The 72,089-nt window shown below is 35.3% G+C and overlaps 5 protein-coding genes across 8 annotated transcripts; 1 reads left to right on the top strand and 4 right to left on the bottom strand.

Annotated features, from left to right (window-relative positions):
* Positions 1–340: 340 nt before the first annotated feature.
* Positions 341–9,867, bottom strand: LOC134254336 (uncharacterized). 2 transcript variants are annotated; one of them, XM_062736859.1, is made up of 4 exons: positions 9,824–9,867; positions 9,520–9,575; positions 2,144–5,491; positions 341–2,107 (listed from the first exon to the last, which is right to left on the bottom strand). In XM_062736859.1, exons 2-4 carry the CDS (start codon positions 9,569–9,571, stop codon positions 864–866), a joined length of 4,644 nt encoding a protein of 1,547 aa, XP_062592843.1. In that variant the 5' UTR covers positions 9,572–9,575; positions 9,824–9,867; the 3' UTR covers positions 341–863. The 2 variants fall into 2 exon arrangements, with proteins under 2 accessions (XP_062592843.1, XP_062592842.1); XM_062736858.1 differs by having other exon boundaries at positions 341–5,491.
* A 4,044-nt stretch (positions 9,868–13,911) lies between these two features.
* On the bottom strand, positions 13,912–24,803 carry LOC134254339 (uncharacterized). Of its 3 annotated transcripts, none has more exons than XM_062736860.1 (8): positions 24,560–24,803; positions 23,644–24,111; positions 19,119–19,216; positions 16,594–17,790; positions 16,111–16,156; positions 15,730–15,927; positions 15,159–15,397; positions 13,912–14,901 (listed from the first exon to the last, which is right to left on the bottom strand). In XM_062736860.1, the coding sequence occupies exons 1-8, from the start codon at positions 24,753–24,755 to the stop codon at positions 14,836–14,838; spliced, it is 2,508 nt and encodes an 835-aa protein (XP_062592844.1). In that variant the 5' UTR covers positions 24,756–24,803; the 3' UTR covers positions 13,912–14,835. The 3 variants fall into 3 exon arrangements, with proteins under 3 accessions (XP_062592844.1, XP_062592846.1, XP_062592845.1); XM_062736862.1 differs by having other exon boundaries at positions 15,207–15,397; XM_062736861.1 differs by having other exon boundaries at positions 16,594–17,784.
* A 264-nt stretch (positions 24,804–25,067) lies between these two features.
* On the bottom strand, positions 25,068–26,282 carry LOC134254342 (stimulator of interferon genes protein-like). The gene is made up of 2 exons (XM_062736866.1): positions 25,744–26,282; positions 25,068–25,108 (listed from the first exon to the last, which is right to left on the bottom strand). The coding sequence occupies exons 1-2, from the start codon at positions 26,246–26,248 to the stop codon at positions 25,068–25,070; spliced, it is 546 nt and encodes a 181-aa protein (XP_062592850.1). The 5' UTR covers positions 26,249–26,282.
* A 15,727-nt stretch (positions 26,283–42,009) lies between these two features.
* Positions 42,010–44,523, top strand: LOC134254341 (uncharacterized). Its single transcript, XM_062736865.1, has one exon. It carries the CDS (start codon positions 42,010–42,012, stop codon positions 44,521–44,523), a length of 2,514 nt encoding a protein of 837 aa, XP_062592849.1.
* A 17,587-nt stretch (positions 44,524–62,110) lies between these two features.
* LOC134254340 (acanthoscurrin-2-like) lies at positions 62,111–62,582 on the bottom strand. Its single transcript, XM_062736863.1, has one exon. The coding sequence runs from the start codon at positions 62,567–62,569 to the stop codon at positions 62,111–62,113; it is 459 nt and encodes a 152-aa protein (XP_062592847.1). The 5' UTR covers positions 62,570–62,582.
* Positions 62,583–72,089: the final 9,507 nt, after the last annotated feature.

Below are 72,089 nucleotides of genomic sequence, written 5' to 3'. Positions count from 1 at the left end.
AACAAGCTAATGGTAACTTTTTTTTCATTTTGCAAATGTTCTCGAGAGTGACTGATAGTTTAATGTCAGCGTTTGTATGCCATCAAATTATTTTATTGAATCAGCCAAGTAGATACTGAATTCATAGACAAAATAAAGAAAAAAACTGCGCTGGTCTCGACGGTCACACTATATGTCAGTCATATCCTCATCCTCTTTTGTGGAAAATCAGAAAAGGAAGATTACAAAGGAAATATTCAAAATAAAAGATACTGACTCGTAAGTTTAATCTAAAAAAAGCTTCCACTCCACCTTGATAAATAAGTCTGATGAATGTTTTAATGTAAACAGAAAAACACAATATGAGACAGGGTGGCTATAATTGTACAAAATATCACAGAGGAATATTGCACTGTTCCCATAGCGACAAAAACAAACAAATGTCAGGAGCCAATCAAAATGTTGTTCTTTACAAGATTTAATTTTCTAGCTAAAACACACAGAGACAGAGAGAAGAAACCCACATTTCACTGAAGGTTCTAAGAGGATACTTGTATAAACGACCTTGACAGTCTTGTTTGCCTGAAAATTCCGTTGTATAATGAAACAAAGTGAAAATAGCAGTGCTAGTGCCTGGAAGCTAAATCAACTTCAAGTTAGAATAAATAAGTACATGAACCTTCTTTAAAAGGGATTTGTCAACAGTGTAGCATACACAGAGTGAAATACATACATCACACTCTTGTTTTCCAAGAAAGAACAAAAAAAATGTCCATACAACTCAGCCGAAACTCAGAAAATGCATTCTCGAAACATGTCTTGTTCAGTGTAAAAGACTTCCTTCACGGCACTTTGAACTCCAAAGTTAATGACGTCATAATGCCTTAGCCCTTCTTTTGGGATCTCGCGCTAAATACAGGCGTTCCTCTCAGGGACGGATTCCGAATTTCCTTCACGGGAACTCTGTACTGAGGCTTGTAGCCGGTGAACAGATTAAATCCCTCACGGTTCACTATCCTGCTGTCTATATCCGCTGATGGCGCTACAGGCGCGGATCCAATCAACGTTGAGCTGATTCCGAGTCTTGGCGCAGACGGAGAAGGTTTTGGATCGGAAACAGGAAGTGATTCATTAGCACCTCTGGCAAGAACCATTCCGGCTGGAATATATTTTTGCTGATTTTTGGGCTTTTTGCTCTTTGTTGGCTTTGGGTTTTTCAGGAGTGAGTTTGATATAACTTTATCTGTCGTGTTAGAGATAAGCGATTCCTTTACAGTGCTCTGTTCAGGAGGTGGCGTTGTTGTGGTTTCTATTTCCGGAATATGTCCCGGTACTCCTGAACTAAGCTTCATGGGATTATGGGGAGCTTTTAATGAATTGTCCGAGAATCCTGCGATGTCGATATACACCTGACCGAGGGAGTTCACGGGTGGACGATAAGTCGGGATCGGCCTTTCAGTGACTCTCAGTCTGAATTCCGAGCTGAATTCGTATGGTTTAGGCGGTTCCATGATAGCTCGGCTGTGACCTATGTCGTGATAGATCTTACTGATGCTCAGCATGGAATGACTCGAACTTTGACCCATTGGACTTTGACCTAATAAACTTTGACCTAACCATTGGCGTCTTATTGGCTGAGACTCAAAAGCACTTGCTTTTGGATGACCGTAATCACTAATACCTAGATTAGCTGCGTTGTATTGCAGTGGTTCAGATCCGGTGTACATGTTACTTCCGGGGTCTTTCCCGCCACCTGTGAGACTGAAGGAGCCTCCTGATTTTGGCATCGGGCGGATCATTCCTGCCTCAAACTGATTCGAGGGGTTTAATTCCTGAGGAGCAGACGGACCAACCATCGGATCATGAATATTCTTCCTATAGCCGTGTTTGTAATCGATGGAATTCACAGGATTCAGGTTCATGTTTGGTCCTTCTAGCGCGGCTTCCTTGACGGGATCTGTGTGACTTGGGTCTCTCTTTTTCGGACCTTGTAGATTAATCTCCCCTTTCTGGTTAACTCCAGGGTCCCTGACGGGGGCCTCTGTTGCTGTCAGTCGTAGGTTACCACTCCTGTTGATACTGGGTGTTAGTCCGGGACTTGGGCTCCTGTTTATACCTGGCGTATGACCTGTACTCGCGCTCCTGTATATACCTGGCGTATGACCTGTACTCGGGCTCTGGTTTATGTCTGGTGTGTGAGCAGGACTGGGTTGCTGAGGACCGGCATAGGTAGACTCTGGCCGGCCAGTGCTCTTTATCTCCCTTGTGGTCGTATATTTGACTTTTGGTCCCTCTTTTTTGACCTTCAATGGGGGAACACGTTGAAAATTTTGCATTTTAGATTTCTCAACTGTCTTCATATTAGAAGCTTGCAGTCTTTGTGATGCGAATTTTTTAGCTTCCAAGGGTGTTATTTTGAGAGCTCCATTATGATTATGACTTTCTCGGATTTTAAATGTGTTTGGATTCGTTTTTCTAACAACATTGCCGCCTCCAGCATTTGGTCCATCCACAGAAGGTCTAATCTGATTAACCCTTGGTATCACACCTGCTGTGGTTCTTTGCTGTTCGTTGTTCACTTCCGGTCCAAGGTGATTCGGCAGCGTTCTCTGGGGACGTTTAACTTCAGGATACTGTTTAATTTTTCTCTGAGGTTCGTTTTGCTCTCTTGTATTTTGTTGCTCAGTATTGTAATTTTCGTGTCTTTCCATTCTGGCATTTGGTGATTGCACATTAGTTCTTGATTGTTTAAATGTCCTTTGACCTCCTTGAACTTTTGGACCCATGTTCCAAGGTTCAGAACCGATGCGTCCTTGTCCTTTATTTACTGAGTTTACGTGAGATGTTCTCGGTTTGGTTTCCGGCTTCCTAACATCGAACGATCGAGACTTATGAACTTCCGGACCATAGTTTTGTATACCTCCGGATTGATTGCTTATTCCAGAATTTCGTCTTCTTATTTTCTCCATGTTAAACGGAATAATCTTGTAACTTCCGAAGACGCTTGGCTTCAACTTCACGGCGCTTCCCGGAAGGACGTTTGCTTTATCCGATTGAAGTCCATCCAGAGTATGGCCTCTGCCCAAACCCGATTTAATATATTGAGGTTCACTTGTATACGCTTCACTGTACTGAGGCGGCCCATTGACCAGCTCGTTATATATAGTATTCTCGTGACCTACATCGTAATGGCCGCCACTGTGATCGTACGGAAGAATCTGTACAGCGCTGTGTGACTCTCCAACGCTGTAGGGGCGGATTTCAATTAGATTTAATGAGTGGGGATCAATGCTATTTATAGCATTACCCTGAACTTGGTGTTCCTGTTTCAATGGTATTTGGATCGCTTCGGGGGCAGTACGAATTGGCTGTGATCTTACGAACACAGGCACCATACACATTCTCCCACATCCGTTAGAACAGCACTTCCTTCCGGTCGGGCACTCACTGTCTAAATAACAATCGTCTTGACAGACACCGCCTCCTCGGGGCTTGGGGCAAAAACCATCGCGAGCGTCGTATAAAGGAGTTGTCTGATACATAGGAACACTGTAAGATACTTGATTATTACTATTGGGTCCGACTCCTTGGTGGCTTTGAAGGTTTTGTCTACTGGGAGCATTATCATATCGGATATTAGATCCGCCAACCTGCTGTTGTTGATGTGGACTTTGAACTTTGTAGGTATTTTGTGACTGTGACGGGCTGTCATATGGAATTCCTGGTTGACTTCCGTAGTGGTTCATTCCAGCTATCTCAGGGTCATACTGATTGTTATGCTCAACACGCGGAGGTCCCTGTTGAAAATGAGATGCTCCGTTTTGGTTGGATCCGCTTGCTGGTTCGTAATTGGATGCGAGATTCTGTTGACTATTTTGAATAAATTCTGGAGCCTGATTATGCGGCTGATTATATGTAGCAGCATTAGATCCGCTCCTCGTGTCCCCTGGTTGATGATTTGATCCTACAACATGTGTATTAAAGCCGGGATAACCACTAGGAGAATCATGAGGCGCGTTGTATGATCCGCCCACAGGAAGAGAATGTTGGTTGTTGGAAGGATTTGATCCGCCGACAGCGCTAGAGGGCTGGTTATATTGAGGACCTGGTTGAGTATTGGATCCACCAACAGGACTAAAATAATGACTATTAGGGGGACCTGACTGGACATTTGATCCGCCTACATGGTGAGAATACTGATTATATGGAGGATTTGGCTGGAAATTTGTTTCTCCTAATTGGTTAACATGCTGGTTATTTTGAGGACCTTGTTGACTATTTGTTCCGCCAACAGGACTAGCGAACTCTTGATTTGATGGACCTGCCTGAACATTAGATCCGCCAAGAGGGTCGCTATACTGATTACCTGATTGAACAGAAGATGCACCAACAGGATAAGAATTAGAATACTGATTAGGTCCCCCAGGTCCTTGTGGTGGGTTATTGTAAGAGTCAAACTGAGGACTCGGTACGCCTTGTTGATTAATGTGTGTGTTTGCAGGGTCATATCCGCCCATTGGATTGTATCTTGGAGAGTTATTATGTTGATATCCTTGTTGAGCCTCATTTGGATTGTCGTATTGAGATTGTCCGGAATACATGTCCATATTATGATTTTGGCTTCCCATAACTCTAGGTGATACAGTGCTTGATCCATCCATTGGAACAAAGTTCTGGAATCCTTGTTGGTTGTGAAATCCGCCATTATAATTGCTATTGTATGGCATTCCATTAGAACCGGGTGGATAATTGTCAAAATTTCTTGCGGAATTTCCAAATTCAGGAGACGGTTGATTTCTAGGTCCGCCTCTGAAATTGTTATGCAGAATTTCCCTGTTCATGGGATTTGGAGGTAGATTGTGTGACGCAGGGTATTGATTCTGATTGTTTGAATTAGATCCACCCGTCGATACTTGGCGGAAGCTAAATGGAATGGGTCCATTCCTAGAGTCTGCTCTGTTGTGATTATTAAAACTAGGTTCCCCAACCGGATTAATATTTTGATGTCCATTAGTCGATTGATTCTGTTGATTATTGGGTCCACTGTTAGGTGGCGCTTCAGTACTTTGAGGATTATTGGAGTAAACATGTGAACTGTTCATTAGAGACGAGGCGACTACAGGAGCTATTTCAGATTTATTTGAGATTTGCTCAGTTGGCGCCGAGCTCACAGGATTGATTGCTGGGATTTCCGGCTCTGTGCATTTTTTACCGCAACCATTACGGCAACATTTAGTCATTCCTGCGCAGTCATTATCATCGCCACAAGCATCCGGGCATTTCTTTGACGTCATCAAAACAACAGATGGACAAAGACCCGGTTTTGCTGCGTTTCTTTTTGCCGAGTACTTTACACTGTTTTGTTCCGGAAAAGCTGAATTCGGAATAATTTGGCCGGAAGGCGCGGAAGGATTTACGGCGCCGTACCTCGAGGGAGACACGTGCATGTGTGACTGCGTTCCGGCTCCATGGAAACCCTGGCTGTAAACCGGAAGTACGAACCAGGAAGCCACTAAAACAAGAGAAAAGTGTGATATAGGCTTTTGTTTGTGTGGTTATTTTTAAATTTGCACACATGATACAAAACATGCAAAGCTATATGACATGGCTTTTATAAGAGTAAGCTGTAAATTCCCAGATCTTAATGCCATAATTTCTGTAGGTATAGTCAACAAAGAATATCAGGATAATATTTTGTTATATTACTTTCGTGATGTGTATTTATGAAATATGTAAAGGCAAGATTACCGCAAAAATTGTCTTATAACCGAAAAATTATAACCGAAAATTAAGGACATTTAAAAATCTTAGATTTCACTCTCTTTCGCGTCCTTTAATGTTGCTTTTTTTTAATGAAAGAAAAATAATATTTAGAAAAATAATGTATAAAACTGTCTTTAAACCTGTATAAATGTTTCAGCTTGAGAAATAAATTTTATATATCGCAATGTTTTAATTATGTAAATTTTGAGTTAAGTGATGGGGCTGTCACAGATTCCCTCTTACGGAATAACCGTACAGCCATTACAGTAAGCGTTCCTTAATGAACAAATTCTAATTCCGTGGTTTTATTCTCCCTTGTAACTTACTGGTTATGTTGTATATTTCTAAATCCGACACTATATAAATTCCATGTAAAAAAAATTTGACACATTCTTTGTTGTAAAGATAATTATGTTTTTTTTGTTTCGTTTTTGTTTATTTATTTGTTTGTTTTTCTTTTTATTCTCTTTGACATAACCTTAATTTTTAACATTTAGATATTTGATGAAGAAAGCTATCATTTATAGACAATACAGAAGTTCATTAAATAGTACATTTTCACCTGTTTTTGTTATGTTAGCCAGCTGTTATTGCCGACTTATGAATATTTATGTTTAAAATTTTCAAACTGCAAGATATGGAGTCTTTATCTAATTGCAATATACATCTCATTTGTTTTTCAAATAAACTTATTTATGCTGCTTAAATGCATATAAAATCTGCAAGGATCCGAAAGTGTTCTATATTTTTTTTCATTATTTAAGAAGGTCAAGCCTAGTGACATAGATTTAAATATAACAAAGTACTGGAAAAAAATCTTTTTGTGATTTTGTAACAATGATTTTAGAGGTCAATCAATATAAGGAACTTTTATTTTTTTTATCCTGAGTGAAAATATTTAAATCCAAACATTCGTCTTATTCATTGAATCCCTATACAGAAGATGGTACAAGTCTCTGATTCCAGTCCTCAGTCACAATATATGCCAAGCCACGCTGTAAAATCTGTCATAGATGGATATATTTCCGAGTTTTAATGGCTTAACAACTTGTAGCAACGTGCTTTTACTAATTGGATTTTAATTTTTGAAACGAAAACTTAATGTTACATCTACTGGGTTCCTTAATGTCCTGACACGACCCAACCTACGTCATCATAAATATCAGCTAAGTACGTGAGTCTTAAGTATAGGGGCATCAGCTTAATTAGTTGTTTTTGCAAACTTTTTACTTCGATTCTGAATAATAGACTCATTGAATGGTCTAAGACTAATGATATTATTACTGATGCTCAATTCGGATTTCAACCAAGGGTGGGTACAGCAGAAGCAATTTTTAGTTTGTCGACAATTATTAGTACATCTCTACGTAAGAAAAAAAGATTATATTGCTGCTTTATAGATTTTAAAAAAGCATTCGACACTGTAGAACGTTTTAAGCTTTGGAAAAAACTTAGTATGTACGGAATTAAAGGGAAATTACTAAATATTATACGTGCTATGTATGAGAATATAAAATCCTGTGTCAAATCAACAAGGATGATTTCAGAGGTCTTTGAAAATTCCCTAGGGTTGTTACAAGGAGAAGTTTTGTCACCTATCATTTTTTCATTGTATGTAAATGATTTTGAAATTGAGTTCATAAAAAACGGTAATGTTCCCCTTGAATTACAAGAATTGAATCTTTTTACCTTGATGTATGCAGATGACATGGTTTGTTTTGCTGAATATGTACAAGAACTACAACAAATGTTGAATACTTTGTATGATTATGCTTCAAAATGGGACCTGACCATTAATGTTGATAAAACTAAAATTGTTGTTTTTAGAAATAGGGGGAAAGTGCATGATAATGAGAAGTGGCATATACATAATGAACAAATAGAAGTTGTAGACAAATTTATGTACCTTGGTGTTTTATTAAACTACAATGGAAATTTTAATGTTACTCAAAAACAATTGGCTTGTCAAGGTAGAAAAGCAATGTTCTGTCTAAAATCTAAGGTTAGTCAATTGAGTTTAGATACTGAAACTATGTTCTCACTTTTTGATACGTATGTTAGTAGCATACTGAACTATGGCTGTGAAGTTTGGGGAAGCCATAATGCATGTGATATTGAGAAGATACATTTAGAATTTATTAAGAGTGTTTTATATGTTAGAAAAAATACAAATACTTCTATGATATATTTTGAAACAGGTAGACTGCCTATGAAGATTATACGACTTTTCCGAATTTTAAAATTTTGGTTCAAAATATTACAAAGTAAGAACTGTATTTTGAGATCATGCTATGAGAAATTGTTAGAGGAAATTGAACAACCAAAGAACAAGATTAAAAATTGGGCTTCTAATATTAAAGATAAATTATTCGAAATTGGTATAGGATATATGTGGACTGACCAAGAAAGAATTAGTTATAACAGCCATTTCTCAATTATAAAGCAAAGAATTATTGACAACTATGTACAAAATCTCCTTGCTGATATCAATAGTTCATCTAGATGTATGTTATTTAGATACATTATTGATCACTTCACACTGCAATATTATTTGTTGAAACCTATTCCATCCATTTATAAAAAGCAAATTAGTAAGATAAGACTGTCATCACATAATTTAGCTATTGAAAGTGGGCGCCATAGAAATATCTTGCGCGAAAATCGAATATGTGAAGTTTGTAGTTCTGAAATTGAAGATGAATTCCATTTTGTTTTAAAGTGTCCACGATACAAGGGTTTACGAGTAAAATATATTAAAAAATACTACTGGGAAAAACCATCTATGTTTAAATTCATACAGTTGTTATCTGCACATAATGTTAAGGACCTTTGTAATTTGGGAAAATTTTTGTACCATGCCTTTACTATAGTAACTTACGTGATGAATGTCATATTGCCTTATAAACAAATTAAAAATGGTTTGTACATTCTCCATCAAGATATTGATTGTATAATAACTATGTTGACTGTTAAAAAAAATACCCTCGCTATGCTTTACTGTTTACATGGTATAAATTTATATTGTATACAATAAGATGTATGTCTTACGTAATAAAGTGAATTGAATTGTAAGTAGCAAAGGGAAACAAACAACTTAGATTTCAAATTAATGTATCCAAAAATTTCAAAATGACGCTTTAATTCAGAATAAGCGAGAAAAAATTGCTTATTACTTTACTGTAATCATTAAAATATTTTTTTTTCAGAAATAAAGGAAGAAATTGAAATCATAGTTTGATTTGCTAATTTGTCAAGACATTTTGATTTATGAGAGTTTTGATCACATGGAATACTTAAAGCGTTGATATTATTAAAATATATGATGTTTGTTTTACATTCCATGCATTGTACTTATTTTAAAATACATCATTTGAGGTTGAAATCAATTTAATTTTTTATTTGCTACAATGCATGATTTATAAATACATTTTAAGAAACAAGACCATGAGAATTAGTTCATAAGTGATGGAAAAATAGGAGAAGATAAATGTAAGTAATTAAGTGTTAAAGAATGGAGAATAAAAGTTCATTTCTTTAAAAAAGTAAGAAAGATTGATAAAAAAAATTAAAAGCATCATATGTCAAAGCGTTATCGAAAGACTGAGTAAAAAATGTAAAAGCAACAACAAAGCTTAATAGATTAGATATCAGCAAAGTATTATGAAATGTTTATGATTGAGGAAAATGTCTCTGTAACATTCCTAGTATTGAAAGTTAAATAGCATTTGAGAGAGAGAGAGAGAGAGAGAGAGAGAGAGAGAGAGAGAGAAGACTCACCAGTTAGGACACAAAATCTCCAAAATATATTCTGATTGTCTGATACATCCATCTTTCTATGAAGGAAAAAAAAAATAAAGTTCTTAAAATAATATATGCTTTTTATTTATTATTGCACTCATATATTTAAGTTAAAACATGAAGCACTCTAGAAAAAATTAATAAAAATAATCTTTGAAGCCTTTAAGCAAGCAAACAGACAAGTTTAATTTATTTTAGCACAGATTAAGTTATTTGATTTAAATACAAACAGAGACTATGAATTATGAGCTAGATATATTGGTAGATATATGAATTTATTTACCTTCACTCCGGCCCGGTGAGAGGTGAATGCATAATCCTCTCTGACAGGGAGTTTTCTATTTATATATTTTTCACGCTTCGTTGCCTTTTAATATTTTCTTTCTTTTTTTCCGTACTCTAACTAGCACAGGTAAAGTCTAGAGCAAAAATAATCCACACAGTGTATTTTTTATTTATTTATCTATTACCATTATTTTTAAATTAATTTGATTTATATAATGATAACGAAAACAGTAATCGGATTTCTTTAGAATGCAACATGTTTACAACATGTACCTTAATCAAACGGCTAAAGTGATCTATTTTGATCTCAACTTATCAAATATCGATCGTTGTAAACTTCAAATTTTCAACTTTTTTTCCAGAACCAACTTCAACAGGTGAAGAACATTAAATTTTCTTCTTCTTCTTTTTTTTTTAATAAGTCACTTCCTCCTTCAAAGGGAGAAAGTTATGAAATTTTATGGCATCTTTCAAAAATTTTCTTTGTGACCGCTTGTCTACAAAAGATGACACATGCTTGAAAATTTCATGTTATAATGTTGATTTATATTTCTTCATGTCATGGCCCATGAAAGTAGGTCTGGGTCACAGTTGGCAATAATTTTTTGTAAAGGAAACAAATACTTTATGATCTACTCAGGAGCAGTAAATCAATAATAGGTAATATTTATTATGTATTTTTGAAAACAATACAGAATACGAACAGAGCAAACACGAAACTCCAGAGGTGGAGTCACGTGCCATGGAGGAGTAAAGCATTCACTGTCGACCGGTCATACCCGCCGTGTGTTCCTTGTCAATAAATAACGGGAATAATGGAAAAATCCGTCGTCAATTTAGTGCATAAATAATGGACTTACAATTAGTATGACACAAGTTAGCAGTTGACTCATTGATGGACTGCATTTGCTGTTCAGTGTATGGGTCATGAAACTTATGAAATGAAATAAACGAGACAGCTGACATTCTTGATTCATCAACTTGTTTGTCAAAAATTTACCTCGTTTTAGAAATTGTTCATACGTAGAGTATGCTCTTGCGTATTGAATCAACTGAGATACATAAACTCCACATGCAGGTGATGAAGGTATACTGCTGCATAAGTAAGGAAAGTTGACGACAGAAAAGTTAAAGTCATCACGTTTATCATAGAGCTTGGTTGTTAGATTACCTATCATTAACGTCTTTTCAAGTAAAATATCCAAATAGGAAACAGATGTGTCGGACTCTGTGGTATCTTTTATCTCAAACCCACTGGGATATATCGTATCAACATAGGTATGGAAACTACAATTGTTAATTAGCAATCGATATATCTGAAGGTCGAGTTGAGGGTTACAGCAAGTGTTTTCTTCTTTTCAGGCATGAAATTTTGCATAAATTCTGCTTCATACGAATACAAAAACATATCTGCTAATAACAGAGCACAATTGGTACACATTGGACTTTCAATAGATTGTTGGAAAACCTGGGCTCCAAAAACAACATAGATATTGTCAATCTGAAACTCGAGCATCTTTTCGACTTCAGAGTACTTGTTTGTACAATCAGAATGTTTTCAACATAATTACATGTATTTTGCAAATGACCAATGACAACGTTTCCTTGTAATAAGGATATGGAAATAACGAACAGTATTCAATCTCAACGTCCATTAAACAAATATACAAAACAAGAGCAGAGCAAACACGGACCTCCGAAACATCAGAGGTGGGATCAGGTGCCATGGAGGAGTGAGCATCCCCTGCTGACCGGTCACACCCGCCGTGTGCTCATTGTCATAATCAGGAAATAACGGAAAAAATCCGTAGTCAATTCAGTGTATAGATAATGGACTAAAAATTGGTATGAAAAACGTCAGTCAGCATTTCATTCAATGATAAATTGTATTTGCTGACAAGGTCATTGTATCGACCATAGAATTTACGAAATGATGACTTTAAACGAGACTGTTGATATTCTTGTTTCATCAACTTGCTTGTCAATAATTTACCTCGTTTAAGAAATTGTTCATACGTAGAGCATGCTCTTGCGTATCGAATCAACTGAGATATAAATACTCCGTATGCAGGTGATGAAGGTATATTGCTGCATAAGTAAGGGAAGTTGACGATAGAAAAGTTAAAGTCATCACGTTTATCATATAGCTTGGTTGTTAGATTACCATTTGTGTCTTTTTCAAGTAAAATATCCAAGTATGAAGCAGATGTTTTGGACTCTGTGGTATCTTTTATCTCAAGCTCACCAGGATATATCGTGTCGACGTAGGAATGGAAATTATCATTATTAATTGACAATACGTCGTCGATATATCTAAATGTCGAGTTGAAGGCCACAGCAAGTGTTTTTTCTTTTCACGCAAAAGATTTTGCATAAATTCTGCTTCATATGAATATAAAAATAAGTCTGCTAATAACGGAGCGCAATTTGTACTCATGGGAATTCCAATAGATTGTTGGAGTACCTGGTCTCCAAAAACCACATAGATATTGTCATTCAGAAACTCAAGCATCTTCTTGATGTCAACTTCAGAGTACCTATGTGTACAATCAGAATTTGTTTTAACAAAATAATTTTTCAAATGACCAATGACGAGGTAAGTAAACTTACGAGTTCCATTTTTGTTGAAGAAGCAGCTGTCAATGATATCAAAAAGCCTGGATTTTAATTTGTCGTGCGGAATTGTTGTGTATAAAGTTGAAAAGTCGTAAGTTTTTATGCTGTTGATTTTTGTAAAGTCTTGTGATTTCAAATTGTCCAAAAGTTCTTTAGAATTTTTAAGTATCCACATCTGATTTACACCACTTCTTGAATATATAGTTGTACAGTACTCTTGAAGTTTTTCCTTCACTACTGTCAATATATTAGTGAAAAGTAACGAAAGAGGCTTGGTTGAACATTTACTGGAACCTACAATGTATCTTTGTTTGTAGGGATTCTTATGAAGTTTCGGAATCCAATATATATAAGGTAGTTCAAATTCATTTTGGCTCTGTGGAATATTAAAAGTATTCAAAACTGACAGGTGATTTTGAAGAATTTCTTCCTTAGAAAGAGTAGTATATGTATAAGTAGGATTACCACTCGTAGAATTAAATCCAAGTTCTTCTAAAATGCAATTAATATAATGAGCCTTACAAACGAAGACAATGTTGTTACCTGCTTTGTCGGCAGGAACCAGTACGTACTGATCGTGTAATCTATCTAATTCTTTTTTCACTTCTGGTTTATTGAACACAGAAGGATAGAGGGTTTTCATTTTGCCCCTCAATCTTTTAATACGTGACTTTAACATGGATCTGATACATTTAATCCATTCTGACAAGGTGTCAATGTCTTCTTTTTCATATCTAGCCCATCGTCTGGCGTAATTTTCAACAGAATCCATAATATTTATGAAATTCTGACGCCAGTTGAAGGATCGGGGTTCCCTATATTTAGGACCTTTTAAAATAAGTGTTCTAAGGTCCTCATTACGAACTACATTTACGTCACCTGTAATAACGTGTCCAGCAGGACTATAGTTATAGGGCGAAGAAGAACATGAACACGAAAGGGGATTATTTTTCAGATAGTCGATATCCAGGCCATGTAAAGTATTTTTGTAATTGAAAAGTTTGGAAGCAATGGTCGATGTATATTTGTAGGAAATACAAGGCGTAGTCTTTAACTTGAAATATGGTGGAATATAAGACTGGACCCTTTTGTGATTAAGAATATTACTAATATTTACCGCGTCAATTCCTTTATTGGCATATTGAAGTTTAAGGAAAAGACGGATTGTTTTAGCTGCATTTTCTTCCGTGAAACGTGCGGGTTTAAAAAGCCTATGATGTGCAATATCCATAATCACAGAACCGAGCCTATATTCAGGTGTCGAGGAATCTAAATTTGGATGTTCCTTGGTCTTTTCAAGAAGACTATTTAAAAGTTTCAAAGGGACAGAGTAAAGTTTGGTTCGAATATGATTTAGACCTAACTGTTGATTTACATAAGGTAGTAATGAATCTAAAGAGACGTCGTGTATTGCAGGTTTATTGTAAGTATTCTCTTTTTAATTTCAGAATCCAATATATAAATGGTAGTTCAAAATCATTTTAGATCTTTGAGATATTAAATATATCGAAAAGTGACATATCATTTCGAAGGAATCTATGAGTATAATTTGAATAAACATAAAATTAAATCCAACTTCTTGTAAAATACAATGTAAATTATTACTAGAGGTATTGTGTGTAATGCGCACACTAAATGATACCCCCGCCTCCCATATGGTTAATGGAAAAGTCCATGTTTTGCTATGGCCGGGAAAACCAAAATATGTGTCGGACCAAAAAGTAAATAGGGAGGTGCACAATGACTATGTGTAATAAAGATTCTGTGAAAGTTTCATCTAATTTCACTCAGTGGTATAAGAGGAGTTGCGGATAAGAGACGGGTAACCCAGAGCGTAACAGACGGACGCACAGACGGACATACCGATTACTATACTCTCCCACTTTTCAAGCGGGGGATATAAATATAATAAGCCTTATACAAACAAAGGCAATATATTTCATTGTAATACTGACAAGGTCATTGTATCGACCATAGAACTTACGAAATGATGACTTAAAACGAGACTGCACATATTCTTGTTTCAATTATTTTGATAGTTTTCTTCCATGCACGCATCATATGAATTTGTTCATACAATTTATCAATATGTTTTGAATTAAAACTCAAATAAAAGATGCGGAGTTATGTTTACTTAAATACACACATACATTTATATACAAATATATTAATATCATAAATATTATAAGAAAACAACAATACATCTCTTTACACATAATTGTTGTAAAGTATTTTATGGACAGTAAATACATATATATTCTTGAATTTGTCGTAAATAGACGAAGAAGGTTTCCTGTTCATTTCAAATAATTATAATTATCAAAGAAACTACAACTTTGACATCAAATTGTTGAAACATCAGTCACACATTTATTTCGTCACTGCAAGATTTCCTTAAATCTGTGATTTGAGTTGTTCTATAGCTGCTCTATACTTCCCCATACTCAGTCTTTCTACAGCCTAAAAGTAGAAAAAATAAATGAAAACTTTTCTTAGACCATTGACGAACACTGAAATTGATAAATATAATATTTTTCCGATATATTATTTTCTCAGGTAAATGTTCTAAAAACTGTACGTTATTTAAAACATCAGTTTATACACTGTTGCACTAATTTGTTAAAATGCATTGTATAATGTACTTAATTAATATACATCCTTTCATAGGATTTATTGCATTGGGGATAAACAGTTTGAAGTCAAAAAAATGTCTTCACCTGAGTTAGGTCTAACCAGTATATTTCAAATACATCTTTTTCAAGGACCTTGGTTTCAGACACTGCATGTTTCATCTTATTTCTGTAGTCCCGGATGCGTTCAATGTCATTTATGTCATTTATATCTTCAGTCCTTGGTGTCTTTCCCCACCAAGGCGAGTCATCCCCTTGATAGTTTCTCAGCAGCTTGTACATTATCGTAACGTCGAATGACGAAGAGGTTGCAAGGCTGCCGTCACCTTTAATTCAAAGTCTTCTTTTAAAATATTTTTCACACGAAGACACTTTTCACTCATTGAAATTCATTACAGTTTTTGCAATATTACTGAAGTATGAAATCAAATGTGAGTGATATTTTACTAAATGCAAGAACAAACTACACTTTTCATATATGCAGTTTTGGAATTTGATTTTTGTGCCTTATGGTTAAGGTTTCATTTGCAATATTTTCTATTTACCTAATATCCCTACTTTGTGGTTGATTTCATAAATTTTATCAAAACTGTTTACATATTTCATTGAAGCAACATTTTCATTTGTTTTCAGTTCAGTAAGACCTTAGATAGCAAACCTGGAAAAAGAATCCTCAGCTGATCCTCCCCAAATCTGTAAGGACCCTTCTTCATATCGTCCTTGTGTGTTGTCAACACTTGTTTTAGATCTTGTGGAGGTAATTTGTTGTCGAAGTAATTTTGCAACACATCTCGGGAAATTTCTGTCAGTTTTTCAAAGTTCTCCCAGTATCGCCTTTTTGAATCCTGGGCAGATACTTCAATGTGAAAGATTATGAATTTTGTGACATTGTTTAATCTATGTAATTAAATTGGAATAATGAAAATGCTAATTGAAGTAAGAATCTCCTCAGACATAAAACTAATATGAAAAAATACTCTCAATCAATTTTATTCTTATCAGAAAGATGTGAAATTCATTTTTTGAAGCGAAGACTTACCTATACTTTCGACAACGCGATTCTCATCCATATCTTTTTCTTTTGCCTGAAATAAATGATGAACTTTAGAGTTTGGCGAAATTGATATTGATATGAATTCATACTGACCCAAAGAAATGGGTCAAGATAGCAAGTCTACGGGTATTGAAGGCATATAAGAAATACATATACTATACGAATATGCTTTACGCTGGTATGTTAAGGAAGCACCAAGATCAGAAATTTGAAAATTTACATTTCTCAAAGCCCGTAATTCTTATTCATAAAAAATATGATCTACTGAAAAGACACCAGAGCGTAAGGACTCGCTTCAGCATGCCGAAATATTATGACGTCTTTATATAAAAATATGCCCAAATAAAAACGTGAAAAAAAACTGACACTACATAACACTATAAGTTATTATATCGAAAATTGGCAAAGATCAAAAGATCTGCATGAAACCTCAACATATCCTTAATCAAACTTAATTATTATATGTACCTTTTTCCAAAATCCTAATGTCCATGGAACATCTATGTCATGTCTCTTCCCTATCGGACAGTTGCATTGAATCACGGAGTCCTTTATTTCATGTACGTTATTTTCTGGAATGAATGTCGTATCACCTTTACTGCAGAAAATATTAAGGCATTTATAGCCCTTTAGAAAAGTTTTCTTCTCATCAAATGTTTTCGTCAATTCTGTAAAGGCAATTTCAATGGCTCTTCCAATTTCACAGGAAACTTCTGGATGCAGATTATTGCTTCGCAAGACTTGCACTTGGATGTCATTGTCAGAAATGCCAACAACAACAGTATGATTTTGGGTTTCAAATATTGCAGCTGTGTGATACAAACATTGGCTTCCCTTTTTATCTGATGGTACATCCCACTTAAGAAAACTCATGCAATATGCAATAAGCCTGTAATACACAAACATCGCAAAAGACGTGAATCGAAAACACAAAACAGATGATTTTTCTAGTTTCTTTTCAAAGACGTCGTGTGTGAAACACTTTTTATTCATACAGGGCACATACCAAGAGATATCGTCTTCTGTTCTGTCAATTCTGACTAACATTCGTAGTCTTTCCATATATGACATAAGTTCTGTCTTATATTGGACATATGTTGGTTCTTCTTTCCATAGAGCATCGACAAGTGAATTAGGCAGGTTTCCTGTGACATTGAAATTGTTCCATTCTTTGATGTATCTTCGTTTGCAGTCCCTGTTGATGTGTTCCTTGTCGGCAATAAGTTTACTGAACGCATTAGAAAACCATTGTATCCCTAGAATTGCATGTGATCTCAGTTCATCTTCCTTAAAAAAGAGTAACAATCCATGCCCATGAAAAAAAGATAGGAAATCGAAAATTTCTTCCTGATTCTTCAATTGATATTCTTCTGGAAGTTTCTTATTCTCTTTGTTAATGTCACCGATTGACAAGATTGGCTTTTCTGTGTTTTTCAAGAGATGTTCAAGAAGAGCCCATGCCGAGGGAACTTCTATCTTTGTGTCCATAAGTTTCGATACAACCTCAACGATTGCATTTTTAAGACTCTGCAGTGACAAATTTCCTTGTTCATTCATCTTTTTGAGTCCTAATGTAAATTCCTTATCACCAATGCATTTTTGGAGCCAAGTTTTGTCGTTCTCTGAGACTAACGCCCAAAGACTCTCCCAAAAACAATCCTGTTTCTACAATAAAATTTACATGGAGTTAAGATAATAATATTGATAAACATCATATCTTTGTTAGTTACATCTTTTAACTTCTGCATGTTATATTTAGATAACTATATTCTAGAACGATTCGAGGAAAATCTTAATTGCATTTTTTAAAATCAATAATATGTTCAATGCATTATGGAACAATTCTTTTTGATATATCAAAGACCAGATTATGTACTAGACAAGAATGGAAAGCAGTTAAATCAATAGAACACCTAGTTCCGGGAAATGTCACTACGTATATTTACGTCCTAAGTTTAACGCAGCGTGCCGTATTCACTCAAGAAGCAAATGGTCTACCACTAGGATACCGTGTATATCGACAGAGGTAGAAAGTTATCTTGACTTAAGAATATAGTAGCTTACTTTGACCTGTATTTTTTTTCAAAATTGCCTAATTTTGCCCCTTAAGTTTTCATATTACCGGGTATTTTAATAAATGAGGTTTACATTTCTCTGAATGTGTAAACAAGTTACTTCCGAAACTTATAAAGGACTTTATTCGGTAATAACCAATATTTGCCCCACCCCCCCAAATCAAACTTTGATGGAGATATATTTAATTATGTTCTTAAACAGGGGATTATATGCTGACTTCGAAGCACTGAATATTTTTATAAGTAATGACGTCATATGTTCGTAATTACGTCACAAACATTAGGTTAATTTAAGTTTTTATGAATTTTACTGAAAAATGTATATATTTCGTCAATGTTTTGAGTAAAAATCACCGAGTGCATGTGTGGTCAGGATCAATATTTTGATATAATGTGTAGAATGATAATATCAATGAAATATGTTTGACACTATAATATTTTCTGTTAATTTATATTTCTCATACAAGTTATTGAATTCAGCACATTTCAGGAAGTTTTCAAAATTTGACTTTTGTGGGGGCAAATATATGCAATATACCGCAAATAGTTCTTTATCATATATGACTTAAGTTATGCAAGAGATTAGCAGTTTGGTCACCTTGCAGCACTTAAGTCTAATGGCACCCTTAGGAAAAATTGGAGTTTCGCTAAGTCAATGAAGAATGAAGAGTGGAATTGATAAAAAAAGATAAAAATTGTTTTAGAATTAATAAATTTAAGTTTTAAAATTCTAAGGCAATAGAGTGTTTATCGTATTAACATATCATTCGGACAAAAGTTATTCAAACTTGCATTTCTTTGTCCAACAAAACAAAATTAAACACAGTATTAAAGATACAGGTCTTGTTATTTCAAATATAATATAATTAAGATAATTTAGTGCAAACAGCCACATACCATTTGAATGTAGTACAATACCTTTTCTTTTTTGCCTTCTGCATGCGTAGCCACAGCAAAAACCTGAGCAGAAGTTCCGCCAAAGGATTTTATGGAGTCGAGCCAGAAATGTAAATAATCTAGCAATGAAATAAAATCATTTATATTGTCAACTGTATGTTAACAGATGGTGTTAAATTGTTTCATCATCAGACAAGCTAATTTAATACAAGAGGCCCATGGGCCACATCGCTCACCTGAGAAGCTTTGGCCATTCTGTACTTTACTAGATTTACCCCTTGTAATACATATTGTGACACCACCCTACCCCACTGATCATAATTTAGACAATTTGAAATCTACACTACCCCAGGATGCTTCCATATACGTTTCTGCTTTTCTGGCCCAGTTGCTATTCAAAAGAAGATTTTCAAAGATTTTTCCTATATTTATCTATGTAAAACTTTAATTCCCCATTGTGTCCCCGCCCAATCCCCAGGGGTCATGATTTGAACAATTGAGAATCTACACTACCCCAGGATGCTTCCATATAAGTTTCAGCTTTTCTGGCACAGTGGTTCTTGAGAAGAAGATTTTCAAAGATGTTTCCTATATATTTCTATGTAAAACTTTGATTCCCCATTGCGGCCCCGCCCAACCCCCGGGGGTCATGATTTGAACAATTAAGAATCTACACTATGCCAGGATGCTTCAATATATTTTCAGCTTTTCTGGCACAGTGGGTCTCGAGAAGAAGATTTTCAAAGATTTTTCCTATATGTAAAACTTTGATTCCCCATTGTGGCCCCGCCCAATCCCCGGGGGTCATGATTTGAACAATTTAGAATCTACACTATCCCAGGATGCTTCCACATAAGTTTCAGCTTTTTCTGGCACAATGGTTCTTGAGAAGAAGATTTTCAAAGATTTTTCCTATATATTTCTATGTAAAACTTTGATTCCCCATTATGGCCCCGCCTACTCCCCGGGAGTCATGATTTGAACAATTTAGAATCTACACTACCCCAGGATGCTTCCATATAAGTTTCAGCTTTTCAGGCACAGTGGTTCTTGAGAAGAAGATTTTCAAAGATGTTTCCTATATATTTCTATGTAAAACTTTGATTCCCCATTGTGGCCCCGCCCAATCCCCGGGTGTCATGATTTGAACAATTTAGAATCTACACTACCCCAGGATGCTTCAATTTAGGTTTCAGCTTTACAGGCACAGTGGTTCTTGAGAAGAAGATTTTCAAAGATGTTTCCTATATATTTCTTTGTAAAACTTTGATTCCCCATTGTGGCCCCGCCAAATCCCCGGGGGTCATGATTTGAACAATTTAGAATCTACACTATCCCAGGATGCTTCCACATAAGTTTCAGCTTTTCTGGTCCAGTGGTTCTTGAGGAGAAGATTTTCAAAAATTTTTCCTATATATTTCTATGTAAAACTTTGATTCCCCATTGTGGCCCCGCCCAATCCCCGGGGGTCATGATTTGTACAATTTAGAATTCACACTACCCCAGGATGCTTCAACATAAGTTTCAGCTTTTCTGGCCCAGTGATTCTTGAGAAGAAGATTTTTTAATGACCCCACCCTATTTTTGTCTTTTCTTGATTATCTCCCCTTGCGAGAGGATATGTCCCTTCAATTTAAATACCCCTTCACCCAAGGATGCTTTGTACCAAGTTTCGTCAAAATTGGCCCAGTGGTTCTTGAGAAGAAGTCGAAAATGTGAAAAGTTTACGGACGGACAGACGGACGGACGGACGGACGGACGACGGACACAATGTGATCAGAAAAGCTCACTGAGCTAAAAACGATTCAAAAGCAGAGCAAATACGGACCTCTAAACATCAGAGGTGGGGTCAGGTGTCATTGAGTAGTGAGCACACTTGCCGTATTTCATTAGTATCACAACTACTTTTCATGTGTGAGAATTAACAGAAAAAAATGTCGACACTTCAGTGTCCTTTTATTCCTGACAACTTTTATGAAAACTGTATGACAAAAATTTGCTTAATCATGGTGCCCAAACGGAAAAGATTTTTAACAAACTACTATTAAACCATCAACAAACTACCAACAAATTATATTTTTGTGGTTTGTTAGAGTAGATTGATAGTATAGCATTTAATGAAACACAAACAAACCACTGTTTCTTAAATTAGCTGCAGTGGTTTGTTAGTCTTTCATTTCTGCTGATTGTGATTTCTTTATAGTTTGTTAGACTTGGTATCTTGCAACAGTGTTTTATTAGTAAAGCATTTGCATCTAACCACATGGGAAATTACTTTACAGACATGTTTAGGGTTGAATTATCTAAAATTGTTGAAGTTTCCAAGAACAGCTTAATCATTACATCCGGTGTTAGCTATTTGCGCCAATTTTCAAACCACCATGCAAGCAGGTCAGAAACAAAGGAAATGGTGAAGGCCCACTGAAGGGACATTCAAATTGTTAGTATCATTCTATAAGATTCCTGACTGGAAAAGGCAGCAATTAACATTATTAAAAGATGGATCTGGATACAGAAGAGGTATTTAATGCATGTCATGAAGTTCCTTTATTAATTACCTAAAATAAGGCTGGACTACAGTAATTATAGAACCTTCTGTGGATGTGGATGTGTATGGTTTTTACTGGCTTTGGGTTTTTATTCATTTTCAGATTGACCTATAATTCCTATATTAGTTTAGATCAGTTATGCATTGGATTATTGGAAGTATACTTGAAAATAAGACAAAAAAGATGTCCTTCAAAGTTGCAATAAGGCTAGAAAAAGGAAATGTTGCAATATTTTCCATGCCAGATGAAGCAGGGAATATTTATATGTCAGCTTGAAGAACATTTGTTGGTGAAAAACACTATGAAGATGTACACAACATGAAGGAACTATGTAATAAGTACATGGACATTGACTTGAAATTGCATATCTCCTAAGCATAAGTGAACATGTTGGAATGTTGCACTTGCATTGGCTAAACTTGTGAATCCTGGAATTTAAAATACTTGGAAACAGGACTTGTTGAATATTTCAAATAGGATTGTTTTAGGTGTTTTCAAAGACTTGTGGATTTGTAAAGAAAAATATGGAAATAACGAACAGTATTCAATCTCAACGTCCATTAAACAAATATACAAAATAAGTGCAGAGCAAACACGGACCTCCAAAACATCAGAGGTAGTATCAGGTGCCATGGAGGAGTGAGCATCCCCTGCCGACCGGTCACACCCGCCGTGTGCTCGTTGTCATAATCAGGATATAACGGAAAAAATCCGTGGTCAATTCAGTGTATAAATGGTGGACTAACAATTGGTATGAAAAACGTCAGTCAGCATTTCATTCAATGATAATTTGTATTTGCTGACAAGGTCATTGTATCGACCATAGAATTTACGAAATGATGACTTTAAACGAGACTGTTGTTTCATCAACTTGCTTGTCAATAATTTACCTCGTTTAAGAAATTGTTCATACGTAGAGCATGCTCTTGCATATCAAATCAACTGAGATATAAAAACTCCGTATGCAGGTGATGAAGGTTTATTGCTGCATAAGTAAGGGAAGTTGACGATAGAAAAAATAAAATCATCACGTTTATTATATAGCTTGGTTGTTAGATTACCATTAGTGTCTTTTTCAAGTAAAATATCCAAGTATGAAGCAGAAGTCTCGGACTCTGTGGTATCTTTTATCTCAAGCTCAACAGGATATATCGTGTCGACGTATGAATAGAAATTATCATTATTAAATGACAATACGTCGTCGATATATCTAAATGTCGAGTTGAAGGCCACAGCAAGTGTTTTCTTCTTTTCAAGGAAAATTCAAATCTAGTGTTTTGCTGATGGATTTGTTACCAGTGATTTGTTAGTAGTTTGTTGGAGTGGTTTGATAGTAGTTTGTTAGAGTGGTTTGATAGTAGTTTGTTAAGAGTGGTTTGATAGTAGTTTGTTAAGAGTGGTTTGATAGTAGTTTGTTAGAGTATAGTTTGATAGCTCATTTGCATGTGATTTGCTATACTATTAAACTGTTTTCAAACCATAGTGGTTTGTTAGTAATTTATTATAGTAGTTTTTTGCCCTTTTTCCGTATGTGTGGTTGTCATGAGCAACGAAGCTAAAAAGGCAGGGTACGTATTTTCTAAATGATCAAAACTCGCACTGAAACAGCAGATTCAATTGTCACTGACATTCGACAAATGCTTTGCACAACGTGTATGCCGTTGTATCTCTGTTTCTTCGTGTGAATAAAATGAGATCTTTGGGCATAATATTATGGTCTCTTTATTTGATAAAAAAATTGTGCATTTTGAATCCCTATATTTTGATCATAAAACACACCTAGCCTTGTTGTTAACGCGGTATGATGATTTTTCTTGTGTGTTAATGGACAGAAATCAAATTTCAACGAAGTTATCTTCGATAGCAGAGTTCCATTAAAAAAAGTTATTGAAACTTTACGAAATCATGTTCAAAGCCCCTAATATATTCCATATTGTTTAACTCAAAAGAAACAATTCATAATTGAAGTGAAACATATCTGTGAACTTATTTTATACCTTTGTAGGACCATGTAGTGAAGATAGATCTCCCTTGGTGCTTATCTGTTTTACTGTTAATAACTTTATGGAAAGCTTTAGTCATATCCAACACCAGGACGTAGAATGCTTCAGATCTCATGTAGATCTGATGACATGCATAGTAAGCAAATTGTCCAGCAAAATCAATAATGCTGACACTTGTTTCATTTTCCCTAGCATCCAAAATTTCTTTCATCAAGTCACGTGTCAATCGCTTATCATTTGCATCATTTTCCTCTTTATCCAATGACAAATTTTGCAAAGTCAATACATTTTCGTCAAATTCATTTCCAGCCAACGTTTCGTTTTGAATATGTTGCAAACTGGCACTGTTTTCAAATTTTTCGGACGCATGTAATAAGCCAGCTTCAACATTCTGTTTGTTCTTTTTAAGTGCGGAAATTGGAACTCTTATCAGTCGTTTCTTCAGAAAGTCATCTTTAGTTGCTACAAAAAAAAATTTGAAAATATAACGTAAATTAGAAAGCAACCTTGATCAAAAATTGGAAATATGCGCCTTTTAGAAAATAAAAATATTTATAATTTTATGCTAAAGTGGCAATATTTTAGCCGCATTTTGCCTTTTTGACAATTGTCAACTTCGTGTTATGGAACACTACGAACAAACAAAAAATGGAACGTAAAAGATCCAAGGCCTCTGGCGATGTGTCCTAAAGACCAACCTTTCGTTGTACATATGAAAGGCTAGATAAATACGGTGGCTGAACCAGAAATCTTAAAAAGGTGAGCCCGACCGGTATAGGGCCGGGGTAGGGAACCACATCCACACAAAAAATTATTTATTAAATTTCATGTATATTTCAGATTACAAAACGGGGTCCTGGACCCACTCCAAATCCGCCAGTGAGATAGATGAATATTAAACATATTTTACCAATTAAACCTTCATTTTTCACCAAAAATATGTGCTCATAGACATGAAGTCCCCTGGTAGATTTTATTTCCTTAATTTCGTCAAGACTTTTCCCCATCAGTCTGTACAGAAGTGTGGTCTTCCCTGCTCCTCCACAACCAACCACGATCCCACGTGCATGACGAACTGTGGTTTTCCCCTTTTTCATGTATGCCATAAATCTTTGAATTGGGATTGTTTTAGCAACTAAAAATACAATTTATTAATGTAACAATTACAATTAAAGAATTTCAAAAAGTATAAAGTCTATGTAAAGTTTTTTCTATAAAAAGGGCACTGTAAAGGGACATTTTTATAGTTATTTGGTTTCTACTTTTATGAAAATAAAGTCAAAATACCGTTTTTATAATACTAATATTCAGTTGAAATATGTACATGTAACGCATAATTGTGTTTTTACTGTTTAAAATTACTGTGATTTAATATAACATACATAAATTCTCTTTATTTCGTTTTCCTTGTGATAAAACTACTCACCTAATTCAGCCTCATTATTAGCATCTACCACTCCTACAATGTACATTAAAAATAATGTTTAAAAAGATAGAAATAAATGCATTGAATAAAAACAATGCATTCTAAATATCAAACTTGATCAATAAACTTGATTGACTTTGAATGGGAATGTCCTAAATAACAAATACCAAAAATAAATGGATATCATCGCATGTTTTCGAGCATTTTCACCCTTAAAAATCTGTAAACAATTTTGTATTCATTTTCAAATCATTACGAAATATTTCAAATTTCCAAAATTCGATAAATAGTATTTCATTATTTTGAAAAAAAAAATAGTTTTGCTTGTATAAAACAGACAAAATTAGCCCTAAACACTGCGCCGCTGAATCGATTTAAATTATAGATTAAAAAAAATAATCAATTGAAAATCTATTAATATTCTTGATAATTATAATTTAATCATGAAAGATTTTGCATTGATAAATTATAAAACAGATGGGAGGATTAAAATGTTACATTATGTTGATGATGCAAGCAATTCAAAAGCAAACCCGAGCTCAGGTTGAACAACAGCTTTTCTTTTAATTATACAAAAAAAGTAGGTATTGTTCACAAGCTTTGACACGATGAATGTTCAAAACCAAAATCATTCTATACTTAAATGGAAACCAAAAAAATATCCTTACCCATATGATATAATGCTTCGTGGATTTCTGCTGTTATGTCGTGCTTTCCCCGAGCATCAATGCATGTGTAGGGCTTCAAAGCTGGTGGCAAATCATTAGTGTTTAAGCTATATAATATCAAAGGTAATATTCTCAATGACATTTCAAGAGCTATTTGAACCTCCGTGATACACCAAGAGCTTCTCAGGAAGTTTGGACTTAAGATAAATAGTACCGTATCACTTCTTTCCATGAAATTTCGGATATTATCAATAGTGGGTGTACCGGGAATAAAATCACGGTCAGAAAACACGCATTTCAAAAAAAATCTGCTTTCAAGTTCCTTACAAATTTTGACGGCTTGATGCCTATCATCGGAGGAGTAAGCGATAAACGTATGATATGATTTATCAGGAGGAAGACCAGAATGAGAGAGGTCCTCAGTGTCGATGTTTTCTTGGACATTGTCTGTTTCTGTCTTTGGATTACGTTCATACAAACTATGTGACTTGGAGTCTTTTTCCATTTCACTTGTTGGAAAATCATCAATTTCAGCAACGATATCTAATAAAAGCAAATAAATAAGAATTAGTTAAAAATGAAGGCACATTTTGCTTGCATTTTTTCTTTTTATAAAAAGTGTTTTGCTGATTTCTTAAATAATACTTTATATAATCATGTTATGGAATCCGGATAGGGCCACGCAGTTCACTATCGCATCATCGCACCATCAAGGTTTGAGTCGATGGTGCGATGACGCGATAATGCGATGACGATGGAGCGATGAAGCGATAACGATGAAGCGATGGTGCGATAACGCGATGACGATGACGCGATGGCGCGATACTGCGATAACGATGAAGCGATGGTGCGATGGAGCGATAAAGCGATGACGCGATGGCACGATAGCGATGATGCGATGGCGCGACAGTGGTGATGCGATGCTATATCGTGCCATCGTTATTGCTTTATCGCGCTATCGACATCGTGTCATCGCACCATCGCTCTATCGACTATATAGATAGGATGGCATATTCAGCAGGTACTTAATTCGAGCAAAGATTTGATTGCCCAGTGATAATTAACTGACTTTAATTTTGTATTTGGTAATCATATTTTAAATAACAAACACGTAGTACCAAGAGGAGAAGGAAGGAAGACTTTTGTTTTGTATTTATTTTGTATTTTAGAATTGTATACTAGTATATAGGTCCCTGATTTCACGATGCAAGAAATAAATTTAAATTTCGTATGAGCATTTACTTGTTTTAATAGTTAATGATAGCATTCACGATGGGTTTAATTTTGCAGAAAAAAATGAATCGCGAACATAGTGAAAGTAAAAACATCGTAATTATTTCCCACGTAATCATTACCCAATCTACAGTATTAATCCCCCCCGTTTAGAAACCAAAATCTAGATCACACAGATTTCGATTTCTTTTACATCATTCACAACATGAGTGTATTGTTAACTTTATCTTGATTATCAAACTATATTTTAACAATCATCTAACTTGTTATATGTCTGGCAATAAAGACATGGTTAATATTTTTATGCCAAGTGAAGTTTATTCACCCAGTAAGATCTATTTCCGATATGTATTCTGTTCATGCTTTCACAACCTGACGCCATTTTTCTTCTCAATGGCGCATGCGCAAAAGAGTCGATAGCATGATAGTGCGTTAATACGATGACGGTAGTGCGATAGAGCACTGATGATGACACGATAGAGCATCGCTTCATCGTTATCGCATTATCGTATCATGGCTATCGCACCATCGCAATCGTGCCATCGCGTCATCGCATTATCGCTCCACGCAGTTATGATAAGGCTGTCCGAAGGCTGAAAATTATGGAATCCGGATAGTATGGAATCCGGATAGGGCCACGCAGTTCACTATCGCATCATCGCACCATCGAGGTTTAGGTCGATAGTGCGATGAAGAGATAATGCGATGACGATGAGGCGATGGTGCGATAGCGATGAAGTGATGGTGCGATAGCGCGATGACGATGATGCTATGGCGCGACAATGCGATGACGATGGTGCGATAATGCGATGACGCGATGGTACGATGACGCGATGGTGCGATAGTGATGACACGATGATGCGATGACGATGGTGCGATAGTACGATGACGATGAAGCGATATTCACTATCGCTCAATCGTGCTATCGCACCATCGCCATCGCACTATCGCGCCATAGCATCATCGTCATCGCGCTATCGCATCATCGCTTCATCGTTATCGCACCACCGTTTCATCGTTATCGCGCCATCGCATTATCGCGCCATCGACCTTTAAGTTGATGCTCGATGGTGCGATAGTGAACTGCGTGGCCCTATCCGGATTCCATAGGATAGGGCCACGCAGTTCACTATCGCATCATCGCACCATCGAGGTTTCAGTCGATGGTGCGATGACGCGATAATGCGATGACGATGAAGCGAAGGTGCGATAACGATGAAGCGATGACGCGATAGCGATGATGCAATGGTGCGATAATGCGATGGCGATGATGCGATGGTACGATGAAGCGATAATGCGATGACGCGATGGCACGATAGCGATGCTGCGATGGTGCGATAGACACGTTATAGCATCGCATCATCACTATCGCGCCATCGCATCATCGCTATCGCACCATCGCTATCGTGCCATCGCGTCATCGCATTATCGCTTCATCGCGCCATCGCATCATCGTCATCGCGCTATCGCGCCATCGCATCATCGTCATCGCACTATCGCACCATCGCTTCATCGTTATCGCACCATCGCTTCATCGTCATCGCATTATCGCGTCATCGCACCATCGACTCAAATCTCGATGGTGCGATGATGCGATAGTGAACTGCGTGGCCCTATCCGGATTCCATAGAAAATGCCTTGAAAATCTACATTTTATTCTGAGCTAGATTTTAATTTTAATATGTGATCCATGTTTGAAATGGCAGTCAACTTGAGATAATAGTTTAGTCAGGTTTTATTTTACTGCATTTTTGTGATATCACATGACCGTTTGATCACGTGACGGAGATTTATGATATTCCTAATTGTTGCACAAAAATCGCTTCGGCACAAGTGCAAAACAAAAATATTGTGCAAAGATTGTTACATAGATCAATTCATCATGATCTCTAGTACATAGAAAGTGCTGGGGGCAGGTTTAAATTTTACTCGGTTAGAAAATATTTTACGAGACATTCAACTTACCAACATAAAAAGGGGTATTTTCCTCCCTTTATTATGGAATCCGGATAGGGCCACGCAGTTCACTATCGGATCATCGCACCATCGAGGTTTGAGTCGATGGTGCGATGACGCGATAATGCGATGACGATGGAGCGATGACGAGATAACGATGAAGCGATGGTGCGATAGTGCGATGACGATGATGCGATGGCACGATAGCGCGATGACGATGATGCGATGGTACGATGAAGCGATAATGCGATGACGCGATGGCACGATAGCGATGCTGCGATGGTGCGATAGCGATGATGCGATGGCGCGATAGTGATGATGCGATGTTATATCGTGCCAACGTTATTGCTTTATCGCGTTATCGACATCGTGTCATCGCACCATCGCTCTATCGACTATATACATTGTAGATAGGATTGCATATTCAGCAGGTACTTAATTCGAGCAAAGATTTGATTGCCCAGTGATAATTAACTGACTTTAATTTTGTATTTGGTAATCATAGTTTAAATAACAAACACGAAGTACCAAGAGGAGAGAGGAAGGAAGACTTTTGTTTTGTATTTTTTTTGTATTTTAGTATTGTATACTAGTATATAGGTCCCTGATTTCACGATGCAAGAAATAAATTTAAATTTCGTATAAGCATTTATTTGTTTTAATAGTAAATGATAGCATTCACTATGGAATCCGGATAGGGCCACTCAGTTCACTATCGCATCATCGCACCATCGAGATTTGAGTCGATGGTACGATGACGCGATAATGCGATGACGATGAAGCGATGGTGCGATAACGATGAAGCAATGACGCGATAGCGCGATGACGATGATGCGATGGTGCGATGATGCGATGGCGATGATGCGATGGTACGATGAAGCGATAATGCGATGACGCGATGGCACGATAGCGATGCTGCGATGGTGCGATAGACACGATATAGCATCGCATCATCACTATCGCGCCATCGCATCATCGCTATCGCACCATCGCAGCATCGCTATCGTGCCATCGCGTCATCGCATTATCGCTTCATCGTACCATCGCATCATCGCCATCGCATTATCGCACCATCGCATCATCGTCATCGCGCTATCGCGTCATCGCTTCATCGTTATCGCACCATCGCTTCATCGTCATCGCATTATCGCGTCATCGTACCATCGACTCAAATCTCGATGGTGCGATGATGCGATAGTGAACTGCGTGGCCCTATCCGGATTCCATAATTCACGATGGGTTTAATTTTGCGGAAAAAAATGAATCGCGAACATAGTGAAAGTAAAAACATCGTAATTATTTCCCGTATAATAATTACCCAATCTACAGTATTAACCCCCCCCCCCCCCCGTTTAGAAACCAAAATCTAGATCACGCGGATTTTGATTTCTTTTACATCATTATACAACATGAGTGTATTGTTAACTTTATCTTGATTATCAAACTATATTTTAACCATCTTCTAACTTGTTATATGTCTGGTTAACATTTTTATGCCAAGTGAAGTTAATTCACCCAGTAAGATCTATTTCCGATATGTATTCTGTTCATACTTTCACAACCTGACGCCATTTTTCTTCTCAATGGCGCATGCGCAAAAGAGTCGATAGCACGATAGTGCGACAATACGATGACGATAGTGCGATAGAGCACTGATGATGACACGATAGAGCATCGCTTCATCGTTATCGCGCTATCGTATCATCACTATTGCACCATCGCAGCATCGCTATCGTGCCATCGCGTCATCGTCATCGCAGTATCGCACCATCGCGTCATCGTCATCGCGCTATCGCACCATCGCTTCATCGTTATCGCGTCATCGCTCCATCGTCATCGCATTATCGCGTCATCGCACCATCGACTCAAACCTCGATGGTGCGATGATGCGATAGTGAACTGCGTGGCCCTATCCGGATTCCATACTTTATCGCAATTTCTACAAAAATGGATAAACTACACACAATCCCCCAGGAAAATTCAGTTAGAGAACATACTTTTCTTGTAGATTCACACAGAATATCTTCAATTTGTCCTTGTTTATCACTTGTGCCAGTCCAATATAAACACGCTTCATAAATTTTAACTCTGTCTACGGACGTGTAAGGGGAGCGTATCACACATTATTTTTGCTATTGTTTGAATATGTGCATATCGGACAAGCAAAAGGAATGGGGATATTTAAGTTTCAAATATTCTAATCATAAAAGTAAACTCGAGCTTAATAAACAATCCTTACATTTGAATTAAACAATAAATCTCCAAAATAAATCTACATGCCATGTATTAATTATGAAACTTTCCCCGTCATGTCAGCTCAAGTATGCAGCAACTTGACGTCATATTCTATTATGACGTCATATCTAGGTAGTTCAGCGAAGTTAGTACAGTTTGAACAGTTTGATATTTTACGGGCAGCCTTATCCTAGCTGCGCATCGCACCATCGCTTCATCGTCATCGCATTATCGCGCCATCGCGTCATCATGCTATCGCACCATCGTTTCATCGCTTCATCGTTATCGCTTCATCGCTCCATCGTCATCGCATTATCGCGTCATCGCACCATCGACTCAAATCTCGATGGTGCGATGATGCGATAGTGAATTGCGTGGCCCTATCCGGATTCCATATCATGTCAACTTTACTAACTTGCTTGCTTGCTCTGAAAATATTTTTGTTTATATATTAGTGGTTCGGTTTAGATAAATTTTTCTATACCATTGCATATGTGTCTTTTAAATGTTTAACTTCGATCACACATGCTCTGTGATTCTCTTCATAGTCAGATATTTGCTCTGCTCACAACTTGTTTAAAAATAATTCTAAGAATAATCCATAGTTTTTTTTTTACTTAAACAAAATGAATAAAACACAAGTTAGGCCAAGTCACAGGTAAGTTCAAGATCGAGAGTTTTGATATTGAGGACTAGCTCTCACTGAAACATGTACATGTCATGATATAAAGTTTGATAAAATTACATTCTATGGTTTCTTTAAAACTAAATTGTTTACTAAAGCAGGGTCCATGTCATATAAAAGGGAAAAAAAATTCTAATGCCACTGAATTATTTTCATATATATATGCATGTGAAATGAAGTTCACTTGAAAGATTATGAATGATAACATTAAAACTGAGCTATACACTAATTTAGGAAAAGAGAAGTCATTGTCTAATGAAGTTCAAGGCAAAACAATAGTAGTTGAAACATGCATGTATCAGCATATGAAGTTCGATTAGACCATTTTGAATTGTTCTTTAATGAACTAAACACTAATTAAGGAAAACAAATCTCGGAGGAATGGTCCAGGTTTAAAAAAAAATGATGCCTTATAATTTACATTAGTATGAAGCTTGATAAAACTATCAATAATGGTTATTTAAAAGCTGAGCTAAAAACTAATTTAAAAAAAAGATGTCAAGGGCAAAAGAAAAGTTAATGTCAAAAAATGTTTATGCAGTTGAATAGCTCTCATCGATATATATATCGGTCTATTGATAAAATATCTTGAATACTTTCTTTAAAACGTAAGGACAGAGGACAGAAGATCGGAAGACGGACTTGGTAAACTCTAATGCCTCGGTCATTTTATTGGAGGGCAGCAAAAAAAATCGACCTCCTGTTTTACTCTATGGCACAGAATTATTTTTGTTATGTGTCTTTTGGATTAGAATTGGAAGATGGTATACAGAGCTGAAGTACTTAAACAGTCTTCGGACTTTTCTTTTAATTTCCTCAGTTTTGATTGGTAGAAATTGTGTAATGTGACATTTTTCAATTATTTTATAGGTTGAAATGCTGTTTAGGGCAAAAAGCAAGGATGAGCTATTTTTCGTACGTCGTAACAATTTTAGGGAAATTTCAATCTGATAAACAGTGAAAACATGAAGAAAAGAAAATTTAAATGCAAGTAATTGAAACGGAGACTAAAACTTTTTATAGCAAATAAATTGTCTATTTCATATTTCTTACTTTTACTGTTATTCATGTTCGGTTGTTGAACATACAATGGTAAAAAACATGACAAGGAGCATACGGCGGGTGTGACCGGTCAACAGGGGATGCTCACTCCTCCATGACACCTGACCCCACCTCTGATGTTTCGGAGGTCCGTGTATGCTTTGCTCTAATTTTGTTTATTGTTTAATGGACGTTGAGATTGAATACTGTTAATTATTTCCATATCCTTCTTACTTCTCTTCAGTTTGTAAAGAAAATGAATTTTAGATTAGTTTGACGGCTCAACTAGAGACAAAATAGAAACAACAAACACGAACAACTAAAACATTAGAGGAGAAAACATCCCCTGCTGACCGGTTGTTTCTATTTTGTATTTTTTTAAAGAGTTTTGATCTTGAATATTTGTCGTTATCTCCGCATGTTTCACTCTTTTTTATTTTTCAACGTTTCAGCATAAATAAGTCGCAGAAAACCCAAAATGCGTTTAGAAAAAATCGAAATATCTTTGAATCGCAAAATTGTTCAAAGAAAGAAGAAGAGTTCGGAAAATGTATTGGACATACTTATTTTTAAACATTTATATTGTGACTTATTTTAGCCTGATTTAAAACATCTCTAGAACTTGTAAGCACCACTGAAAAAAAATGCTATTTAAAAGTTACTTAACTCAATTTGAATATTGGGATTTTAGCAGTTGATTCCGGATTAATCATGGTCGGGGTTTTCTTAAAGGAAGTGTACACCATACGAAATAAAAACAATTAATGAAAATGACGAAAACATTTCCTTTTACCATGTTTACATTGAGATATTTATGAATATGAATAATAATATATAATTTTTCAAAGAGGCCGAGATATTGTTTAAAAATATACAATGTTGAGACTGATTCATAACTGGACTTCTTTGTCATTTCATTCAAGGAGTAACTGTCATACATAGCCCCAAAACTTTCAGAACTTTGATTGCAATTGCGCAGAAAAAGACATTTCTTCAAGAGGGAATTTTTCATGAATTGTTTTCACACGAGTTCAAAGTTGAAAATGATCACTGCATCAACATGATAGTTTTTGCACATCCTGCGAAAAATGCTTTTTTATAGAAATAAATTCATTTGGTAGCTAAATCAAGCTACCTGAGGTAGGTAAATAAAGCTACGTAGGTAATTCTACCTACGTAGCTAAATGTACTGATTGTACTGGACCTGCTTATTTCTCTTGTTATAACATGATCTTTTTTTTCTTTATATTTTTTTATTTAATACTTTCTTCAAGTAATACGTGTATAAAAGGTCTCGTTGTAAGAAATTCGCTTCAATTTGATTTATAATAATGAATTTTGAGGCAATATAGTGGTGATAACGGGAACTACTTGAAATTTTAGAAACTGCTTGGTTTCAACATAGACCTGCATACATAATGTAGTAAAATTATACCATTTTACTATGAATAAATGTCGCCTACCTTACAATCAAAGGTGACGACGAATACCAAGGTTTACATGGTGGGTAAACACAGGTACATGCAACAATATAACAAACAGGTAAACGTGGTGAAAGGTTTGACTGGTAATTCTCGACTGAGGTAGGAAACGTGCCGGCACGGGTGGATGGCTATGAGGTCAGGGTGAAAGGTCATAGTGGACATTTACCTATGCAATTTCACTACATTCCTCCCCGTTTTATTTAATAAAGCTAGGGGCAATTACTGTAATTTAATAAGAGGAATGTAAACAAGAAATGTATAATTATTATTATTTAATATGACATGGAAAACGTATGAACTAATTCATGTATCCCCATGAACTTGGCCAGAATTACTTCTAGCGCCTTAGTTCCGCAGGATGAACATGTAAATGTGTGGCAAGATTGAATATGGCTCAATGATTTGCAAATTAAATCCACATGCATCTTCCACACTGGATCAAATGATCATATTAATTTAGCCATACATATTCCATGTGAGTGTTATATACATATTTCCTATATTTTAACACTTAAAATTCATAGTCAAAAGGAATCTACCCATGACCTAACACTGACCTACTTCCATGAAAGTCCTGAAACTGAATGGTGTCATGGCATTTGGTTTTAGTCGAGTGAGGTTCAGTTGTACCAGTATAACTTAATCATGTATACAACTGATTTACCTAATTACAATATATTGTGCCGGAGTGCAGCCTATGTTAGAACTTTATGACAGATAAATTAACTAAAATGTTGCGATGTATTCTAATAATTAACTTAAAATATATATTACGATTATCTTCTTATGTATGTCATCACCTTAAATAAAAAAATACCTAATACTAAATAACTTATACTAACTTAAGCCTATACCCTAAACTATAAGTATATTTTCTTATTACCTATCCTAAGAACTAAACTAACTGAAGAATATTTGCTGACTATTGATAGAAGAACCTATGAAATACTACTAATGAAAACATATTTACAAAACACATTCCGCATCAGTACCGTCACTGTCTAAAATTAGTAAGCCAGGTATGATATGGAAAATGTATGACATATAACTATATACAAAGCAATCCAGCCCAATACCGTCACTGAGAATAGTCAGTCGGGTATCTAACGGAAAGCATAAGATCATTTACAATTGGAGCAATCCAGCCCAATACCGTCACTGAGAATAGTCAGCCGGGTATCTAACGGAAAGCATTAACTATCTACATGAGGCGATCCGACATGATATACCGTCACTGATATCAGCCAGGTATATCCAAGGGAAAGCATAAGTTGCATGATCGCACCAGTCCTGATTGAAGTATATTTCTGGGCATCCTTAGGAACTGGGTCAAGGACATGCAACAGGATAGATCATTGCAGTATTTTGTCTTTATATACTGCCTGAATATGCTTCACCCAGATTTGACCTAAATTTACTAGTTAAAGTCTATAAGTATTCCTTAATAAGAATTTGATTATGTGACTACAATATGTACTTGTTACTAACATTTGCTTGAGCAATAATAATACTAAAATATTCACTATGCTTACTACTAACCTTTCTAAAATAGTGACGACTATTCTTGAACTGCTTAATTCATCTAATGTCTTGCCCAAATGCTATAGCTATAATAAAGTATACTAAATGCTGACTAATATAAGTGAGCTTTTAGTACTACAATCATGATAGTTAATACTGTGCATATCTACACCACAAGTGCATTGAGCATTGCTGAGTATAGTTTATACTAATATTGATTAACAATGGCTTCGACCAAAATATATGGGTCTTTAGTTATAACTAATGATATATTTACTGTACTAACAATGACATGTTAAACTTTAAACACTGAGCTGTTACAATTGATATTATGTACTTATAATATGAGTGATGGTAACGCAATGCTCAAATACTTACTCAGGTGCAAGTTAGTTACTTTAAATCTATTACTTAAATGTCATGCATTGTTGTAAAACTTAACAACTATACTGCTACTTAAATCTACAAACTACCATCTACACTATTTCCCCTCCCTTTTATTTTTAAATGAAGGAAGTAGTAGTATTATAATCAGCTGCTTTCAATTTAAAATACTAATAATGCAACTTATCAGATGTAGTTTGTGCATATATTTGCTACATGTTTACTGATATACTAGTGAGTTGTCTATTATAAACAGCAATAATATTGGTAATTTTAGCAAGCTTAGTATAATTATCGACTTACTAAGTTACTAAATATCTAAACTGATTATAAGAATTAAGTACTTTAAGTACGTTACTCAACTACCAACTATGACGTACCAGTTGAGAGTAAAATAAATACCAGTTCTAGTGTAAATGTAAGTTACTTAAATTATAAATTGAATCCGAATAAGGTCAGATTGCAGTAAAACTAATATTATAAACACTACAGTCTACTGACTACTAAATACTAGGTACTTAACCATAAAGTAATATAAGTCAATAAGTTACCACTGGGTAAAAGCATTTCAGAGGTTTTATTTGCAAATGATCTAGAAAATCTCAGTGAGCCATGGTACAACCCAACATTTATTTTCTAGTGGCAGCCCAGATGGAATGCCCAGCCCATTGTCCACATACTGGAATACACGAACAAGGCACTCGCTGTAATTGGTCAATTTTGGGAAGTCCTTGTTGGCTGCATTCCAAGTAGACCTGGTTGGGCCATCTGTGGTGTCACTCTCAGTTTCTTGATTCACAGGAATCACTGGTACAGACAGTATGGAATCAGCATTCGGCGCTTCACTAATCTTCTCATCATGAATTGGTTGGTCTAATAGTGAAGAGGTTGCTGTTTCCTTTTGGTCTGTTACCAGCTCCTGGTAGGAGGACTCCTCTGATGAATTGCTGGATGCCTGAGCATTTACAACTGACTTGTTGCTATGCTCAGGCAAAGCATTACTCCTAGAAGGCTGTGTGTTGATAGTCAAGTCCGGTATTTGTTGACAGTCATATGTTTTATCAATATCCAGAGTTGTTTGGCAACTAGCAGTTGAATGCTCACTACTCTGTTGCCATAACTCAACAGATCTGTCTTCCGAATCATCTTTGTCCTCTATGTCTGGTGTTGTTGAAATTCCAGGAACATGAAGACCATTCTGTAACACCATGGTTTTCCACTGCATACCAGCAGGTGATACATCACCACTCTGTATTTGTGGAAAACCTGGTGGACTCTTACAGGTAACTGTCGACATCTGCTGCTGCTGGTGCACTGCTGCAGTAAGTGTTGGCTGCTGCTGCTGATGGTTTACTGGTGCAGGCAGGACAGATTCACAGCTGCTGGTGTCTCCAGGTTTCAATGTTGAAGAACCATTTGATAGTTCCTGGCCGTAGTTGTTGGGAATTTCATAAGTTGACATAGCAGGACTTTGCACAGCTCCCCCATCTTGTAATTGGACTGAGTCTGATGGTGTTGGCATTGGTGGACCTCCATACATGCATGGTTGCGGGTATGCCATCTGAGGTACCATGCATCCAGGTGGGAACATTCCAGAATATGGGCCATATGCATATGGAATGCTTGGACAGGGCTGTGGTGGTCCAAGGAATGGTTGTGGTAATGGTCCACCATATCCAGGAAATGGCACTGGGTAGTTCCCAAGGACTGGTGCACAGGGATAAGGATACCCACATTGGCCTGGATTGAAAGATGGCATGTATGGTCCACCATAGAATCCATGAGGTGCTGTACCAGGTGTCATTGCTGAGTTCATCTTGTTGTTTTCAGTAGTTCAAAGTTACGGAAATGATTACGCCGTGTTATAGCCATTTTACTCATGTTCAAATTTTAGCGCCATTATGTCAGTGTATTACGTCACAAGTTTTTGGGTACACATAATTTTCTTGAGTACTGCACGAGCAGTGACATTCGCTGGAAGGTATCGTTCTCTGGTCTGTACTTTTGTTCAATGCATCTCTGGAATTGGGGAAAAACTACTTATTCGGTAAGCCAATTATTCAAACACCAGCACACCCATATGTATTTGTATGCATTTCTTGTATTTTACTTATGAATCAGTATTTTTTTATACTCTGTTAATGGTCTATATAGTCGAGCATATTGGATAATCATTACATCTTATGTAAAGCTACATTTACAGATTTATTATATTGAACACAATATTCTTAAACTATTTATAAGATTTATTGATAGGTCTGCTTATCTGTTGTTTAGGATAGGTGTTAATGCATTAGGCTTAAACTGTGTATCGCAAGGGCGATAACTCTCATATCCATTTGTAAACACCAGTTTCGAAAGTTAGATATTTTTATGCATACTCAGTAATATATAGAACGTTAACTTATAATGTATCATTTTTGGTTATAATCTTTGGTATTGATAGCATATATACTGGAATATATTCCATATGTCAATATGTCAATTTTCTAGTCTGAATTGTCTCTGTTTATTGGTATTGCATTGTGTTACAAGAATTTTTTTTTACAATTTTGTTTATTTACTTTACAGTAAATCGTATGTTGACGTAGGATGAACCGTATGATGAAAGTATGATGAATCGTATGATGTCAGTCATGTGATGATGTATTATGGATTGCATGAGAACTATGACATATGATGAAACTTATGAGTGAATGTTCCTATGAATGAAGTTGAATAAAGACATACGCATTTACAATTTCTCAATCTTTCTCTGGGCATTGAACAGTACATCATTTACGAATAAGTATCAACAGCCATGTGTGATGCAGAAGAAAGTGATACAGAAGAGCAGCCAGGACAGAGGCACAGAGTGATGACCGAGAAAGGACTTTTTTACCAAATGCAACAAAAGTTAAAGTTTAGAAGAAGTTGTGATCAGAAACTGTCCAAAGTAAGTGATAACATAGAACTGTTACTGCTGGAAAATCCGAGCAAAGATACAGTTAAAAATGAGTATAAGAAGTGGATGCAGATATACGAGGATTTGATTGTGTCACATAAAGAATATCAAGATTTGATGTATTTGACACCATCTGAGAAAATCGAGGATGATGAGAATTTTCAGTCTAGGAATAGAAGATTCACAGCTCTGAAAGATTCTATAGAGGATTGGATCTTGCGGCACACAACACCTGACAATAAATCAGTGCGGTCCAAACCCAGTACAAGTTCTTCTTCAAGTCATCTTTCCATGGAAAAGTTAAAAGAACAACAGCGGAAAGCAGAACTCATTGCCAGAGCCTCAGCATTACCAAAAAGAAAGGAATTAGAAGAAGCTAAACTACAACTGAAACTACAAGAAGAAGAACTTGAAATAAAAAAAGAAATAGAAATAACGGATGCGAAAACTAAAATTATCGAAGAAATGGAAAGGAGTGTTATGAGGAATTTGGACTTAGAAGAATCTCTTAAAGATCATGCAAGTGACAAACCTGAAACAAAAGAAACTGCAACATTAAATCCGTGTGCACCACCATGGGAAGACAGAAGAAAATCGTTACACTCACATGAAACATCTTTTATGTGTCAACCACAGAATGCACCTTACGTACATGTGCCTCAGTATACGCATGCATTTCAAAACACTTCACATGAACCGTTACCAAGAAACGTACCTCAAGATACGTACAATGCGTATATTCCTACGCCACCTCAGACGCCAGCTCTTCATGTCAGTGATAACCTTGTGCCGCATATTGTGTCTTCGCAACCATCTCCTTCAGTGCCAATTCAGACATCGACCAATAGTGATCATGGTATCTTGACTGTTGCGCGAGAACTGAACAAGCCAAGATCGATTATTCAAACCTTTGATGGAAATCCAATGGATTACAAGAGATTCCTGAGACAGTTCAACACAAGAATTTCATCAAATACAGACTCCTTTGAAGAACGGTTGAACTACCTGTTGCAATATACATCAGGGGAAGCATATAAGATTGTCTTAGGATATTCACATATGGATGCAGAACATGGATTCAAAGCAGCGCTAGACGAATTTAAAGACAGATATGGAGATGCTGATATATTAGCTCAATCGTATGTGAAAAAGGCATTAGAGTGGCCAGTTATAAAGACTGACGATGCAAAGGCCTTGGACGCTTATGGCATTTTCCTTAAAGAGTGTCAGTTTGCTATCGAAAACGTTGAAGCGGCTAGAGTTTTGGAATATTCAGAAAACTTAAAACTGTTAGTGAAAAAGTTACCATACTACTTACATGAAAAATGGAGAAACGTGGTGTATGACGTTAAAGAAAAACATCAGATCGTGAAATTTCAACATCTTGTCAATTTTGTCTATAAAGAAGCGAAGAAAGCTACAGATCCTATCTATGGAAGAGATATTTTGAGCAACATTAAAACAACAACCAAAGGTTTTCAAGATGGACAGCGTAGTCAACCTGGTAAATCGGTAAAGTTTTCCGGTACACACAAAAACTTTGCGATTACTATGAATGAATCATCAAAAAATGTTCAGTCAGGCGCATGTAGTGATATGTATATAACACAGAGACAAAAGCCAGGATGTGTTTTCTCAGATCCTTGTATATTTTGTAATGGAGGTCATTCACTGGATGTGTGTAGAAAGTATATGAATGTATCCTTGAAAGACAGATATTCATTTCTAAAGTCCAAGGGCTTGTGTTTTGCATGTCTAAGACCCGGACATCTCAAGACTAATTGCAAACAAAAATTGACTTGTAGTCATTGTCAAAAACTTCATCCTACTATTCTCCATGTAAATCCACAGAAGAAAGATGACAGCCGAAAGAATTCAAGTGATGGAGATGGTAGTGAAGCAACAGCTTTGTCGGTGGCTGCTCATAAGGGGGCTGGAGAAACTGTGAAGCAGGCATTACCCATTGTGCCTGTTAGACTAAAGTCCAAGTACAGTGACAAATATGTGACAACATATGCCTTTCTAGATTCAGGAAGCAACGCTACGTTTTGTTTAGAGACTCTTGTGCATTCCTTAAACATTGAGGGAAAGAGAACAAAGCTGAATCTCGTTACCATGGGACAAGAAAAAGTCCAAGACACTTACGTCATATCAGATTTGGAAGTAAGTGATATTCACGGAGAAAATACATTTGAACTGCCGCCTGTCTTTACGCAGTCTACATTACCAGTGTCCAGAAAGGACGTGATTTCTCCAGAAGACTTAAAAGAATGGCCACATTTACGTAACATTGACTTGAATGTGATTGAGTGTGATGTAGGACTTTTGATTGGTGTCAATGCACCAAAGGCATTAGAACCGTGGGATGTTGTTCCTAGTGCAGAAAATGGTCCCTTTGCAGTGAAAACCTTACTAGGCTGGGTCATCAATGGGCCACTGGAAGTGACTCCAAATGACAACAGTAATTTGTGTGTATCCATCAATCGCATTGACGCAAGGAGGCTAGAAGAGCAGATTCGTAACCAGTTTAACTACGACTTCAGTGAGAGGACAATTGATGACATACATGAGCCATCCAGAGATGACAGGAAGTTTTTAGATCTTGTATCAAAGTCTATATGTTTTGAGGACGGACATTATCAAATTGGACTTCCATTTAAGTCTAATGATGTCAGATTACCAAATAACAAAAACAAGCTGAACAACGGTTATCGTCTCTTGTAAAACGATTCAATCGTGATGAAAACTTTCACAGTGAATATTGTGAGTTTATGAACAAGATTATGAACGAAGGATATGCTGTCAAAGTTCCAACTGAAGATACAGAGCAAGTAGATGGCAAAGTTTGGTACCTGCCACATCATGGAGTGTATCATCCAAAGAAGAAAAAGTTGAGAGTGGTGTTTGATTGTGCGGCTAGATTTCAAGGCACATCATTAAATGATCAACTTTTACCTGGACCAAACTTAACTAGTTCACTTGTGGGTACACTATTGAGATTCAGACAAGAGGAGATTGCAGTGATGGGAGACATAGACAGTATGTTTTACCAAGTTCATGTACCAAAACAAGATGCAAGCTTCCTTAGATTTCTGTGGTGGGAAGATGGAGACACGACTAAGAAGATCGTAGAGTATCAGATGGTAGTACACTTGTTTGGCGCATCATCATCGCCTAGTTGTGCTAATTACGCTCTTAGAAAAACTGCTAGAGATTCTGAAGAACTCTTTGATTCTGAGATCATCAACACTGTGTTTAAGAACTTTTATGTTGATGACTGTCTTAAGTCTGTCAAGACTGTTGATTGTGCTATTGACTTAATTAAGGATATACAAAGACTTCTTACTCGGGGAGGATTTCACATTTCAAAGTGGATAAGCAACAACAGAGATGTCATGATGACAATTCCAATCTCAGAGCGAGCAAAAGAAGTCAAGGGCCTCGACTTAGATTATGATGCACTACCGATTGAAAGAGCCTTGGGAGTTCAGTGGTGTGTGGAATCAGATGTGTTCCGTTTCAACATAGAAGTTAATAAGAAACCCCTTACACGAAGAGGAGTCTTATCCATGATAAGTAGTGTTTTTGATCCTTTAGGATTTCTGGCACCGTTCGTGCTGAGAGCAAAGAAAATACTTCAGGAGTTAAGTAGAATTCATCTTGGATGGGATGATACCATACCTCAGAAATTTTCCGAACAATGGAACAGCTGGTTTTGTGACCTACAGAAGTTATCAGAATTTAGGATAGACAGATGTGTTAAACCTGTTGGATTTGGAACAGTGTGTTCTGCCCAATTGCACCATTTTTCGGACGCCAGTGAAGTTGGTTATGGGATTGTGTCTTATCTGCGATTGGAAAATGTCAACAACGATGTCCATTGTTCTTTCATAATGGGAAAGTCGCGTGTGGCTCCTTTGAAGCACACAAGTATCCCAAGACTAGAACTAACAGCAGCAACAGTTGCCGTGCGTACCGATAAAATGCTAAAAGCAGAATTAGACATTCCTATAGACGAAACTGTTTTCTGGACAGACAGTATGGCTGTGTTACGTTACATTAGAAATGAAACATCAAGATTTCACACATTTGTAGCTAACAGACTTGCTGTTATTCATGAAGGATCAACACCACAGGAATGGAAATATGTTAATACCAAACTCAATCCTGCAGATTATGCTTCAAGAGGACTTTCAGCAAATGAAATAGTGCAGCAAGGACGCTGGATCCAAGCTCCAGAATTTCTATGGACTTCTGTTGGTTGTTGGCCAGAAACACCTACAGAAAATTTGCGTGAAATACTAGATGATCCGGAAGTGAAAAAAGCATCAGTTAGAGCATTAGTAGCTGATATACACAAGGCAGAACCAAGTGTTGACCTGATGGGTGTTGAGAAACTTATCAATCATCATTCTTCTTGGTATACGTTAAGGAAAACTGTGGCATGGATTTTGAGGATCCACAGCACACTACTTCATCGTATTCAACGAAAGAAACTTATTGACAACCCATCATCTAATGAAAGGGTTGGATCCCCACCAGATGTCTTGGGACACATTTCGCTTCAGGACTTACAGAAAGCTGAAATCGCTATTTTGCGATATGTACAACGTGAAACATTCTGTGATGAACTGAGTACTCTTGCAGAAGGAAACTCACATGTGAAGCGAAACAGTTATATACGGAAACTCGACCCAGTTTTCGATGAAGATGGACTTTTGCGGGTAGGAGGACGACTTCAGAGAGCCAATATGCCAATTGAATGTAAACATCCTATTATCTTACCCAAGAACCATCACATTTCGACTTTGATTCTCAGACAAATCCATGAAGACTTGAAACATAGTGGTAGAAACCATATGATGGCAGTTTTGAGGGAGAAATATTGGCTAGTTCATGCAGCTTCAGCAATACGTAAACTTGTCTCAAAGTGCACAATATGTCGTCGTCAAGGATCAAGTGTTGGAGAACAAAAGATGGCCAGTTTACCAGAAGATAGACTGATCCCAGATGAACCACCATTCACCAGAGTAGGTGTAGATTATTTTGGACCATTTATCGTGAAACAAAAGAGAAGTCATGTGAAACGATATGGAGTTCTATTTACATGTTTGACCAGTCGTGCAGTTCATTTAGAAGTAGCAGCATCTCTGGACACCGACTCATACATCAACGCACTACGTCGCTTTATTGCTCGCAGAGGTCAAGTTGTCAGGATGCGATCAGACAATGGTACCAACTTTGTAGGAGCTGAGCGGGAGTTAAGGAGTGCCATCAACGAATGGAATGTGTCTTAGATTGAAGATTCTATGCTACAAAAGAATATTGACTGGAAATTCAATCCACCTGCGGGATCTCACCATGGGGGAGTTTGGGAAAGAATCATCAGATCCGTCAGAAAAACCTTGAATAGTGTACTGAAAGAACAAGTTTTGGATGAAGAAGGACTCAATACCTTGATGTGCGAAATCGAGTCTATTTTGAATGGAAGACCCATTACCAAATGTTCAGATCAACATGATGACCTGGAGGCCTTAACACCGAACCACTTACTGTTAATGAAAACAAAACCCAACTTACCTCCTGGTGTTTTTGTGAAAAAACACAACTATTGTAGACGACGCTGGAAGCAGATTCAGTACATGGCAAACCTTTTCTGGAAACGCTGGACGCGCGAATATCTACCCTTACTTCAAGAGAGACAGAAATGGTGTGAAGAAAAAAGAAACTTCAAAGTGGGTGATATCGTTCTGGTTGTCGATTCTAATGCTCCGAGGAATTCATGGCCCATGGGTATCATTCAAGAAACTTTACCAGATGACAAGGGCTTTGTGCGTCAAGTGAGAGTTAAGACTTCAACGAACAGTTTGATCCGTCCTGTAGATAAATTGTGTCTTATTCTAAAAATGGATTAATTTCTGTAGAATTTGTATATTTTTTGGACTCTGTTAGCATTATTTTGGAATTTTGTACAATTATGCAGGTATCATGATTTGACAATATTTGTTCTACATAGTAAATTTTTGTCATAGATTTTTTTTTTAAATCAAAATATTGTATGAAAATTGTTTTGAATTAAGCTTTTTGGAAGTAATTGTGTCACTATGCTCCACAATTAGGGGGCTGGGTTGTTATAGCCATTTTACTCATGTTCAAATTTTAGCGCCATTATGTCAGTGTATTACGTCACAAGTTTTTGGGTACACATAATTTTCTTGAGTACTGCACGAGCAGTGACATTCGCTGGAAGGTATCGTTCTCTGGTCTGTACTTTTGTTCAATGCATCTCTGGAATTGGGGAAAAACTACTTATTCGGTAAGCCAATTATTCAAACACCAGCACACCCATATGTATTTGTATGCATTTCTTGTATTTTACTTATGAATCAGTATTTTTTTATACTCTGTTAATGGTCTATATAGTCGAGCATATTGGATAATCATTACATCTTATGTAAAGCTACATTTACAGATTTATTATATTGAACACAATATTCTTAAACTATTTATAAGATTTATTGATAGGTCTGCTTATCTGTTGTTTAGGATAGGTGTTAATGCATTAGGCTTAAACTGTGTATCGCAAGGGCGATAACTCTCATATCCATTTGTAAACACCAGTTTCGAAAGTTAGATATTTTTATGCATACTCAGTAATATATAGAACGTTAACTTATAATGTATCATTTTTGGTTATAATCTTTGGTATTGATAGCATATATACTGGAATATATTCCATATGTCAATATGTCAATTTTCTAGTCTGAATTGTCTCTGTTTATTGGTATTGCATTGTGTTACAAGAATTTTTTTTTACAATTTTGTTTATTTACTTTACAGTAAATCGTATGTTGACGTAGGATGAACCGTATGATGAAAGTATGATGAATCGTATGATGTCAGTCATGTGATGATGTATTATGGATTGCATGAGAACTATGACATATGATGAAACTTATGAGTGAATGTTCCTATGAATGAAGTTGAATAAAGACATACGCATTTACAATTTCTCAATCTTTCTCTGGGCATTGAACAGTACACGCCGTTTGACACTACTGAAGCATTCAGTCATCTAATGTGACGTATGTTGAGCTATTTCCACGTTACGGTAAAAGAAAACGCCGCTGAAATATCACAACACATTAAATAACTGATGTACAACAAGATATATGTTATGTTCAGATAATTTCACTTTACTGTGTCTTTCTTTTCTTTCTATCTTCTATTCTCTTTACCTTTTATCTAATAACTGTTTAACGATGTTGTCTTTATTTCTGGTTGATTGATAAATTAAACGTTACTTTAACACAATAAATAATTGTATCTAAGCCGGTTTAATTCAACAGTCAAGTTTCTGCTGTTTTAGTTTGACGTTTCTATCTTCTTTCTATCTGCTTTTCTTTCTATCCTCTCTTATCTTTGATCACTCGATAAATACTTGTCTTGGTCGTATGTTTCTAAACTATTACTAAATCTTAACTGAACTTAATTAATCTGTAACTTAACTTATACCTTGCTTTAATTACCGCCAGACTCTTACAACGTTAATGTAAACGCCCGATGACAGACGGCGGTAGAACCAAGCACTGATGTTCAGAGAATTTGTAGAAAAGCTTATCAACTAATTGTATAATATACTGATGATGTTATATGAATTAACTATATCAAATAGATTCACTTTTATTCCACAGAGCTAAGATGTAAAACCGTTACACTAGAAAATCAATCTAGTCTACTGTAGAGTGAGAAGCACGTGCGCTTCGATCTATATTTAGCTTTTACAGGTAAACCGGTTTGCGTGAACTAGCTCTGTGAAACTACACAACAAAAATATACAATATCAAAAACACAATATATATCTCTACTTTCCCCCAAAATATTTTTAGGGAACTTAGAGAAAAAAGAAATATATGATTACTCTAAATCCTAATTCAACGACGAGTCGAGAAAAAAAAAAACGGCGCTCCTCGAAAATTGTCAACACGAGTGACAATAACTTTTTCAATAGAAAAAAAAATGTTTGTCTCGTGCAAATATGAACTAGATAAACAATTTAGAATAAAGTTCAATAGTTGTGGCACAAGTGACCAAAATTCAATGAGTCGAGAGAAAAAAAAAACGTAATTTGCACAAGCCAATAAAAATGTTCGAAATTTTCGTACTAACGTTTACAAAAACGCCTGTACGAAAATATAATACTAAATATAAAACTAAATACTAATGAAAAATGAAACTTCAAAAATAATTGGAAAGTGATATCACCATGTGTTCTAATGCGACTCACGAGAGAAAAAAAGAAAAATGGCAAATTAGTCAAATTGTCTGAACTTTGCAAATAACGTTAATTATAACGCCTGTGAGCAACAGTTTCCTAAAATTCCAAAATGACTAATTGCAAAAGATTTCACTCACGTGTTTTTACTCACGAGTGGAAACTCACACGTGAATTGTTGCAAGTAAAATACATGTAAATAAAATATGCCCCGCTCCGAATTACCGGCGACGCCAATGTAGTAAAATTATACCATTTTACTATGAATAAATGTCGCCTACCTTACAATCAAAGGTGACGACGAATACCCAGGTTTACATGGTGGGTAAACACAGGTACATGCAACAATATAACAAACAGGTAAACGTGGTGAAAGGTTTGACTGGTAATTCTCGACTGAGGTAGGAAACGTGCCGGCACGGGTGGATGGCTATAAGGTCAGGGTGAAAGGTCATAGTGGACATTTACCTATGCAATTTCACTACAATAATGTATGAAAGTTTCACAATAGCATAGGATTTTAACACAATCTGTAAAAGGAAGGTGAAGGACTATCAAGAAAATCAAGTAGATGATCAACAATAACACCTTATCCCAGATCGCTTCACTTGGTACATACCTTCAGATCATGGGCCCATACTGGTAAACAAACATGTCTTCCGTATAATAATAACACTCGGAGTTCCTCGGATGGCTCGTACCTCGCACATATGAGAGCGTAGCGGACTCAGCCGAGGATTGTCAATTGTACTAATAATACATTGATTCAAGGGAAATAATCTTAATGCTACTTTCGTTTTAGCTTTTTGTTCAAATGTATTGAAGGATAACCACCTGGAAGGACGGGGTCTGCCCACTAGTTCGAAGGTTCATTAGTCCGAAGGCCCACTAGTCCGAAGGTTCAGTAGTCCGAAGGTCCACAAGTCCGAAGGTTCAATAGTCCGAAGGCCCACAAGTCCGATTGAAAAAAAGTTACAAACTTTATGTTTATATAGATAAGTTAATTACAAATAAAAAGTTAAAGACTATAGCAATGATTTGCTGACTTTTTGAAGATATTGCCATTCTTCCGTGAAATAGGTAAAGGTTCAGTATTTGACAATGTAAAAAGAGAAGATATAAAACCGTGGGTATGATTTTTTTTTATTGAAAATCTAAATTCTACGTTATATATATTTTTTGATTTGCATATGGATTTAGATATGAATGAAAAAAGATGAACAAAAGTATCTTGGGGCCTGGGGTGTTTTTCCGGGAAGGGGGGGGGGGGTCTTGTCCACATAAGCACATACAGCTGAGTGGAGCAAGTGTCTTACCACAAGGCCACCATAGTCGATCATGGTATAGAAAAAAGAAATCGGAACATGGAAATATGCAGAAAATAGGATGGAAGTTTCAAATTTTATTAATAAACTTATGTTGCAGTATTTTGTAGCCTGAATTTCAAGAACCTCAAAGTAACCTGAGTAGTAACCTGTTAAGGTACAAAATAGAAAAAATTGCAAAGCAGGCACGTAGCATCGTTTTTAAAAGTCAGGGGGGGGGTGGGGGCAACCTGAAAAAATTCTTTACTTACCTGCCTGAAAAATTAACAGGCCCGAAAATTAAAAGTTGTCCAAAATCGAAAATCCCAATTTCGTTTGGGGGATATTATTTTCCTTATAACACTACACTGCCGTGAAATTGTGGGGGCTTCCTTTTCCTATAGTAAAGGTAATCTTGAGAGAAAATGGCAGCCCCCCCCCCCCCTCTCCACCCCAAATACTACGGGCCTGCAAAGAGACTTAATTACAGTGTGAACACTTTAATGTACGGACAATATATCGGTATTAGGGTTAAAACTAGTGAATCTTCGGATTAGTGGGCCTTCGGACTAATGAACCTTCGGACTAGTGAACTTTCGGACTAGTGGGCCTTCGGACTAGTGAACCTTGGGACTAGTGGGCGTTCGGACTAGTGAACCTTCGGACTAGTCCTGGAAGGACAGGTGGATTTTAAATGAATTTAATAGAAATTGAATGCCCGTGTATATTGCTTTTTCATCGTTCTTATTTTATTTTCCAATAATATTCAATTGTGTAGTTTAAATGGAAATCTCAGATATGGAATTAGCCGGGCGGTAACTTGCACTTCTTTGCATCGGGCATGTCTATTTTAAGAGCATGACGTCACAAATTTAAATACTTTCTTGATCCACTTTTGTAATGTTAACTGTTCTGTTACAGAGGAAGAATAATCTTTACTGCATAAGGCAAATAAATCTGCTAAAATACAGATATGTTTAATAAGTCACGAAACAATTAATTAATAAACCTTCATTTAAATTACTTCAATGGATAAACATAAACAATATATTTAAAAAAGTAGACCGTTTTCTTTTCTTTTCCTTGCAATTAGAAAAATAATTTAAGTCGTAAGTGATAGGGATGTTTATTCAGTAGGATCTAAATGTTTTTTTCAATAGCATTTAAATATGTTCCTCAGTGTATTAAAAACGGTCATTTAAAAACCGCATATAACTAATACATTTGCTTTTATTTCTTGAGTACTATGTAATACATTGAACTCAAATTTAAATAATTGAAACCAGAATAAAAATCATAATATTGTGTCAAAATTTCATATAAATAGCATTAGAAACAGACGATTGGTGTCTTGATTTTCATAGTATCGTTGAAATTGAGTTTGATGAAAATGACGTCGTCAAACGCGTAGTCGGCGCACGGAGATGTAATAAATTGTGTTGGATATGGTTAGTGTACATCGGAGACTGGGAAAAAAGAGTACAGAAGTGAAATTACTCAACAGATTTTAATGAAGAATTAATTTTTGAATTGCACGATATTCAATAAGAGTTTTTCTTATGTACCGAAATAGTTAATTGGCACGTAAGAAGTAGAGTAATGTCTGATAAATGAAGACAATTGGGAAAAGTCTGGACCGCGAACGACGTCAAACAAGTTGTATTCTCTGCTGCCTACAGCGTAAGGCGATGTTTCCACTAATTTCGACTGAAATTTGAATCTGCTTTAAAAACAAGTAAAAAACAAACGAACAGCAGTGAATTAAAAAAAAATATGTCCGTTAATCAAGAGTGGTCTATCACTTAAAAAAATTATTGAATGTTAATATCCGCTAGTGGAGACAAAGAGATCATGACGTTATAAGAGACGTAATTTAAGCTTGCTTTTGTGCGCCGATGTACACTTATATTCTTTCTTTATTTTTTCACAATTTTCTTATAAGATGTGATATCATAAAACTTGATGTGCATGCTCATAAAATGTTACTCTTTGCTATGACAAGGAAAGAAAGTTATAAAAACAAAGAGGAACAAAACTGTTTTACCTGTCTACGACTTTTTGGGACAACCCTCGTACATGTAGTTTTTCATGGCAGGTGTGCTCTTGAATATATCCAGGGAAATTTCAAAATAACATAAAAACATTTTTTAAAATTTATTTGTTTAACACATATCAGCTACATTGTTTTTTAAAAATAATTATTTACGTCTTCTTAGACGAATAGAAATAAAAGATATGTCAAGTATTGTGAAGTAGGAGTTATCTCCTTTAATCTGTTCATATTACATGTACTGCAAAACTCGTCACAATAGTGTGTACATTTTATAAAAATCAAATACTTTTTTTTCTTTATTTCTTGAATTGTTTGTAATTAAATGACAAACAAATACTTTGTTTAAGGATTATATGTTTTAAAATACTGTATACAGGGAAATTTTCGCCCCCGTTTTATTTTCGCCCCTTTCGCCCTACTCTCAATTGGGCGAATTTAAAACGGGGCGAATTCAAAGAATTCAGTATAATTTCTTAAAACAAAACTATGATTGGGTGAATTTAAAACGGGGCAAAATTGTTTGCAAGTGTGAAAGGGCGGAAATAAGACGGGGCGAAAATAACCCTGTATACAGTAGTACCTAATAAAAGATACAACACCGCGGGCGTGTAGATTTTCTCGGCAGGCGTGCTCTACAACGCAAGAAAACTATAAAACGAATAAAACATCAAATTTACGCTTTTTAAATTATTTTGTTTGGTAAAACATTAAGTAAATAGTCTATTAAAATAAAATATGTCATAAGATATAATTTTAGTCAAAAAATAACACGGCAGGCGTATAGATTTCCTCGGCAGGCGTATTTTCCCCTGGCAGGCGTTTACAGGCGTATTTAATTAGTAGGACCGATACACTGTTATGGTATGTTTATAAAGAACTTGAACATCAACTGACAAAACGGTGAAGAGAAGATATGCATGTACACATGTACATTATAATAAACAGGAAATATTACATGCATATGAGGAAAGGATAACAGAGTATTTCAACCAAGCAAGCCAACTCTTACAATTATAAAATATAAGGAAAGGTTTTCCATTTTATCAAATTACACATGTACAGAGATTTTTGTCATATTCTTTTCACTTTGAATTGTCATAATCATGTTCCTTCGCCCTTGTATGTTGAAGACGCTATACGTTTAATCCCTGCGACATGAAGGTTAAGATTTAAATGACTTCTCAAGGTGTGATCTTTAAAAGATAGATAAGGACATCTGTACTCAATAATATTAAATCTGACTGAACGAGGACCGTACAAAAATCGCTATTTTTGTCGATCGATATCAACGAGCCGGGGTCAGATCAGGTCCCAGGGTCAGGAAACGGACTTAGAATTAAGTCAGATTTTTTAAAATCGGCTGTCAAATGTTTATGAATTATTAAATTAATCTCTAAATTTGAAGATAAAACCTTTTTTTGGAAAACAATGTGGAGAAATATTTTGAATTAAGGGTGCTGACTTCTACAAATTTTAAATACAATTTATCAAGATTTTGTTTACTTGATGTGTCATGATCCTGGGGCTTGAATACTATACCTTTTAGAAAGTTTTTAATGCATTCATCATACATGTACTTAAGCATTGAATCATTTCTTAAAAGGATACGTCTATAAGATGGAGAAAAAAAGTCATTTAAGATATGCTTTATTAATTAAAACAGACAAATAAATACGTAACTAAATATAAAAAAATCATAATCAAGGGAGGCAATCCAGTCCGGTCTATATCTGAAAGGTAAAAAACCTTGTTACAATATTTCATAAAACATACATGATTTTAAAAGTAAATAATTAGTTGCATTCAGATATATGTAATATTTACGGATTTGGTGTAAACAATCCAATTAATTTAAAGCGAACGTTTTTATATAAAAAAACAAGATGTGTTTGTAAAACACTGATGCCCCCGTATGGCAACATAGCAAAAATTAATCTTTTATTAAATGCAAATTTAACTAGTGCTAATTGTAACGGGGACCGTTACAGATGTTCCCCAAACGCTCCCCAACTCCCTTTTGGTGCCATATTCCCTGTAAGCTTTATTAAATAAGACAAACTCTATGCATCTGAGATTTTAACAACATTTACAAAGAAGTGTACAAAAAGCATTTAAACTTTAGCATTGCACGCGTGCACATGTGAATGCATTTGCGTCATGACCATCTATATTTTTAATACACTGAATATTAAAGTATTTAATCCAAAATTATTTTAAAAATACGCTCATTCAAGTGTATGTTTGATTTTACTCATTTCACGTGCACGCACGTGCATACATGAGCATGGTGACCATACCTTCTTGTAGAAGTCCAATACATCTATCTATGTTCTAAATTCCAACCCGTTTGGGTGAAAACTAAGGGAGTTATAGCTGTTTAAAGTTTCAGCCAATCAGATTGCAGCACATGTACACGCACGTGTATGCATGTGCATGGTGACCATACCTACTTGTAGAAGTCCATTATATCTATCTATGTTCCAGATCCCATCCTGTTTGGTTGAAAACCAAGGGAGTTATAGCTGTTTAAAGTTTCAGCCAATCAGATTGCAGCGCACGTGCTTGCACGTGTTTTCATGATAATTGCTTTATTTCATGTTGTAGGATATCCTAATGCATGACTATGTTCAAAATTTCAAAGGATTTCGTCAAAAAGCAAGAAAGATATTGAGACTTTAGTTGCAGCCAATCAGAGCAAAGTGCACGTGCATGCGCATGAGATCTTGCTATTTTCATCATGTCGTCATGTCTATACTACTAATATATCCTCACATTATGAGTTTCAAAGCATTTCATCTAAAAATAGAACAGTTGTGGCTATATCTATTAAATTGGTCATTTCACGTGTTGCACGTGCACGCTCTTGCAAGCACGTGCGCGCAAAATGACCTTGATTCCGCAAATCTACATAACATGTCTACTAACCCTAAAAAGGTTTTACCTACATCGGACGAACAGTTTACAAGATCATTCTTGGACAAAAAAGTTCCAGGAAGAAGAAGAAGAAGAAGAAAAATAATAATAACTAGTGCTAATTGTAACGGGGACCGTTACAGATGTTCCCCAAACGCTCCCCAACTTCCTTTTGGTGCCATATTCCCTGCAATCTTTATTAAATAAGAAATACTTTATGGAATTTAGACTTAATCAAGGTCTTCCCAGAAAAATACAAAATATATTTAAAAATAGCCATTGCACGCGTGTTCATGTGCTCAACGACCATATTATGGTGACTACACCATCTAAAATTTTAATATACTTAATATCAAAGCATTTAATCCAAAAGAATTAAAAAATACACTCATTCGAGTGTATTTTTAATTTTAGTCATTTCACGTGCACGCACGTGCAAGCACGTGCATAATGACTACACCTTCTTGTAGCAGTCCCTTATATTTATCTATGTTCTAAATCCCATCCTGTTTGGTGGAAAAACAAGGGAGTTATAGCCATTTGAAGATTCCGCCAATCAGATTGCAGCACACATGCATGTGCGTGATTTCATAAATTTTTATCTCTATCGCATTGAAGGATATCTAAATGAATGACTATATTTTAAAATTCCAAACATTTCGTCAAGAAACAAAGGAGATATAGCCATATAAAGTTTCAGCCAATCAGATCGCAGCACACGTGCATGCGCGTGATTTTATGATTTTTTTTCTATATCATATTTTAGGATATTCTAATGCATGACTATGTTTTAAATTTCAAAGCATTTCGTCAAAAAACAAAGGAGATATAGCCATTTAAAGTTTCAGCCAATCAGATTGCAGCACGCGCGCATGCGCATGCTTTGATGAAAATTTTTATATATTATGCAGTAGATCTTTATAATGTAGAACTATGTGCAAAATTTCAAAAGATTATGACAAGAAACAAGAAAGATATTGAGACTTTAGTTTCAGACAATCAGAGCGAAGCGCACGTGCATGCGCGTGAGATCTTGCTATTTTGACCATGCCATCTTGTCAATACTACTAATGTATACTTACATTATGAGTTTCAAAAATATTCATCCAAAAAAAAGAAAAGTTACAGCAATATCCATTATATTGGTCATTTCATGTGTTGCACGTGCGCGCTCTTGCAAGCACGTGCGCGCAAAATGACCTTCGTTCGGCAAATCTGCATAACGTGTCTACTGACCCTAAAAATATTTTACCTTAGTTGGATGTGTAGTTTACAAGATCATTCGTGGACAAAATTTTCCCAGGAAGAAGAAAAATAATAATAATAATAATAACTAGTGCTAATTGTAACGGGGACCGTTACAGATGTTCCCCAAACGCTCCCCAACTCCCTTTTGGTGCCATATTCCCTGTAAGCTTCATTTATTAACACAAACTCTATGCATTTGAAATTTTAACAATGTTTACCCAGAAATGTACCATGCTCATTCAAAGTTGAGCATTGCATGTGTGCGCATGTGAAGGCATATACGTAATGACCATATCATCTTGTGAACACAATTTATATATTTTAATATACTAAATATTAAAGTATTTAATCCAAAAGTATTAAAAAATTCGCTCATTCAAGTGTATTTTTGATTTTACCCATTTCACGTGCACGCACGTGCATACATGAGCATGGTGACCATACCTTCTTGTAGAAGTTCATTAAATCTATCTATGTTCTAAATCCCATCCCGTTTGGTTGAAAACCAAGGGAGTTAAAACTGTTTAAAGTTTCAGCCAATCAGATTGCAGCGTACGTACACGCACATGTATGCATGTGCATGGAGACCATACCTTCTTGTAGATGTCCATTATATATATCTATGTTCCAAATCCCATCCTGTTTGGTTGAAAACCAAGGGAGTAATAGCTTTTTAAAGTTTCGGCAAATCAGATTGCAGCTCACGTACACGAACGTGTATGCATGTGCATGGTGACCATACCTTTTTTTAAAGTCCATTTTATATATCTATGTTCCAAATCCCATCCTGTTTGGTTGAAAATCAAGGGAGTTATAGCTATTTAAAGTTTCAGCCAATCAGATTGCAGCGCACGTGCATGCACGTGTTTTCATGATAATTTCTATATATTATGTTGTAGGATATCGTAATGCATGGCTATGTTCAAAATTTCAAAGGATTTCCTCAAAAAACAAGAAAGATATTGAGACTTTATTTTCAGCCAATCAGAGCGAAGCGCACGTGCATGCGCGTGAGATCTTGCTATTTTGACCATGTCATATTGTCTATATTACTAATATATCCTTACATCCTGAGTTTCAAAGCATTTCATCAAAAATTTAAAAAGTTACGCCTATATCAATTAAATCGGTCATTTTACATGTTGCACGTGCGTGCTCTTGCAAGCACGTGCGCGCAAAATGACCTTTGTTCGGCAAATCTACATAACATGTCTATTGACCCTAAAAACTTTTTACCTTAGTCGGATGTGTAGTTTACAAGATCACTCAAGGACAAAATTTTCCCAGGAATAATAATAATAATAACTAGTGCTAATTGTAACGGGAACCGTTACAGATGTTCCCCAAACGCTCCACAACTCCCTTCTCGTGCCATATTCCCTGTAAGTTTCATTAAAGAAGGCAAAATCTATGCTTTTAAGACGTAAACAACGTTTTCCCAAAAGTATACCAAGTATTTCAAATTTAAGCAATGCAGGCGTGCATATGTGATTGCATGAGCGTAATGACGATATCATCTTGTCTACACTATTTTACTCATTTGCACGTGCAAGCACGTACATAATGACCATACCTTCTTGTAGGAGTCCATTATGTCTGTCTATGTTCTTAATCCCATCCTGTTTGGTTGAAAAACAATGGAGTTATAGCCATTTAAAGTTTAAGCCAATCAGATTGCAGCGCACGTGCATGCGCGTATTTTCATGACAATTATTATATATCATATTGTAGGACATCTTAAAGTATGTTTATGTTTTAAATTTCAAAGCATTTTGTAAAAAAAACAGAAAAGATATTGAGATTTTTGTTTCAGCCAATCAGAGCAAAGCGGACGTGCACGCACGTGCATGCATGTGAATGGTGACTATACCATCTTGTAGGAATCCTTTATGTCTGTCTATGTTGTATATCCCATGCTGTTTGGTTGAAAACCAAGGGAGTTATACTCATTTAAAGTTTCAGCCAATCAGATTGCAGCGCACGCGCATGCGCGTGATTTCATGAAAAATTTTATATATCATATTGTAGTACATCCTAATGCATGTCTATGTTATAAATTTCAAAGCATTTCATCATAAAACAAAAAAAATATTGAGATTTCTGTTTCAGCCAATCAGAGCAAAGCGCACGTGCATGCGCGTGAGTTCATGCAAATTTGACCATGTCGTCTTCTCTACACATCTTATATATCTTTATATAATGAGTTTCAAAACATTTTATCAAAAAATATAAAAGTTACAACAATATTAAATATATCAGTCATTTTACTCATTGCACGCGCCCGCACGTGCATGCGAATGCGCGCAAAATGACCTTCGTTCGGCACATCTACACAACATGCCTACTAACCCTAAAAAGGTTTTAACTTAGTTTGGTGAACAGTTTCTGAGAACACTTCCGGACAAAAAAGTACCGGAGAAGAAATAAGAAGAAAAAAGAATAATAATAATAATAATAATAATAATAAGAAACAGAGTAAAAACAATATGTTCCCCAACTTCGTTTGGGGAACATAATAACTAGATGCGATCTCGTTGCAAGCAACGAGTAGGTCTTCCGTCCGAATTTTCGATAAGATGAGATATGACTTTGACTATGATCTTTGATAAAACATCATGGAATCATGCCTTTTCTCTTCTGATTAAATCCTTTTGATTTAGATAATATCATCAATGCGTACTTAATTTGCACATTAATTCTTTTCTTTTTTCTACTTTGAGAAACAACCAAAACCAATAAAAGAAGACTTGTAAGGAGACCTTGGATTATGAATGTAGTTTGACACAGAATTGCAACGAACTTACGACGTGACAATCCAAGTATCCCTACACATTTCATTGCTCCCTATGTTACTTTCGTTCAAGCAAACGCTCGGCTGCCTCTGTTAACCGCAATTGCGAAATGTCGGAGTTGACAGAGACCGCCGCCATTTAGTTTCCGCTTCAGATTTTTGAATGTTAATATCTCGAGTTTGAATTTATAAATTTACAAACGAATTATATATTCAGCCTAATAAGAAATGTTTCTATCAACTATACTAATATCATTTGAAAATATTGAAAAACAAAAAAGTTAAAGACGAGAGACTTTTGGCCCCTCTATGCCCCTAATTTGAAGGACTAACTCCGTTTACTTGATATCAAATGAAAGGTCTTACTATATTGCACATTTTTTATTAAATATGTCTTAACAAAATATTAACAGGTAAAAAGATATAAAAGAAAACGTGTCAATTTTTGCGCGATGAGTATGAGGCTATTTTTCGATCCCAGGCGAGCGTCGATGCCTTCTTACCTGGAAAGCTCTATATGCAAAATGTCACACCTACTATCCTTCCTCTACCTTCACTGAAAATCTCAAGTCGATATCTTAAGTCGTTTAGGAGGAGATCTCAGGACAAGCTGACCCTCTAAAAATCAGTAAATCGTCCATATCTCACGACCGGAAGTGACGACGTACTTACGAAAAATTTCCGACAAGGTTCAGATAAATATCTATCAGATCTGAAAATTTGGTGAGAATCGGTCCAGCCGTTTCTGAGAAATCGCGTGCACAAAATCGGTAAGAAAAAAAAAATAATAATAATAACTAGAAACGATCTCGTTGCGAGCAACGAGTAGGTCTTCCGTCCGATTCTGAAAAATAACCCATAAAATCGAGCTGAAAATGGATTAAACATATTTTGGACACATTGGGAATGGAAACGGGTCACGAGCGTGAAAATCCAATACGCTTATCCATTACGCTATTGAACAACTACTCTTACTTCACTGGTATGTACATATAATTCTGCAACAGTTAATCTGTCTTGGAATTATGAAAGAAGGGTCACTATTCATAATTTCGCGTCAAACGCAACGAGTAAATCTTAGCGAATTTCTCTTGGAATGTTCATTTAAATAGGTGAGATAGCTTCAATCAAATAACAAAAGAGCGTTCTTATCGCCTAGCCTAAATTTTGAGGTGTGGAAAGTATAACACACACATGAAACATATCGTATATAGGCAAATAACACTAAAGCAGCGAAACAGCTATTAATTGGTAATTTTTCAATTTTCAATCACGAAAGTTGACTATGCCGATTACTTACACTTTCATGAAAAAGGTGGTATGTTTCACCGAAAAAAATGCCTCGATCGCCCTACGAAGGTCTAGAAATAAGATTCTATTATCTTCAATAACTTGCATTGAGAAAATAAAATGTTTATATAGGTCAATTAAACGGTCTTTGAAAAATTGTTATCTTTAAAAATAAAATATTTTCTTATTGTAACAGCTGTCCTTTCTATTGATTTAATATGACACAAGTGTGCATTAGAAAACAGTGGTCACGTTTTTTACCTACTACATTCTTGAAAAACTATTAATTTTAACTATGATTTAAGCTATGTGTTACCGTTATGCAAAACAAAAGATATAGATATTGTACTTCGTTTGCACATCAATTCTTTTCTATTTCTACTTTGAGAAACAACCAAAACCAATTAAAGAAGACTTGTAAGTAGACCTTGGATAATAAATGTAGTTTGACACCGAATTGCAACGAACCTACGACGTGACAATCCAAGTATCCCTTCACATTTCATTGTTCCTTATGTTACTTTCGTTCAAGCAAACGCTCAGCTGCCTCTGTAAACCCCTATTGCGAAATGTCGGAATTGACAGAGACCGCCGCCATTAAGATCACGCTTCAGACTTTTGAATGTTAATATCTCGAGTTCGAATTCATCAATTTACAAACAAATTATATATTCAGCCTAATGAGAAAGGTTTCTATCAACCATACAAATATGATTTGAAGATATTGAAAAACAAAGAAGTTGAAAAATTCGACTTTTTTTCTTTGCATGCCGTTACGACAGGAAGTAGAGACGACGTACAAAAGATCGCGTCTTCGATAGTTCTTATCACGATCTATAATCCCTGAAAGTTCCACAGTGATACCTTTAACCGTTCTTTAGATTATCCACGAACAAAATGTCAATTTAAAATCAGATAATTGTCCGTCACTTGGCACCAGAAAGGAATTTCCAAAAAATCTCCAGGATATAGTAACTGCAGATAGCAACACATTGTTCCTGCAAATTTCATAAAAATCCATGCAGTAGTCTTCGAGAAATCACGTGCACAAAATTTGATGGTCAGAAATATTATAATTATAATGAGCTCAGGCGAGCTTCAACGCCTTTTGCGCTGGAAAGATATAGACTCAAAAAAGCAATTAAGCAATCCTTCCTCTACCTTCACTGAAAATCTCAAGTCAATATCTTCATTCGTTTTTTAGTAATTGCCCGGACAAGCTGACCCTTTTAAAATCAGTAAATCGTCCATATCTCACGACCGGAAGTGACGACGTACTTATAAAAAATTTCCAATAAGGTTCAGACCAATATCTATCAGATCTGAAAGTTTCGTGAAAATCGACCAAGCCGTTTCCGAGAACTCGCTTGCACAAAAATCGGTAAGAAAAAAAATAATAATAATAGGGAAAAAGAAACCGAACGAAAACAATAAGGTCTTCCGTTGGAAACGGAAGACCTTAATAATAATAGGGAAAAAGAAACCGAACGAAAACAATAAGGTCTTCCGTTGGAGACGGAAGACCTTAATAATAAGAAACAGACTAAAAACAATCTGTTCCCCAACTTCGTTTGGGGAACATAATAAGAAACAGAGTAAAAACAATATGTTCCCCAACTTCGTTTGGGGAACATAATAAGAAACAGAGTAAAAACAATATGTTCCCCAACTTCGTTTGGGGAACATAATTAATTGGTACCAAAAGTAGGGTATTCTCACTGGAAAACAATTGTGAAATTTGAAAGTAAGCTAATGTTAAAGGTTTTTAATAAGTACAAAAATCTCTAAGGTCAAGGTCAAAAGGTCAATGTAATTAGTATCAAATGAAAGGTCTTGCCACATAAAATACTTATGTAGAGCATGAAAGCCCTAGCCCTAACCGTTCAGAAGTTATGGTTAACGTTCAATTTCTTAAAAAGTAGGTCAAACTCCAAGGTCAAGGTCAAAGGGTCAAAGTTATTGTTATCAAATGAAAAGTCTTGTCATAAGGATCAAATATGTAAAGTATGAAAGCACTAGCCCTAACTCTTTAAAAGTTATGGTCAAGGTTTGCTATTTTAAAGTAGGTCAAGCTCAAAGGTCAAGGTCAAAGGGTCAAGGATCTTCATATTCAATGAAGGGTTTTCACACAAGGATTACATATATGAAGCATGAAAGCCCTATCTCTTACCGTTCAAAAGTTATGGCCAAGGTTAAAGTTTTTTCACAAGTATAGAAATCTACAAGGTCAAGGTCAAAGGGTCAAGGTTGTTGGTATCCAATGAAAGGTCTTTTAACAAACATTACATATGTGAAGTATAAATGCCCTGGTGTCTACAGTTCAAAAGATATGGCCAAAATAAAATTTTGAAATTTTCATATAAAAGTGGGTCAAACTCCAAGGTCAAGGTCAAAAGGTCAATTTTGGTGGTACCCAAAGAAAGGTCTTGTCACAAGGAATACACATATGAAATATGAAAGTCATAGCTCCACTTAATCAAAAGTTATGGGCAAGGTTAAAGTTTTTGCGGACAAACAGACAAACAGAGAGACAGACAGACAGACAGACAGACAGACAGACAGACAGACAGACAGACAGACAGACAGACACGACAAAAACTATATACCCCCGAAACTTCGTTTACGGGGGCATAAAAATTCTGTAAGCAATACATAGTTTGAACTTTATACATTGTAAATCAGCGTTCTCAACCTTCGGTCTGTTCGTGACCAAACCGTACATATATCCCGATAGATGTACTAAAATGATACCTTTTATTTCTTAGATATGTTGAAACAAAAGTGGAGAGAATTTATATCTGTAGAAATATACTTTATTTCTAAATATGTAACAGATTTTAAGTCGTCAATTTCCGATGAACAAAAAATTGATGGGGACAAAAAAGATATAATTTAACACACATCGAATACCATTTTTCCATCAGAGAATTATATAACCCGGGATCTTATCTACACCTCACTGCCGGAATTTACCGGAATCGGCCGAAGTTCCCGGTGACACTAACCTTGTTTAATAGTAGTTTTTCTTGTAGCCCAGGCCACGCCCGTACATTCCGCCCCCGTACGACGGATAACCTCCTATTCCGCCACCGATCATTCCGCCCCCGTACATCCCTCCGCCATAAGGATATCCGCCCCCGTACATTCCACCCCCGTACATCCCGCCCCCGTACAGTCCGCTCCCGTACATCCCGCCTCCGTAACCCGGATATCCGCCCCCGTACATTCCGCCTCCGTATGGATACCCGCCTATCCCCCCGCCGTACATGCCTCCACCGTAAGGACTGGGGTAACCGTATCCCCCGCCCATTCCGTAGCGGTAACCCCCAATGGCGCCGCCCCGGGGTCCGGAAATATAACCTCCCTGGATCCTGCCATAACGGATACCGCCTCCTCCATATCCCGGATAGGTACAGGTTACACAGGTAAGCGTCAGGGCTACACAAACGATTGAAATCAGGATCTTCATTATGCTTCTGGAAATTGAAAGGAAAACGAAAAAAATATACCACTATGATTTTTAAGCGATTAGCCCTATATTTCTTTTAGAATTAGAAGCAAATAAGAAGTATTAGTAAAATGTATATGTTAATTATGCTTTTGAATAAACAATGTTGATTACAGGCTGATGTAGCTGTTGCACCCCCCCCCCCCCTTTGGATTTGCAAAAAAGAAAGAGAAATAAGAAAGTTCCAATTTATTGTTGTGTTTTTACTATAGAAAATGTAAGGTGAAAGGCTAATGTTGTTATATATAAAGAAATTCGGTTGTTAAAACAAAATAAAACCCCATCCCTTTACAAAATAGGATTTTCAGGTTCGGAGATTTATTTTCCTGCCTTTTTCAAAAACTTTATGGTAATGTATACAAGCACTTTTTCCCAGATTGATCAACGTCCCACTTTCAAAAACCATACTCCACCCTGTATCGATATTCTATTGAGTTATTTTACTATATGTATGTGCACAACGTACGTTTCAACTTTTTTCGCCTTCAACCCCCCTTTTGAAAATTATTAAACACCCCCCCCCCCTTTGAAAAATTTCTGAATCCGCGCCTGCATAGCATAAATAAAGATATTCATGTATTTATTTATTTTAACATTTTATAGAAAAAACAAATGATAAGAAAGCATGATAGGAATAGTGTTTTTTTTTAAAATAATTACAATTTGAGTTTCAGGAATTATTTCATATTTCTATAATGAAATGTAAAAATATACTTGCTATTCGTTTAAAATAAATATAAGTGCATAATTCAAAATAGTCTACAACTACTTATATGTAGTTAAATTTAACTTAATAAAGTCTATAAACTATGAATGTAACATTTGGCTTTCTCGCGCTTCTAAATTTACAGATATTAATTTTAATTAATATTGATATTGATTAATATTGGAAACTATTACTAAGGACAACGGCTGTTTTAAAAATCTTGAAGAAAGGAAACTTATATAATCTTAAGTTAAGTACAGGGACTTAAACAGCGTTTTTCATTCAAGATTTTATAGCAGTGGAATTTAAAGAAAAAATAATTTCGTCCAGATAAATACGAATTGTTACAGAAAGACAGAATTTTGAGCATCGAAAATGGAGAGATTTAAGCTAAAATGTGTCTAAAAATATCTATACGAATCTAAGCATATCTTTTATTAAAAATTGATATCATCTTTATTAATTTAAATTTGAAGTCTATTTATGTCCATTTTTATTCTCTTTATCTTACCTGTATAAATTGTAAACTCCTTTCCGTACCTGCTATAAGAAACCTTCCCTCCTTATATATCTTGTACAAAAGGGTTCTCTTGTAGACCGGGGAAAGTTTTCTCTAATTAACCCCATGTTCTAATTAATCACAATCGGTAATTAACAGAGACCTTACATACACACTGACCACATCTACATGCGGTCATTGGAGATCGAGTGAGTCACGTGACCTCTGACCTGTACGACTGAGGACAAACTTAGATTTTGTTTTGTTTAAACAATATGCTTATTTTTGGGATAAGATCCGCTCCTTTATTGTCGGATACACGAGAGCCTCTTTCAAAAATAAATAAATAAATTCTACTTTTTAAAAACAGTCAGCTGATACAAGTAAAATTACTATCAGGAATAGGGGAATAAATTGAAAAAAAAAAATTCTACCATAAGTGTATTATATTGCAAAAAATAATAAACGGGTTTTGGGAATAGGTGTTTTAATTTGAAAAAAGAAACAACAACATCACAAAAAAGTTTGACGCGTTATGAAAGGGGTGGGGTGAAAATCCAAGTCTAAATTTAATACGAAATACACTAAGTATATGTACAACGCAATGTGGTTGATGTAAAGTGTTAAATCTTCGTGTAAAATTTGCACTGGAATTTAGAAGAATATATGAAACTTTTCATAAAGACATTTTTTGTTATTTTTACGGAATTTTGATACCAATTTCACATTCAAAACCGTTAATTGTTCAGACATACACCCCCTGTCCGCTTCAAATCTAAAGACGAGAAGTGGCATAAACAGAGAATTTCCTTAGTGTGGCCTACATTTCTCCCTCTTTAAACTTATTGAACAACACGGAAGGCCGTAAATCTTCTTGAATTAATTACCTGGTCAACAGGTAAAAATAAAACCACGATTTCATCAATCTCCTTTAATCTATATGGGGTCTTCTCAAAATATGGAGTCTACATATTACTTTAAATATCATCGAACTCATATACCCTCCACTAATGACGATTGTCAGGAATTTTCAGTTTTCGTAACTTACGAATTTAAATTCCTTTGTTTTGAACATATTTTATTGACAGTATGTCAAAGGGATTGGACACAAGTTCCAAAACTTAGATAGTCCTCTCCCATACATAAAATATCAAAAGCCATACAATATTTGCAAAGTTTTACAATAATGTATACATGTACATAGAAGAACAAAAACAATTGTTTATGAATAAGGACATATTATCAATTAATAAAAGTGGTGATAAAAAAAACAGTGTTGATATTATAAAAATATAATATTTTCAATAGAGACAAAACAATTAAGTATTAATTAAACGACCTGATTCCTGAATAAATTTTGACCAAATATTTTTCATTTCCTTGCGAAGATTAGGAATCATCTCTCCATAGTAATTTATGTACATTAATCATTTTTACACTATGAGTTAAAAGTAATGCATTCATCATTTAGCGTATAGGTTCAAAATATTTGCAAACAAAGAAAAAATGATGACTATCATCTTTCATACCACAAGAACAATTTGGATTCCTTATGATATTACATCTATGCAGATCATAATTCAAAAAACAATTGTGTCTTAATTTTGTACTTAAAATGTTCAGATAACTTCTGCCATATGAAAAATACTTGGGAGGCTTATCATTACTATTACTCAATTTTCTTTCTAAAATTTCCTATTAAAATTATTTCTCTTGTTTCGTTGCTCAGTGAATTCCATTTGCGAACAGTATCAGGGACAAATGATTTGTTGTATAATTCAAGCCTGCATTTAGGTAAAGAATAATCTAATGAATTTCGAGTATTGTAATTTGAAACAGTGTTTCTAACCATCGGTACAATGTTTTTTAAGTAATCGGGATCTAGGTTATTGTGGATTTTAAACGTTGTTAAAAGTGTGGCTTAGTCTCTTCTTATTATAAGAGGTTCCCAAGCTGTTTCAATATACACAGAATTTCTTGATGCTAAAACAGAAAGACCCTTTTGTAATGAATTTTATCTTTTATCTTAAATGTTTAGTGTTTGTGTTTTGAGGATATGTAGACATGACAAATAAAAAAAAAATTATCTACGCTAGGGAAGGATATCTGATACGTTCCTGAACAAAAAACCTTGGCTGGCGAAGATGATAAAAAATAACACCTACCCCAGAAAAGCAGTGATGTGAACATATTTTATTGTGTAAATAAAATAAAAAATGGTTTTATCAACTTATGAGGGTCTCACCATAAATGCTACCTATGTCAATTTCTGTACATAATAAAACATTGATATATACAAACGTTTAAAACATAAGTAAAGTTTGCTCGGAAGTTCCACCGAAAATACTTGGTTGTGCCCAAATTGAAATACAGATACGTAGATATTGGACCAATTAAGATTTTATTTACCCTGCCCAATAAATTTATATCTTTAAAGAAATCAAGATTGTATATGTACTTCGTCTTGTACGGTATGTAGTTCATGTTGTGAAATAATTTTTTCCAATCAATATTTTATCTAAAAAAGAATATTTCTAGAACTAGAACCATTTTCGGGAAACTGGCATTTACCTTAAGATAATGGAAGCTATACGAAATTTAATTTTTTGTTATGATTAAAGTTTTGAAGATGAATATTACTATTTTTTTGATTGATTTTTTTAGTAAATATCCTGTAATATCATCCTTAAGAAAATAAATGACATGAAACCAAATTTTATAGGTCTCCAACTACACCCGAAATATCACAGACAGCTCATAATATTGGTGCTTCAGTTGATCATGAAAATAAAATGAATTTATAATACATGTAATTTAAATTTGTGAATAATGGTGACAAGAAATAGTAAAGAAAGAGTTTTCTCGCAGAGTTTGACTTACTAATCCTTAGTATTCAAAAGCTTTTAGGAGCTTTTTCCTTTATCCACACTTTATTGCGTAAGATGCAGATATGAGTTTTGGAAACTTTATTCATAAAATATTTCAAAATTTAAATAAAAAGCCCTTAAAATGTTAGAGGACATCCCATCCCCGTTATTAAAGACAGTTCAAGTACTAAGCAATATTTTCAGTGCATAATGCGCTCTATACCGAAGAGCCATATAGTCGTTATATTGAAAATGTTCACCCAACCGAAAATATCCATTTATCTGAATCTGCTCCACCTTCATACTTTGGATAAGGTAGCAGACGATAATTTTTTTAAACCAGTCTACGGCACAACCGTGTATTATTTGTGTTAAATAAGGAAATTTATAGATGCAATCTAATATGAAGCCCTTTGTGCTCGTGTGGTAAATTTGAGGATGCATATCTTTATCTTTGTATATAATTATTCAAAGTATTGGAAGGACAGAAAAATACATTTAAATACATTAAAATTCTTCCAAGTTGACAAAATCCACATTCTAGATACACATGTCTTATTATGGGGGTTGATTCATTGAATACTTCAGAGAATTGACGTCTCTTTTCGTTTGTTGAATTGAACATATTTTATTGACAAAGTCAAAAGGATCGGACACAAGTTCAGTAACTTAGATAGTCCTCTCCTAATATAACATTTTGTGAAATTGCCAAAGTAAAACAAACATATATACATATGGTCTACTACATACATTGTATACATTGTAGCAATAGAAAGGAATACATTCTTTAAATATACAAATATAATTTGAGATGATGAAAAAAAAATAAACTTATTTTGAAAAACGACCACATTCATTAAAGAAAGTTTGAATAGTCTTGCAAAGTTCAGCAGTTTGTTCAAATGTTAGAGAATCATCGCCCTATAGCATTAAATGTACATCTACAATACGTAAATAACTTACTGACAATAGCTTATTCATTAAAGAATTTCTTGCTTTTAAATAATATTTACAAACAGAAAACAGATGATATGTATCTTCTAGTAGTCCACAAGAACAATTAGGACTGGTTATTAGGTAACAGCGATATAAATCAGACTTTAAAATACAATTGTGTCTAAATCTTGTATGAATTATGTTCAAAAAACTTTTTCCATAAGAAAAATATTTCTGAGGTTTAACATTACTATTTTGCAGATTATGGTTGAAAAATTTAATATTTTTTCGTTTGTTTAAACATTTATCAAGCGTTCTGGTAGATTTCCTTGTTAATTAGTGTGCCAATATATGTATTCGCACAAAGTTTTATGTATTTATATGTACATATCTACAAAATAGATGAAATCGCTAAATGTGTACTGTATACTTTTAAAAGGGTGACAATTGAAATGTGTAATTGACATGTAGGGGGCAGGCTTGGGGCGAATTACATTGAAAGTAATGCATTACCATTACCATTACTTCAACAATTTGGGCATTAAATTACCATTACCATTACACTATTTTCTTAAAGTAATGCATTACATTACCATTACCTATGTAAAGTAATGCATTACCATTACCATTACTTTTGGGGGTATTAAAAATAGAATTTTTACAATACTTTGCAATATTTTTTCATCATAAGTATGTATCCACCCTCTTCAAAACTAAACATGATAAATGATAACTCAAATTTGATTTCAAGTTTTTGTATATAATTACAATGTCATTAACTTACAATCAACGAAAGTTTTAAGTTCTGAATTGTCAGTTTTACAGTACATGTACAATATCCATTTTTTGTGTAACTATTGAAGTCATAAAGTAAAATAACTTTTTGGGCACTTTAACCACTGTTAACCCCTGCCTTAAATATCTAATTTATAATAAAGCATATAGGCTATTTTGATTAGTACATTATGAAAAAAATGCATTGACAAACTTTTTGAAAAAGTAGACAGGGTGTACATTTTGTTCTGTGAATCACAGTGAAGCAGCTAGGGAAAACCTGCTTGGCTTCTATTTTCTTTGGTGCAATGAATTTTTCATTGTCAGTACAAAGTAAATCGATCAGCACAAATGATGTTTTTATAAACACGGTCAGGAGAAAAGGACTGGTAATTTGGAGCACTTCTCCAAACAATGCATTGTTTTAATTGTTACATAAACCAGAGTCCTGGTGTTTTGATGACACTCTAGCTATTCAAAAGGAACCAATTATCAGTTTACAGTGTACATTAATTAGTGTATCTCATATGTGATCTTGTTTAAAAAAAATCTTTTAAAACTATTTTATATAATATTAATTCTTATCTGAAATAAATTTGAAAACTTAATTGTAATGTAGGTGTACTTTCAACAGAATAAAGGGTGTATTCAAATATATATAGAAATGTTATCTAAATAGGTAACTTAACATTTTTTTTAAATAGCATCATTTGCCAAAAAAAAAAAGAAAAATAAATAAATAAATAAATAGCCTAAACAATAATTTCCATCATCCAAGTTCATTTCAATTTCTTAAAATAGGTACTTATCTTACAAAATAATGCTGTGTAATGCTAAGTAATGCCAGCATTACACTGGATTTAATGAAGTAATGCATTACATTACCATTACATGTAATGCAAATTTTTGGGCATTACACATTACTAGCATTACTTTGAGATCATGTAATGCATTGCAATGCATTACCATTACAATTAGCATTACCCCAAGCCTGGTAGGGGGATAAAGTTATAATTTTTCAGAACATGTACCCAATTCTTTTGTTATCAAATTACAATAAAATATTTTGAACATATTTTATTTTATTGTGTTCAAACACAGCAAATCCGCTACCTACGTTAAGTTTGATTTAAAACCAAACACACCAGGAAAAAACACATTAGGCTGGAATTAAACATATCTGTGTTTCCCCTAACCCGACCCTAAATTCTCAAGTTGGGTCGGTAGGTAGGTAAACAATTTTAATTTCTGACAGCAGCTTTGAAAATACATTTTAAAATTTAATGGAAAATTACCTTTATAAATAAGAAAAGTACAAAAGAAAGCGAATTGTGAACAAAATGCTTAGTATCGTACATATGTCGTTTAAAAGCACCATTCATGATTAATTAATTCACAACTGTTATTAAGTTGAACTTGTGATATATCTTACACCATTACATTTATATAAATTGAATAAAATAGACAAGATTCTCAAATAGGCAAAAATGAGATATTCGAGTATATATTTTCAAACCTCCTATCAGCCTTCAGAGCTTATAGACGATCAATTTACTTTTTGAGGGCCATGATATTTGCAGTGGTTCTGGAGCATTTTGATTTGGAGATAAGAAGTAAGTGGCTAATTTTAAATCGCAGGTTCAAATCCCAATGAGTTACGTTGAAAACGGTCCTTCAAAGTGGACCATAAAAAACTTATGTCCAGTGTTGCAGAAGATGCTTGCTCAAAAAAGATCCCCCACTGCTTAATGGCAAAAACGTGCTGAGTACGTCTAATTTGGAAAAATGGAGAAATGTTTAAATGTCATCCTAACAAATCTCGAAGGGATTAAAAGCAAAGAAACAACCAATCTTCAAGGGCCTAATTAAAGAAAAATACACAGGACGTCTCAGGAAGCTTAATCATTTCAAAACTATTTGGAAAGAGTATGTTAGCAATATTTAATTGAACCAAACCAAATCTGCAAATCATAAAAATGCTATATACAATGTCATAGTCACGAAGTTTAACCACTAAATAAAGGCATGAAGGAAGGGCATCTGAATTATATTTATCAGGATGAATATGCAGAGATATTTACAACAATTCCTATGGTCTCATAATGGCATATAGAGGCATAATGGCATATAATTGCATATAGTAAACATAGGAACGTAGATGAACTGGCTATGAAATCAAAACTCAAATTAAATAAAATTCAGTGAAATTGAATGATGTTTTCACTAGGTGGGCCCCTGATCTACCCATGAGGCGGGTCTTACCATGTATTATCATGTATTACGTACCTTCAACGACAGGTTTGTAAGTTGTTGTTTGACGTCCCTTTCAAAAATTTATTTACTCACATGGAGACGCCAAGACACCTCCGAAACACTCTTAATTAATCATGGTAAATTTTATTATCGAATTGTTTCAAGAGTGAAGAATTCCAATTAGCTAAAACCATAAGATTGAGACGTCGCCATTGTTTTATGAAGAGCCATGAACATCTCTGATGTTTTGGAGGTCCTTGTTTGCTCTGGTCCTATTTCGTATTGCTTTATTGACCTTTGAGTTTGAATCCTGTTTGTAATTTCCATAATTCATTATTTAAATTTGTAAATGTAACAAAAATAACGAGTTTCCATTTGCAATGAATAAATAAATAAAGTGCACACATATAATTGTTGAGATTTGAAGAATGAAGCCTGGATTTAACCATTGATATCGGTTTTTCATTGCTTGAGTGTACAAACTGCATCGAAATTAACGTTGACAAAAGAAAACAATATAAAAGGAAATTTTTTAAAATTTTTACTTTCGTTTTGAACTGCATACGCCATTAGTAATGGCGTAATGGCATTGCGGGCGTGGTTGTTTAGTCTTAATCAGCTCTGATGTAAGAATAATCTCTTGGGTGAGTGTATCAATAGAGAAAACAGACAACTTAATTTAAACAACCCATTTTTAATGTTTGATGTTTGTTTAATGTTGATTGCCTTACAAATAAAGCAAAAATATTGAAATTAAGAATTTCTGTATGTTTATCGGAAGTAAATTATAACATATTAAACAATTAAACAATGAAAGAAATATGCGAGCATTTCCCATTAAAAAAAATATTGTAGTCATTGCTTTTTTTTTTAAATTACTTCCATATATTCCTTTTATTGTAGATTTGAAGTAATGAGAGGGCAGTATGGCTTTAGACATACGGAGAGGTTTATCTCTGATTTTGATATTTTTCTGGACATTATTTTTTGTACGGATTCCTCAATACGAAACTGTAAGTACCTTCATTTTCTTTTACTGCGATGTGTTTAAAGGTACCCAAACACAGAAAAATTAATATTTTCTAATTTGACGACAAATATATTCATATTGTATTTCATTGAAATTTTAAAATTCCTGGACAGGTTTGATTGACACATCCTAGCACTTTAACAAATCTTAATTAGGGTCTTATTATTCTTTTTCTCTGCATAAAATTTTGTGCAGAAGATTTCTCAGAGATGGCTCGATGGATATGCTTCAAATTTTTAGGGTTGTTGCAGGATAATCAGAAGTTTATACCATTTTAAGGATTTTTTGAAAATCACTTCCGGTCTAGAGTTATCGCCCTTTTATTAAAATTCAGCGGACCTTCTTGTCCGTCATTGATCTCAGAAACGACTTGAGCTAGAGCGCTGAAATTTTCAGTGATTATAGAGGACATGTCT

Source organism: Saccostrea cucullata, unplaced genomic scaffold (assembly GCF_032062105.1).
Source record: "Saccostrea cucullata isolate Sc308-1 unplaced genomic scaffold, CSIRO_AGI_Scuc_v1 ctg4193, whole genome shotgun sequence".
Taxonomy (NCBI): Eukaryota; Metazoa; Mollusca; class Bivalvia; order Ostreida; family Ostreidae; genus Saccostrea; species Saccostrea cuccullata.
The sequence above is the reverse complement of the archived record's forward strand: the minus strand, read 5'-3'. Positions and strand labels throughout refer to the sequence as shown.

What these genes read in the sequence shown, in the direction of transcription:
- LOC134254336 (XM_062736858.1), bottom strand. Translation starts at nt 9,571, where the DNA reads ATGGATGTATCAGACAATCAGAATATATTTTGGAGATTTTGTGTCCTA. An exon ending in GAGATTTTGTGTCCTAACTG is followed by an intron (nt 5,492 to 9,519) that starts GTGAGTCTTCTC and finishes CTCTTGTTTTAG; the next exon opens with TGGCTTCCTGGTTCGTACTT.
- LOC134254339 (XM_062736860.1), bottom strand. Translation starts at nt 24,755, where the DNA reads ATGGCATACATGAAAAAGGGGAAAACCACAGTTCGTCATGCACGTGGG. An exon ending in CATTAGGATTTTGGAAAAAG is followed by an intron (nt 16,157 to 16,593) that starts GTACATATAATA and finishes CATTTATTTCAG; the next exon opens with GCAAAAGAAAAAGATATGGA. An exon ending in TCGCGTTGTCGAAAGTATAG is followed by an intron (nt 15,928 to 16,110) that starts GTAAGTCTTCGC and finishes TTCACATTGAAG; the next exon opens with TATCTGCCCAGGATTCAAAA.
- LOC134254341 (XM_062736865.1), top strand. Translation starts at nt 42,010, where the DNA reads ATGAACGAAGGATATGCTGTCAAAGTTCCAACTGAAGATACAGAGCAA.
- LOC134254342 (XM_062736866.1), bottom strand. Translation starts at nt 26,248, where the DNA reads ATGGAAAAAGACTCCAAGTCACATAGTTTGTATGAACGTAATCCAAAG. An exon ending in CGAAGCATTATATCATATGG is followed by an intron (nt 25,109 to 25,743) that starts GTAAGGATATTT and finishes TGTACATTGTAG; the next exon opens with GAGTGGTAGATGCTAATAAT.
- LOC134254340 (XM_062736863.1), bottom strand. Translation starts at nt 62,569, where the DNA reads ATGAAGATCCTGATTTCAATCGTTTGTGTAGCCCTGACGCTTACCTGT.